The sequence below is a fragment of the Lepidochelys olivacea genome (genome assembly GCF_965140295.1).
Source record: "Lepidochelys olivacea isolate rLepOli2 genome assembly, chromosome: 1".
NCBI lineage: Eukaryota > Metazoa > Chordata > Testudines > Cheloniidae > Lepidochelys > Lepidochelys olivacea.
The window spans coordinates 353,680,136-353,750,621 of NC_140411.1; the positions used below are offsets into that span (position 1 = coordinate 353,680,136).

At 51.9% G+C, this 70,486-nt stretch overlaps 2 protein-coding genes across 3 annotated transcripts; both read right to left on the bottom strand.

The window, feature by feature from the left end:
* Positions 1-8,996: 8,996 nt before the first annotated feature.
* On the bottom strand, positions 8,997-31,196 carry LOC311514696 (C-type lectin-like). 2 transcript variants are annotated; one of them, XM_084617346.1, is made up of 6 exons: positions 31,174-31,196; positions 30,956-31,086; positions 27,211-27,356; positions 26,633-26,770; positions 13,135-13,249; positions 8,997-9,333 (listed from the first exon to the last, which is right to left on the bottom strand). In XM_084617346.1, the coding sequence occupies exons 1-6, from the start codon at positions 31,176-31,178 to the stop codon at positions 9,266-9,268; spliced, it is 603 nt and encodes a 200-aa protein (XP_084473472.1). In that variant the 5' UTR covers positions 31,179-31,196; the 3' UTR covers positions 8,997-9,265. The 2 variants fall into 2 exon arrangements, with proteins under 2 accessions (XP_084473472.1, XP_084473473.1); XM_084617347.1 differs by having other exon boundaries at positions 30,956-31,035; positions 31,174-31,193.
* Positions 31,197-60,091: 28,895 nt separating this feature from the next.
* Positions 60,092-68,637, bottom strand: LOC311522353 (C-type lectin BpLec-like). The gene is made up of 6 exons (XM_084631601.1): positions 68,595-68,637; positions 67,994-68,073; positions 66,723-66,817; positions 65,784-65,924; positions 63,417-63,528; positions 60,092-60,893 (listed from the first exon to the last, which is right to left on the bottom strand). Exons 2-6 carry the CDS (start codon positions 68,058-68,060, stop codon positions 60,826-60,828), a joined length of 483 nt encoding a protein of 160 aa, XP_084487727.1. The 5' UTR covers positions 68,061-68,073; positions 68,595-68,637; the 3' UTR covers positions 60,092-60,825.
* Positions 68,638-70,486: the final 1,849 nt, after the last annotated feature.

Sequence of the window (70,486 nt, forward strand, 5' to 3'; positions counted from 1 at the left end):
AACTCGACTGTCTCATGGTCACTGCCTCCCAAGTTCCCCTCCACTTTTGCTTCCCCTACTAATTCTTCCCAGTTTGTGAGGCAGCAGGTCAAGAAGAGCTCTGCCTCTAGTTGGTTCCTCCAGCACTTGCACCAGGAAATTGTCGCCTACATTTTCCAAAAACTTCTTGGATTGTCTGTGCACCGCTGTATTGCTCTCCCAGCAGATATCAGGGTGATTGATGTCTCCCATGAGAACCAGGGCATGCGATCTAGTAACTTCTGCGAGTTGCCGGAAAAAAGCCTCGTCCACTTCATCCCCCTGGTCCGGTGGTCTATAGCAGACTCCCACCACGACATCACCCTTGTTGCTCACACTTCTAAACTTAATCCAGAGACACTCAGGTTTTTCTGCAGTTTCATACCGGAGCTCTGAGCAGTCATACTGCTCCCTTACATACAGTGCAACTCCCCCACCTTTTCTGCCCTGCCTGTCCTTCCTGAACAGCTTATATCCGTCCATGACAGTACTCCAGTCATGGGAGTTATCCCACCAAGTCATAGATTCATAGATATCCAGGTCAGAAGGGACAAATATGATCATCCAGTCCGACCTCCTGCACAACGCAGGCCACAGAATTTCACCCACCACTCCTGCAAAAAACCTCATACCTATATCTGTGCTATTGAAGTCCTCAAATTGTAGTTTAAAGACTTCAAGGAGCAGAGAATCCTCCAGCAAGTGACCCATGCCCCATGCTACAGAGGAGGGCGAAAAACCTCCAGGGCCTCTTCCAATCTGCCCTGGAGGAAAATTCCTTCCCGACCCCAGATACGGCGATCAGCTAAACCCTGAGCATATGGGCAAGATTCATCAGCCAGATACTACAGAAAATTCTTTCCTGGGTAACTCGGATCCCACCCCATCTAATATCCCATCACAGGCCATTGGGCCTATTTACCATGAATATTTAATTACCAAAACCATGTTATCCCATCATACCATCTCCTCCATAAACTTATCGAGTTTAATCTTAAAGCCAGGTAGATCTTTTGCCCCCACTGCTTCCCTTGGAAGGCTATTCCAAAACTTCACTCCTCTGATGGTTAGAAACCTTCGTCTAATTTCTAGTCTAAATTTCCTGGTGGCCAGTTTATATCCATTTGTTCTTGTGTCCACATTGGTAGTGAGCTTAAATAATTCCTCTCCCTCTCCAGTATTTATCCCTCTGATATATTTATAGAGAGCAATCATATCTCCCCTCAACCTTCTTTTAGTTAGACTAAACAAGCCAAGCTCCTTGAGTCTCCTTTAAGACAAGTTTTCCATTCCTCAGATCATCCTAGTAGCCCTTCTCCATACCTGTTCCAGTTTGAATTCATCCTTCTTAAACATGGGAGACCAGAACTGCACACAGTATTCCAGGTGAGGTCTCACCAGGGCCTTGTATAAAGGTACTAACCCCTCCTTATCTCTACTGGAAATACCTCGCCTGATGCATCCCAAGACCGCATTAGCTTTTTTCACGGCCATATCACATTGGCAGCTCATAGTCATCCTGTGATCAACCAGTACTCCGAGGTCCTTCTCCTCCTCTGTTACTTCTAATTGATGTGTCCCCAGCTTATAACTAAAATTCTTGTTATTAATCCCTAAATGCATGACCTTACACTTCTCACTATTAACTTTCATCCTATTATTATTACTCCAGATTACAAGGTCATCCAAATCTTCCTGTAGGATATCCCAGTCTCTCTCTAAACTGGCAATACCTCCCAGCTTTGTATCATCCGCAAACTTTATTAGCACACTCCCACTTTTTGTGCCAAGGTCAGTAATAAAAAGATTAAATAAGATTGGTCCCAAAACTGATCCCTGAGGAACTCCATGAGTAACCTCCTTCCAGCCTGACTGTTCACCTTTCAGTGTGACCCGTTGTAGTCTCCCCTTTAACCAATTCCTTATCCACCTTTCAATTTTCCGATTGATCCCCATCTTATCCAATTTAACTAATAATTCCCCATGTGGCACGGTATCAAATGCCTTACTAAAATCTAGGTAAATTAGATCCACTGCGTTTCCTTTGTCTAAAAACTCTGTTACTCTCTCAAAGAAGGAGATCAGGTTGGTTTGGCACGATCTACCTTTTGTAAAACCATGTTGTATTTTGTCCCAATTACCATTGACTTCAATGTCCTTAACTATCTTCTCCTTCAAAATTTTTTCCAAGACCTTGCATACTACAGATGTCAAACTAACAGGCCTATAATTACCCAGATCACTTTTGTCCCTTTCTTAAAAATCGGAACTATGTTAGCAATTTCCAATCATACGGTACAACTCCTGAGTTTACAGATTCATTAAAAATTCTTGCTAATGGGCTTGCAATTTATTGTGCCAATTCCTTTAATATTCTTGGATGAAGATTATCTGGGACCCCTGATTTAGTCCCATTAAGCTGTTTGAGTTTCGCTTCTACCTCAAATATAGTAATGTCTACCTCCATATCCTCATTCCCATTTGTCATCCTACCATTATCCCTAAGATCCTCTTTAGTCTTATTAAAGACTGAGGCAAAGTATTTGTTTAGATATTGGGCCATGCCTAGATTATCCTTGACCTCCACTCCACCCTCAGTGTTTAGCGGTCCCACTTCTTCTTTCTTTGTTTTCTTCTTATTTATATGGCTATAGAACCTTTTACTATTGGTTTTAATTCCCTTTGCAAGGTCCAACTCTACTTGACTTTTAGCCTGTCTCACTTTATCCCTACATGTTCTGACCTCAATAAGGTAGCTTTCCTTGCTGATCCCTCCCATCTTCCACTCCTTGTAGGCTTTCTGCTTTTTCTTAATCACCTCTCTGAGATGCTTGCTCCTCCAGCTTGGTCTACAACTCCTGCCTATGAATTTTTTCCCCTTTATTGGGATGCAGGCTTCCGATAGCTTCTGCAGCTTTGATTTAAAATAATCCCAGGCCTCCTCTACCTTTAGATCTATAAATTCTTCAGTCCAATCCACTTCCCTAACTAATTTCCTTAATTTTTGAAAGTCAGCCTTGTTGAAATCAAAAACCCTAGTTGCAGATTTACCTTTGTTAATCCTTCCATTCAGTTTGAACTGAGTTAGCTCATGATCACTTGAGCCAAGACTATCCCCTACAACCATTTCTTCTATGAGGTCCTCACTACTCACCAAAATCAAATCTAAAATGGCATCCCCTCTAGTCGGTTCAGCAACTACTTGCTGAAGGAATCCATCAGCTATCGCATCTAGGAAAATCTGAGCCCGATTATTATTACTAGCACTCGTCCTCCAATCTCTATCTGGGAAGTTAAAGTCTCCCATGATCACACAGTTTCCATTAGTATTTACTTTATTAAAAACATTAAAGAGGGCTCTATCCTTTCTTACTTCGTTTTCTTTCCTCTCAATGCTAAATTCTGGCGTGGAGATTACCTGGACATCTCCCAACCATCTTTAAACCAGATTCCTAGTTTAAAGCTCTCTTAATCAGTTGTGCCAGCCTCGATCCTAGAAGTCTATTTCCCTCCCTACTCAGGTGAAGTCCATCCCGAGAGAACTGTCCTCTGTCCATGAATGCCTCCCAGTGGCCATACATCCCAAAGCCCTCCTTATAGCACCACTGCCTGAGCCATCTGTTGATAGTCATAATCTTGTCACACCTTTGTTGCCCTTTTCTAGGAACAGGCAGAATCCCACTAAAGATCACCTGAGCCTCGATTTCCTTAAGCGTCTTCCCCAGCCTAGCATAGTCTCCCTTCATACTTTCCAGTGAGAATCTAGCCGTATCATTTGTTCCCACATGAAGGATAATTAGGGGATTCTTTCCTGCTCCCTTTAGAATCCTTTTCAACCTTAGGTCTACATCCCGTATCTTAGCACCTGGAAGACAGCTCACCCTCCTATTCTCCGGACCAGCTCTGGTTACAGGCCTGTCTATTCTTCTCAGTAAAGAGTCCCCAATCACATAGACCTGCCTTTTCCTAGTGACGGTGCTATTCTCCAGTCTATCCCCTGTTCCCTCTGGCTGCAAGTTCTTTCCATCCCTATTCTCCCTCTTTAACCCATCCTGTATCCTCCTAGGGCTCATATTTGGTGTAGTCTCCGTTGACTCTTCCCCTTTTCCTATAGGACTAGCCGCTCTTCTCTTCTTCTCTTCTTGCCCTTCCACCTTCAGTGACTACCTGCTGAGCCCGTTCTTCATTTTCCAACTCTGCAAACCTATTCTTGAGCTCTATTTCTCCTTCACTAGCACATCTTTTCCTCTGCCTGGTTCTTTTAGTCACATGCTTCCACTGACCACTTTCTTCACCCAGCAGTCTCCCCTCAGAATTCCCCAGCCCTGCTTCCATCTGCAAGTCTGAGCTTTTCCCTTCAGATACCTCCATAATCTGCTCAAACCCCTTCCTAAACTCTACCAGACTTTCCACCTGCATCTCCAAACCTTGGATCTTTTCCTCCATCAGCTCGAGCAGACGGCATTTCATGCAGACAAAACTCTTACCAGGTCCCTCCTCCAGGACCATGGACATAAGGCAGCTTCCACATCCAGACATCTCCATTGTGTCTTCCACGACATGAGTCACTCCCACTGCTGCCTCTGTGTCTGTCAGACCCTTCCCACCTAAACCCTGTTCATCTGGGAAACACAAACCACACCCAAAACCCCACCCCCCACAGCAACAACAAAAAAAACCACACCAAACAAGCACCACAAGACAAACTCCCCTGACAAACTACCCCTCAGACTTCCCTGTTTACAGCTCTGGTTGCTGGCTCCTGGGCCGCTGCAGCACTCTGTGTCTTTGTTATTCCAGTCGCATCCTAATTCCTTGACTGTGCCAGGACTTCCAGTTCTCCCTGCTTGTTTCCCCGACTTCGTGCATTTGTGTATAGGCACCTGAGATAACACCTGATCGTCCCTCTGTCTCAGTATGAGGCAGGAGCCCTGCCCACTCAACACATTCTTAATTCTCACACCTGTTGTAAACATCCCAACCCACCGTGAGCCAGACTGGCTCCAGCTCTGTATTTCCAGTGTTCGGCTGAGAGCTAGGGGCCTTAGCATGAGCTGGCACCTGGTCTGCCAGTCACATAAGGTTATTGACATTCTCATAAAGAATCGCGGGAATTTTGGTTTAGATTAAATTACTATAAAGTGGATTCACCACTGGTTGAAAGACTGTACTCAAAGAGTACTTATTAATGGTTTGCTGTCAAACTGAGAGGGTGTCTCTGTGGGCCCCGTAGTGGAAAGCACTGGGTCCAGGACTAGTCAATATTTTCCTTTATGACTTGGATAATGGAGGGGAGAAAATATTAGGCCTTGTCTACACTACACAGTTTTGTCGGCGCAAGTCACTCCGACAAGCAAACCCTGTATTAATACATTGCTTGTGCCGGTTCACACAAAGCTCCTTCTGTTGGCGGAGCGCGCCCACAGTTGGTATTCTAACGTGGACAGTCAGAGCAGTGCGCTGTGGGTCGCGAGCCTGCTGCGCTCCTGGCCACCTTCTGCAGCTCGGAGCTCTGGGAAGGTGGGGTGGATCGCAGTGCATCATGGGTGCAGGCTCTACGTCCCATGATGCAGTTTTTTCTGTCCCATCATTCCAGGGGCTTCCGACGGCCTGTCGGCATTTCTCAACTGCCCCTGTTTGCTGTGTGCCTGCCAGCTCTGTCTGAAGGGATGGAGCCAGCTCTCCTCTCCGCTGTTTTGGTCCCTGTTATGAAGCTCGTAACTCCAGGTTCCTATTGGTCGGCTGCAAATCAGTTTGGAGTTGGGAAGTCCACTGCTGGGGCGTGTGGCAATGTTAGTACTTCGTCGGCCCCCTAAGTCGGGGGGTGGGAGGTAACACAGCCTCTCTACGCTCAAGTCCATGTTCTAAACCCCTCGTTAATTAGTACAGTGTGACCCAATGGCCAGACTCCATCTACTTCCACTTCCATAGTGGGGTAATGCGGCCTAGTGGCCAGGGTCCATACAGTGTGCCACTAGGGCAGTACGGCCCAATGGCCAGAGTCTACCTAATTCCCCTCCCCTAAGGGGGGTAATGCAGCCTAGCAGCCGGAGTCCATAAAATGCACCCCTAGGGCAGTACAGCCCAATGGCCAGAGTCTACCTAATTCCCCTCCCCTGATGGGGTAATACAGCCTAGTGGCCGGAGTCTATACGATGCACTCCTAGGGCAGTATGGCCCAATGGCCAGTCTACCTAATTCCCCTCCCCTGATGGGGTAATGCAGCTTAGCAGTCGGACTCTATATGATGCACCTCTAGGGCAGTACGGCCCAATGACCAGAGTCCTACCAACTCACTGTGTGGGCCATCCCCTCTCAAAGGTGAGTGGCTGAGGTAGGGGGACCCAGGCCCGGCCCCTCCACCAGGTCCCGACCCAGGGCCCTGTTGGTGGCGAGTTCTCCTCACCAGTGGTCTGGTGGGGATCCTCCTGAAACACACCGGCCTGAACGGTCTCAGCACCGTTCCCCTTTAAGGACTCTCTGGGTCACTTCCTACCCCTTGCTCAGATTCTGCCAGATCTGTGGCATCCTCTGCCTCCCCTCTGCAGCGTGTCTGGGCGTGTCTGGCCTCTGCATCCTGGGTGCAGGCCTCTCCTCTGTTGGAGAGAGTGACAAGCCTCCTTCCCCTCTGGCAGTTCCCCCTGACTGAGCAGCTCTGCAGACTTTTATACCTGACTTCCAGACAGAGCATGCCTGGCAGAGCCTCAGAGGCAGGGCTTCTTCTGCTAGGAGGGAAGGATTAACCCCTGATGTAGCAGTGGGGGGTTGATCCACCCCATCACAGGGCTGCATTAATGCAGGTGTTCAGGACCATTAGCTGCATTGTCCTACGAAGGACTGTGACTCTTGGCAATGTGTGTGAAATAGTGGAAGGCTTTGCAGCAACGGGATTCCCTAACCGCTGTGGGGCGACAGATGGAACACATATCCCAATTTTGGCCCTGGACCATCTTGCGATGGAGTAAATCAATAGAAAGGGGTACTTCTCTATGGTATTGCAGGCACTTGTGGAGCACCATAGGCATTTCACTGGCATCAGCGCAGGGCGTTGCATCTTCAGGAACACTGGCCTGTACAGAAAGCTGCAAGCAGGGACTGTCTTTCCAGACCAGAAGATTCCAGTGGGGGATGTTGAAATGGCCAGTGATCCTGGGAGACCGAGCATACCCCTTATACCCAGCATACCCCTTATTCCCATATGTGAAGCCTTACACAGGAAACCTGGACAGCAGCAAGGAGCACTTCAACAATATGCGGAGAGGGTGCAGAATGACCGTAGAATGTGTCTGTGGCAAATTAAAAGCATGCTGGTGCTGCCTTTGTGGCAGTTAGACCTAAATGAGGAAAATATTTCCATGATCATAGCAGCCTTGTGAGCACTCCATAATATTTGTGAGGCTAAGGGTGAAAAGTTTCCCCCAGGGTGGAGCGCGGAGGCGGATCGCCTGGGAGCTGATTTTGAGCAGTCAGATACCAGGGCTATTAGAGGGGCACAACAGGTCGGGGACTATTCGAATCAGGGAGGCTTTGAGGCACCCCATTCACAATGAGGACCAGCAATGTGTCTTTCTATACAGCACTCCGCCAAGCTTTGTTAACTTGCTGCTTTGCATGAAAATTGTGATGATTCCTGAGTGGGATTCCTACTCCACAAATGATCACATTGCCACTGTGTATTAATCCCAGCAGCAGCCACCATGTGTAGCAGACAAATAAGTGTGTGTGCTACGTGTCCCTCGCAGTGCCTGATCCTAGGAGTCTGCTACAGCTCTCAGCTACTAGCTCTTAGTCCTCTAGTGCCGGCTGTGGAGGGTCATAATTAAGGCAACGTTTTAGTCATGGGTATTTTTAGTAAAAGACACAGATGGGTCACGGGCTGTAAACAAATATTCATGGCCTGTGACCTGTCCATGACTTTTCCTAAAAATACTGGTGACTAAAACTGGGGGGCGGGGGCTGCCCAGAGGCCCTGTGGGTGCTGGGGGAGGGTGGCCCTGTGCTGGGGTGGGCAGGTGGTGGGGGGTGTGACCCGGGACCCCTGCTGGTGATGGAGAGAGGGCGGGCAGCAGCGCATGGCCTGGGACCCTGGTGGTGCTGGGAGTTGGTGGGGCTGGCAGGCTCCCTACCCGGCTCCATGCCTTCCCCCTCCCCAGCAGCAGAGTTTGGGTGTGGGAGGAGCAGGGGATTGGGGCAAGGGATAGGGTGAGGTGGGCTCTTGGCAGTGCTTACCTGGGGGGCTCCCCGGAAGCAGCGACATCCCCCTCACTCAGCTGCTAGGGGGAGGCGTGGCCAGCCCAGCTCTGTGCGCTGCCTCTGCCTGCAAGCACCGCTCCCGTTGGCCGCCTCCCAGACAATGGGAGCTGCGGGGATGGTGCCCTGGGTGGAAGCAGGTGCACAGAGCTGCCTGGCCACATCTCTGAATAGCAGCTGAGCGAGGGGATGTCACCGCTTCCGGGGAGCCCCCCAGGTAAGCGCTGGGGGGGGTGGGTGGGCATGGTGGCCTGGGACTGCCCCAGCAGTGGCTGGTGCTCCTGGTGCAGGAACTGCCTGAGCTGCCCCCGAGCCAGGCTCACCGGCTGCTGCAAAAGTCCCGGAGGTCCCGGAAAGTCACAGAATCCGTGACCTCCGTCACAAACTCGCAGCCTGAGTCACGATTCCAGCTCTGCGGGGCTCTGATGTTTACAGAACAGACAGACACGTCCCTGCTTTGAGGCACTTAGTGCCTGAGTGGAGATGAGACCAGGAGGAGATGACACAGGGAGGGTGGGCCAGAAAAGAGGAAACTCTGCTTATTGCAGATCTCTGGAGGGAGACCAAATCCTGTCCCTTATCCAAAAGGCCAGGCCCATCCTGCCTCCCTCTGGGGGTTCCCTTCCTCTCCTCCAGTGGGATCTGGGCGGTTCAGGACACAGTCAGAGGGGGCAGGATGGACTCGTCTACATGGGGGCCAGGAATGGGACAGAGGAGACACACAGAACTGCATGCTCAGGAGAGTTTATTATTGTAGTGGGATGCAGACATTGAGGGGAAGGGGCAGGAGTGTAACTCGAACAGAGACACTTGGGGGAAGAGAGTTTGCGGCTGGGGAAGTGAGATCTGGTCTCTCAGGGAGGGAGGGGACTGGTCCTTGAAGTAGCAAAAGCATCCGAATGTCTGGGACGTTGCCTGATCATGCCCAAGGAGCCCAGGTCTTTTGCATCCCAGGTGCTGAGCTCCCCCTTCAGGCGCAGGCGAGCGACTCCCCTCGCTAGAGTCCATACTTGCAAATGTAGGTGTTTTGCTTGTTACAGGTAATATCGTTCCATTTCTTAAAATCTAGAAGGCAAAACAGAAAACACTGGGGCAGGGGAAGGGCAAGTGGGGCCATTCCTGCCCTTACAGTGACCCCCCCCCCTCATTGCATCCTGCTGAGAGAAGACCCCACAGCTCCTGTGCAGGAGGCTGTGAGGATGAGGAGGCTGAAGGTGAAGGCCCATGTGCCTCAGACAGGGACAGGTTCCATCGCTCTCTGAGGGACGCTGAGTCAGCGTGACAGTGGAAGACCCTCTTCTATTGTGTTGGAATGTGTCTGATGAGAGCACAACGGGGCCTCTTGGTGCTAGGTGCTGTGTCCATACACACACTGACAGACAATCCCTGCCCAGAGAGCGCACAGTCTAAATAGACAAGAGGTGGGAAGGGAAACTGAGGCCCAGAGTGGAGAAGTGACTTGCCCGAGGTCACCCAGCAGCTCAGTGGAAGGGCTGGGAATAGAAGCCAGGTCTCTGGAGTCAGAGTCCCGTACCTGTCCACTAGACCACGCTGCCTCTCGATCTGCGACTGCTGTTACCACCCCCCCCCAACACCCCTCAAAAGGCCAGAAAGGAGAGCGTGAGAGCCCTGGCTAGGTGCCAGCAGGGAGACAAGCTCAGGAAGTGTGACACCAGCTCGCTCTGTGCTGAATGAGCCGGCCCTACCTCCATCTCCTGCACATCTGGGTTTGTGTGTGGCCCGGGGCAGCATCTCTCCCCAAGGGACAGCACAAAGGATTCTGGCGGGTGAATCTTGCCCATATTTTTTCAGGGTTTAGCTGATCGCCATATTTGGGGTAGGGAAGGAATTTTCCTCCAGGGCAGATTGGAAGAGGCCCTGGAGGTTTTTTGCCTTCCTCTGTAGCATGGGGCACAGGTCACTTGCTGGAGGATTCTCTGCTCCTGGAAGTCTTTAAACCACGATTTGAGGACTTCAATAGCTCAGACATAGGTGAGAGGTTTTTCGCAGGAGTGGGTGGGTGAGATTCTGTGGCCTGCGTTGTGCAGGAGGTCGGACTAGATGATCATAATGGTCCCTTCTGACCTTAGTATCTCTGAATCTATGAATTGCTGTGAACTTCACCCTTTCTCCCGTTTGCAGTGCCACAGAGCCCTGGGCGCGTTATTCAGAAATGGTACCCACACTGGCTTTGCAAATTTTTCACTTTAACGATTTGCTGAGTGTGTGATTGGTCATGCAGGTCACATGGCATTGCTCCCGCTCCATGATTGGATGAATGACTCTTTTTCAGTAGGAGATAATGGAAAAGCAAATTCTGCCCAGTGTGAGGTTGAGGGAAGGAGCATTCGTGCCAACGCTCCTGAACACTCAGACTCAGGAGCATCTGTGGCTGGGCGAGTCACGTGACTAGCATGGCCCATGAACAATGATCGGGGGAGAGCCGTATCCGTCCGTATCCACAAAAACAACCAGGAGTCCGGTGGCACCTTAAAGACTAACAGATTTATTTGGGCAGAAGCTTTCGTGGGTAAAACCCCACTTCTTCAGATGCATGGAGTGAAAGTTACAGATGCAAAGACATAAATATACTGGCACATGAAGAGAAGGGAGTTACCTCACATGCGGAGAACCAGTGTTGACAGGGCCAATTCGATCAGGGTGGATGTAGTCCACTCCCAACAATAGATGAGGAGGTGTCAATTCCAGGAGAGGCAAACCTGCTTTTGTAATGAGCCAGACACTCCCAGTCCCTATTCAAGCCCAAATTAATGGTGTTTAATTTGCAAATGAATTTTAGTTCTGCTGTTTCTCTTTGAAGTCTGTTTCTGAAGTTTTTTTGTTCATGTACAGCTACTTTCAAATCTGTTATTGAGTGTCCAGGAAGATTGAAATGTTCTCCTACTGGTTTATGAATGTTATAATTCTTGACATCTGATTTGTGTCCCTTTATTCTTTAACGTAGAGACTGTCCAGTTTGACCAATGTACATGGCAGAGGGGCATTGCTGGCACATGATGGCATAGATCACATTGGTGGATGTGCAGGTGAACGAGCCTCTGATAGTGTGGCTGATGTTATTAGGCCTTGTGATGGTGTCCCCTGAATAGATATGTGGACACAGTTGGCAACGGGCTTTGTTGCAGGGATAGGTTCCTGGGTTAGTGGTTCTGTTGTGTGGTGTGTGGTTGCTGGTGAGTATTTGCTTCAGGTTGGGGGGCTGTCTGTAAGCAAGGACTGGCCTGTCTCCCAAGGTCTGTGAGAGTGAGGGATCGTTTTCCAGGATAGGTTGTAGATCGTTGATGATGCATTGGAGAGGTTTTAGCTGGGGGCTGTATGTGATGGTCAGTGGCGTTCTGTTATTTTCCTTGTGGCGCCTGTCCTGTAGTAGGTGATTTCTGGGTCCTCGCTTACAGACAGCCCCCGAACCTGAAGCAAATACTCACCAGCAACTACACACCACACCACAGAACCACTAACCCAGGAACCTATCCCTGTAGCAAACCTCGTTGCCCACTCTGTCCCCATATCTACTCATGTGACACCATCAGAGGACCCAACCACATCAGCCACACCATCAGGGGCTCATTCACCTGCATGGCTACTAATGTGATCTATGCCATCCTCTGCCAGCAAAGCCCCTCTGCCATGTACGTTGGCCAAACCGGACAGTCCCTACGTAAAGAATAAATGGACACAAATTGGACATCAGGAACGGTAACACACACAAGCCAGTGGGAGAACACTTCAATCTTCCTGGACACTCAGTAACAGATTTGAAAGTAGCTGTACTTGGACAAAAAAAAACTTCAGAAACAGACTTCAAAGAGAAACAGCAGAACTAAAATTCATTTGCAAATTTAACACCATTAGTTTGGGCTTGAATAGGGCCTGGGAGTGGCTGGCTTATGACAGAAGCAGCTTTGCCTCTCCTGGAATTGACACCTCCTCATCTATTGTTGGGAGTGGACTACATCCACCCTGATCGAATTGGCCCTGTCAACACTGGTTCTCCACTTATGAGGTAACTCCCTTCTCTTCATGTGCCAGTATATTTATGTCTGCATCTGTAATTTTCACTCCATGCATCTGAAGAAGTGGGGTTTTACCCACGAAAGCTTCTGCCCAAATAAATCTGTTAGTCTTTAAGGTGCCACCGAACTCCTGGTTGTTTTCATGAACAATGAGTCACTCATGAATTAGGGAGTGAGCTTTCCCTGTTCACCCAGCTCTCTGTCCTATTGCCAGCGAATGGGATGAGACCCTCAGCCCCTCTCCGCCCCCCAGGACACTCCAGCAACACGGATAGCTGGAAGCTGGCTTAAACGGCCAGCTGGGGATTCCTTGTGCGTAGGGAAACCCAGCAGAGACAGCTGCCCTGCCCAGTCCTGGCCCCCGCAGCATAAGGGACAGGCAGGGTGTGGCGGAAGCCACTGAGCTCTGGCAATCCAGGTTGTTACTGCCACAGTCAGAGCAGCCCTGAGGTTGCTCTAAATTGCCCTGGGGCCCAAAGAGCCCCCTGGTTGCCTCCGGAATCAGGGTGGCAAAAGCCACCAAGGCACCAACTGAAGAACCCATGCCCCACCTATGTGGCCCCTAGTGGGCAATTCCTCTGCTCTGGTCTTTCCCTTTAACTGAGCATCTGGGGCCAAATGTACAGCCTGGCCTGCCTCGGACTGGAGCTGAGCCGAGCCTCAACCTGGGACGCGTGGGGGAGGAGTTCCCAGGTGAGATGAGGGGATTATCTCTGGAGCGCAGCAGTGTGAGCAGAGAGAGAGAGGCAGGGTGCCTGGACAGGAGGCCATCTCTGCCAGGTCCTGTCTTGGCTCCTTTGTGGGTGAATGTGTGTTTGAGCTGTCTGCTTACCCCTGTACTTCAGCAGCTCGATACAGTACTCAGCGTTATGCACATTGTTTGGTTCCCCAGGGTTCCAAGCACTGTAATGATACAGCGACCCATCTGTCCACTTCCAGCAATTGTTCTGCAGAGACAGGGAAGAAAGGTTGTTGGGTCCCGGGGAGAAGAGACCTTGGTGATAAGGCACCATAGAAACACCTGAACCCAACAAAGATGTGCCCTACTCAGGCAGTGGGAGGGAGTCGGGGAAGGTCCGTGGGGCAGTGGGTGGGGAGAGGCCAGCTCAGGGGAAGAGGCCCTGGAGACCCTGATCCAATAGTAACACTTAGCACATAAACTTTACCTTCTGCCTTCCAAGCTCTTTGCCTGAATTAACAAAAGTCCTCGTAATGGAACAGAGTCGCTCTAGAGTATGTTCTAGTCCCTAAACCCCATGGGCACAGCCTGCCGTGGGGCACTGGTGGTTTTAAGCTGGGTGATCTCATCTTGTTTAAGCAAAAGAAAAGTGCACCTGAGATGGAGATGCTGGTTGGGTCAGGGAATGGGATACAGGGCCTTTTCTCCTGTAGTGGGCTGAGCACCAGTCTGGCCCCAAGTTATCAGGACTGGCTAGCTCAGTAGAATCAGAGAAGGGGACATGGGGCCTTTCACCTCTAGGGGTGCTGGCTCTGGCTTTGGGAGTCAGAGTACTAGATCCAATCTCTTTCCAGGCCAGGGGGAGCTAGATGGATGAGGAGACTAGAAAATGGGATACAGAGCCTCACACGTTTCCGGCTCTGGGTTCAATCCAGCCTCAGGTCTGAGGAATCATTACCTGTTTGATCATGGATAAATTCATGGAGGTTAAGTCCATTAATGGCTATTAGCCAGGATGGGTAAGGAATGGGTGTCCCTAGCCTCTGTTTGTCCGAGGGTGGAGAGGGATGGCAGGAGAGAGATCACTTGATCATCACCTGTTAGGTTCACTCCCTCTGGGGCACCTGGCATTGGCCACTGTCAGTAGACAGAATACTGGGCTGGATGGACCTTTGGTCTGACCCTGTGTCATAAATATAAAGGGAAGGATAACCATCTTTCTGTATACAGTGCAATAAAATCCCTCCTGGCCAGAGGCAAAACCCTTTCACCTGTAAAGGGTTAAGAAGCTAAGAGAACCTCGCTGGCACCTGACCCAAAATGGCCAATGAGGGGACAAGATACTTTCAAATCTGGAGGGGAGGGGGACAAAGGGTTCGTCTTCCTGTGTGATGCTTTTGCCAGGAACAGATCAGGAATGCAGCCTTACAACTCCTGTTAAGTTAGTAAGTAATCTAGCTGGAACATGCATTAGATTTCCTTTTGTTTAATGGCTGGTAAAATAAGCTGTGCTGGATGAAGTGTATATTCCTGTTTTTTGTGTCTTTTTGTAACTTAAGGTTTTGCCTAGAGGGATTCTCTATGTTTTGAATCTGATTACCCTGTAAGGTATTTCCCATCCTGATTTTACAGAGGTGATTCTTTTACCTTTTCTTTAATTAAAATTCTTCTTTCAAGAACCTGATTGATTTTTCATTGTTCTTAAGGTCCAAGGGTCTGGGTCCGTGTTCACCTGTACCAGTTGGTGAGGATTATTATCAAGCCTTCCCCAGGAAAGGGGGCATAGGGCTTGGGGGGATATTTGGGGGAAGACGTCTCCAAGTGGGCTCTTTCCCTGTTCTTTGTTTAAAACGCTCGGCGGTGGCAGCATAGGGTTCAAGGACAAGGCAAAGTTTGTACCTTGGGGAAGTTTTTAACCTAAGCTAGTAAGAATAAGCTTAGGGGGTCTTTCATGCAGGTCCCCACATCTGTACCCTAGAGTTCAGAGTGGGGAAGGAACCTTGACACACTGTATGGCCGTTCTTAATGGGATCCATAGCCTGTGTCTGTGTGTGCTGTTCAGGGGGCCTCCTGACCCCAGCGCCCCCATGAAAAGTTTGGATGGAAAGGAAACTGATGGAGACAAAGCTTCAGATGGAGCTTGACAAGTTTACAAAGGGGATGATATAACAGGGTTGCCTGCCATAGCGGGGGCTGGACTCGGTGAGCCTGCAGGTTCTTTTCAGTCCTATGTTCATGTAAGCAAGGCTTGAATGAGCTCTGCCCTGACAACTAGTGAAGAGCTGGGCTTCAGGACCGGACCGTAATTAAATGAACAAACCCAGTCTGGCTAGGTATGAGCAGACAGAGCTGGGCTGGCAAAGTGATCAACTCTGGCTGGTGTTGGGTTACAAATCGCTTTAGTACTGAACGTAGGCTAATGAAATGTTGTTATCCTTACTGTATCAGGAAAGGGCAGCAGAACGGTGCTTAGCCTGCCCTGACTGAGGAGGTCACCCTCAGCTGAACTGAACTCGCTAACCAGGCGGCTCAGATGCCAGACCCTGTGAAGGGTGAGAGGGGGTGGGGATAGGTGTCTTCCCTGGAGGTAGGGGCTCTGCCTAAGAGTCTTAGGCATGGTTTAAAATGCCCCTCCTACTGTTCAAAGACAGAGCTAATTAAGGCTCCATTAGGGGTCTTTTTTTTTGTTAAGCGATCACTACAGCTGAAAACGTCTGCTGTGGGACAGCGTTTCTGCCAAGCCTGCTTCAGCAATGAGGTTCTCCACGGAGAGCCGAAAGTCACTGAGAGCCGGGTGGAACCTCAGCAGACCAAGCTGCAGAGATCACAGAAGAGAGGCAGGTGGCAAGAGAAAGTGGCGGTGTGCGTCAGTGACAAGCGGCACAGGAAACAGCGGGTGGGCCTCAGCAAACAGTGGAGCAGAGAGGTGGCCGCCGGGCAGGGCAGATGATGCTAGAGCAAGGGCCCGGATGGTGGAGTGAACAAGATGCCTTCTCCTCCCTATCCCACGAGGCTGTGAGGTGAACACGCAGGTGCACCTCTGAACTTGGGGTGTTCACTGACTAAGGATAACAAATGTGAGTGGGGTGCGGTAGACAGAGAAGGGAGGGGTACTGTGACACTGCACCCCATATTCTTCATAGTGATAGGATTATAGCATAATTGTGATGGATTTTATGCAAGATAAGTCATGTGAGGTGTGACTGGAAAAGTTATGATTTGCTGAATATGATTATCCTCTTTGTATACATATGTAAGCAGTGTCAGGATGAGCTCCACCCTGACATCTGGTGGTGAGGTGTGGCAAGTTGTGGAAAAGAACTTCAGGGGCCGATCTCATTTGCATAGGCACACCCACCACGCCTAGAATGAGACCATAGCTGCCCAAATGGTCACTTTGGCTGCTGTGGGATCCCCAGTGTCTCTGTTATTGGGGCAGGAAGAATAAATTGCTATTACCCTGATTATGGGAACTGTGCTTGGAACTGTACGTGGCCTTTTGTTATGATGGAGGGATTCACCATCAACTAAGTAGCACTCGCTAGGCAAGGGTCATGGGTTCCAAAACTGTGTGAATGGAGAGAGGCTGGGGACAAGTATTAATACTTGGTAGCATGGGCCCCTTGGTGAGGGCCTTACATGCTGATTGCACTTCCTCCTCTCTCCACTGTGGAATATCAGAGCTAATTTTGATTTCATTAGAAGTCTAGTTATAGGCTGCTGAGCTCACTTTGGGCTGACAGTGCACCAGCACTGGGGCTCCCCTACTATAAGCTGAATTCACCTAAGAGCTGAAATCACTGAGTGTTGTGTTAAGTAGTGGGGGAGCCTGAAGATATATTGTGGAGCAATTTGCGGGACGGCTGGTGAAGCAGTTCGACGTGGAGCAGTGTGTGGATGGCAGGAGCTGCTTGTGGGCTGTGGAGCTGAGTGAAGGAGTTCGTGGGGCGGCTGGCGGAGCGGAGCGCAGCTGAGCGAAGGAGTTCGTGGGGCGGCTGGCGGAGCGGAGCGCAGCTGAGCGAAGGAGTTCGTGGGGCGGCTGGCGGAGCGGAGCGCCGCTATGGAGCTATGGGGCGGTCAGCTTCAGATCACGTAAGGTGCCTCTTACCCCTGTCCCATTTCCACCCAGATTGGGAGGTAAAGCTCCGCCGATAAACTTTCGAACTCTGGGGCTGCCCTGACCAGGGACAGAGACTTTTGGGGCATTGGACTTTTGGGACTTTGGGTGATTTGGGGTTGCTGGACTCAAGAACCAAAGGGAAAAGGGCATGCCCCAATTTGCCTGGGGTGGGGTTGTTTTTGCTCATGGGTTGTGTTATGAATCCTGTTGGTGGTGTTTCCCCAACATAATGCCACATTGTTTCTCTCTGTTATTAAAAGACTTTTGCTACACTCAGACTAGGTGCTTGCGAGAGGGGAAGTATTGCCTCTTGGAGGCGCCCAGCGGGGGTGGTATATATTGGTCCCAGGTCACTGGGTGGGGCTCGAGCCGGTTTGCATTGTGTTATTGGAATGGAACCCCTAGATATTGAACCCGGCCCTTGTTGCTGCCAACTCTGACGGGCAGAAGGGTTACATTTTTGGGGGCTCGTCCGGGATCGCCTGGGTCAGTACCCCTCGCAAGCACCTGTTGAGTGATCCACTACATTGGGAAACAATTTATATTTTTTTTTGTTTGTGCTTATATTTTGAGGAAATTACTGTTTGTATAATGGCTAATATGTCAGGTTTGTTGGGCCCTGGCTCAGCAGCTTCTAGCTCAGAGGCTGCAGCCTCGGCTGATGATTGGACAAAAGCTCTGGGGCAAATATTGGAAAAGGTTGTGCTTCCCCATGCTGAGTCAGACTCTTGTCGTAAGTTAAGATTATTTGCTGGGGAGGAGGAGTTTGAACCCTGGTTAGAGCATACCACTGAAATGCTGCAAGAGTGGGCCGTACCAGATGCAGAAAAGCGAAGATGCCTTATAGAGAGCCTTGGCGGCCCAGCATTAGATGTGATTCGCACCCTGAAGCTCATTGACCCTGGGGTCAGTGTGAAGGACTGCCTAGAGGCCCTTGAACACAACTTTGGGAGCGTAGAGGGCCCTGAAGACAGCTACTGTAAGTTCCTTAATTCCCGACAACAAAAGGGCGAGAAGGCTTCAGCCTACATACAGAGACTGGAGAGACTGCTTCAGAGAGCTGTCATGAGGGGAGCAGTGACTGCTGAGCAGATGGATCAGACCAGACTGGCTCAAATTGTAAGAGGAACTCAGTATCAGAACCCGATTCTACTTCATCTCCGGCTAAGAGAACGACGGGAACATCCCCCAAGTTACTCCCAGCTGATAAAAGAGGTCCGAGAGGAGGAAGAAAGGCAGGCTGCCAGTGAGTTTTGGGAAGCCCAAACATCGGAGCCAGCCAGCACAACACCACTGCAAATGGCCAGTGTACTGATGGTGAGCACCAGAGAGGAACTTGCCCAACAAATGCAGGTCCTGACGGAACGGATAGCTGAGCTGCAAAGTACCGTTGACCGAGTTAAGACTTCTAGGAATAAGAAGCCTCAAACTGTGGCGATTGAGAAGCCCGCACTTAGAGCCACCATCCCCCCCAGGCGAAGGGGGAAAGGTCAATTCTTCTGCTACCGATGTGGTCAGGATGGACACAGTGCTGCCAAGTGCCGTAATGAAGAAAACCCCTCCTTAGTGTATGGAAAGCTGAGGATCAGTTGGGAGAGATCCGGTAGCTGCCAGAGGGTCTGGGGACGGGGACCCCCCAGGTCTGCAGGATTTGAAGATTCCCCCAGAAAAGACTGTCCAGCTGGGATCCCTGCAGGACTGATAGGGCCTCGAGCAGAGGTCATGGTGAGGATCGAAGGGGTGGAGTGTAAAGCAGTGCTTGACACTGGATCTCAAGTGACTATTATATTTCAGTCATTCTACCAACAGATGCTTAGGCACCTGCCTATACAGCCACTGACTGGCCTTGGCCTATGTGGCCTCAGCATGGATGAATACCCCTATCAAGGGTATGTCATAGTGCACCTGGAATTCCCAGAGGAGGTTGCTGGGGTAAGAGAAGAGGTAGACACAGCTGCCTTAATATGCCCTGACCCTAAAGGGACTTCTGATGTGTCTGTGCTGATAGGGACCAACTCCAGTCTCTTCAAGGTACTCGCGGATTACTGCAGAAGGCGGGCTGGGGACCAGTACCTGAATACCCTGATGATCCATACGCTTTGTGCTGAAGCCTATAGGAAAATTGAGAGCGCTAAAAGGGACACATCTGAGCTACCGCTTGGGGCACTGAAGTACGCGGGCACAACCCCCTTAGTAGTGCCTGCAAGGACGGAGCAAGAAGTGCTTGTCATGAGTACCTGTCTGAAAGGCAGTAAAGGGACGTTAGCAATGATAGAGCAGCCGATGGGAGGAGAGCTCCCTGAAGGAGTGCTGGTCCCCAGTGGAGTCATAACCCTACCTGCTGAAGCCCAGGAAAGGGTGACTATATTGATTGCTAATGAAACGAGTCGTGATATTTTTGTGAAGCAAGGACAAAAGATAGCAGACCTCTTTGAGCCTGAGTCGATTGTAAAACCCCAGTATGAAACTCCAGTTTCGGCAATAGACCCAGCAAAGTTTGACTTTGGAGATTCACCAGTGTCCGAGGACTGGAAAGATCGCCTGAGGAAGAAACTTTGTGAAAGATCCAAGGTGTTCTCACTGCATGAGTGGGATGTGGGATGTGCAAAAGGAGTAGAGCACAATATCAGACTACATGACTCTCGACCTTTCAGGGAGAGATCTAGGAAGATTGCTCTCTCTGAGATGGAAGATGTGCGACATCATCTTCAGGAGCTGGCTGCGAATGGCATCATTACAGAGTCCCGCAGCCCATACGCCTCACCCATTGTGGTAGTCCGCAAAAAGAATGGGAAAATCCGGATGTGTATTGACTACCGCACCCTAAACAGCCGTACTGTGGTCGACCAGTACACTATGCCTCGAGTGCAAGACGCCTTAGACTGTTTGCTGGGAAGCCAGTGGTTCTCTGTGTTGGATCTTCGAAGTGGATACTACCAGATCCCTCTGGGAGAAGAAGATAAGGAGAAGACAGCCTTCATCTGCCCATTAGGGTTTTATGAGTTTGAACGCATGCCCCAAGGGATTTCTGGAGCACCTGCCACCTTTCAACGTCTCATGGAGAAAGTTGTGGGAGACATGAATTTACTGCAAGTGTTAGTTTATTTGGATGACCTGATTGTGTTTGGAAGAACCTTAGAGGAGCATGAAGAAAGACTTCTTAAAGTGCTTGATAGGTTGGAGGATTATGGTCTGAAGCTTTCAATTGACAAATGCCAGTTCTGCAGAACCTCAGTGAAGTATGTGGGTCACATTGTGTCCCAAGAAGGTGTGAGTACTGATCCTGATAAAATAGAAGCACTCACTACATGGCCACGTCCAAGTAACTACAGAGAACTCAAGACCTTCCTTGGATTTAGTGGCTACTACCGCAGATTTGTGAAAAACTATGCTACGATTGTAAAGCCTCTGAATGATCTTACCAGGGGACATCAGTTCAGCAAGAACAAATCTAAGTCCAAGAATAAGGGGAGGTCCCCAAAGCCTCCTGTGCAGAGACACAATGGCCCCTTTGCACCATTTGGGCCACGGTGGGATGAGAGATGTGAAAGGGCTTTTCAAGAAATCATTACTTGCCTAACTCATGCTCCAGTCCTAGTTTTTGCTGACCCAAGCAAACCATTTATCCTGCATACTGATGCCAGTTTGGAGGGTCTGGGAGCAGTCCTGTACCAGGAAGTGGAAGGCAAATGTAAACCTGTAGCCTTTGCCAGCCGAGGATTGTCTGATAGTGAAACTCGCTATCCCACCCACAAGCTGGAGTTTTTGGCCTTGAAATGGGCCATCACTGAGAAATTTCGAGACTACTTGTATGGTGCTCAGTTCCAGGTGTGGACAGATAACAATCCACTGACTTATGTGTTAACAAGTGCTAAGCTGGATGCTACAGGGCAGAGATGGGTGGCCGCCTTGGCTAGCTATGAGTTCAGCATTCAGTACCGATCAGGGAGAAGCAATGTAGATGCAGATGCATTGTCCAGGCGTCCGCAGGCTCCAGAAGTTGCTGTGATACCCACAGATGGAGTGAGAGCTATTTGCAGTGTGAGTCGCCGAGAGCCAGAGGCCCGTGAAGACTTTCAGGGATGTGTTGCAGAAGCTTTGGGCCTGCCCCCTGAATGCATGCCTTCTGCTTCGGTGAACTATATTGCATTAGACCAATCTCCTTTGCCCATGCTCAATGCGGCTGACTGGCAAGAAGCCCAGCGGCAAGATATTGACATTCGTGATACACTACTTGCCAAAAGGGAGGGGCGAAGCCCAACTGCGGTTGTCCCACCTAACCCGGAGGGTAAACTACTATTGAGAGAATGGACCAAACTAAAACTGATTCAGGGAGTGCTACACCGAATGACCACTGACCCTTTACAAAAACAACGAGCACAACTAGTACTGCCAAAAAAGTACAGAGCCCTGGCCATGAGGGCCCTGCATGATGACTTTGGGCATTTAGGGATGGAGAGGACCCTGGAACTTATTCGTAGTAGGTTCTATTGGCCCCGAATGGCTGAAGATGTTCGCAGGAAATGTGAGACTTGCGCTCGATGTGTTCAAAGGAAAACTCTGCCCACGAGGGCTGCATATCTCAAGAACATCACCAGCAACAAACCTTTGGAGTTGGTATGCATTGATTTCTTGTCTGTAGAGGTAGACAAGAGGAATGTTGGAAACATTCTAGTAGTGACTGACCATTTTACACGGTATGCACAAGCATATCCCACACGTGATCAGAGGGCCACCACCGTTGCTCGAGTATTGTGGGACAAATATTTCTCAGTCTATGGATTCCCGGCTCGGATACACTCTGATCAGGGGCGGGATTTTGAGAGTCACCTTCTGAAGGAGGTGCTGAAGATAGCAGGAATTAAAAAGTCTAGGACAACGCCTTATCACCCCCAAGGTGATCCTCAGCCAGAGAGGTTCAATCGAACCCTATTAGATATGTTGGGAACTTTGCGACCAGAGCAGAAGACAACCTGGAGCCAGCATGTCGCATTTCTGGTGCATGCCTACAATGCCACAAAGAACGATGCTACGGGAGTCACCCCATATCTCTTGATGTTTGGGCGAGAACCAAGATTACCCATAGACTTGTGCTTTGGTGTATCAGAGGATGGAGATAGCTATGAAACTCATCAGCAATATGTATCCCGACTAAGAGAAAAGCTGCGGGATGCTTATCGCTTAGCTACCGCTGCGGCTCGGAAGAACGCAGACCGCAACAAACATCGATATGATGCTAGAGTGCGTTCGCAGGAGCTCCAGCCGGGGGACAGAGTCCTGCTGCGAAATTTGGGTATTGCTGGCAAACACAAGATAGCTGACAGATGGAAGGCAATACCTTACCTGGTGATGGAAAAGCTGGGAGATCTGCCGGTCTACAAGATCAAACCTGAAGACGGTCCAGGGCAAATAAAGACGGTGCATAGAAACCTTTTGCTCCCTGTGGGGGAATTGGTAAGCACCCCTTGTGAGATGGGCCACGGCAGGGCCGCCGGGCAGAACAGAGGTGCTAGACCAAAGCCGCCATCCAACACAGACAGTGGGCCCCCTGCAGCTAACTTACCCCTATTCTGCACATCTGAGAGTGAGTCTGAGGAGGAAGACACAACCCTGGTGTATCCTGGGATGGAGACAAGATTTCAGTCTCGATCAGCTGAACCAAACGAGAGTTCTCCCTTTTCCGCCCTAAACCCATTGGCGGAACTATTTAGGCCCCTTTCTGATACCCCGGTGCTGCTGATGAGACCCCCCTGTGATGACAAACACAGGTTATTGGACAATGGGGACAGTCAGGTAGAGGATGTCCTGGGCACCTTGGACCCTCCAGCATTAGAACTAGGAGTGCAGGGGCCTACGCCAGTAGCCGAGGGACCCTCCAGGGAAGCCTCTCCATCCGTCACTCAAGAGGATGTTCCCCTTACTTCGGCAACAGAGATTCTCAATAGACGAGACAGGGTGATAAGACCAGTGAAACGGTTAACTTATGATGCACCTGGGGTGACTAGTGAGGAGCCAATACATTTAGCACACAGGCTTGTGGAAGCTAAAGTGGGCTTCCTGAGGCCCTTTGGAGGAAACCAATGAGTTGGTATAAAGGGAGTGTGATTTGTCGGGACGACAAAGTCTCGGCTGGGGGGAGGATGTAAGCAGTGTCAGGATGAGCTCCACCCTGACATCTGGTGGTGAGGTGTGGCAAGTTGTGGAAAAGAACTTCAGGGGCCGATCTCATTTGCATAGGCACACCCACCACGCCTAGAATGAGACCATAGCTGCCCAAATGGTCACTTTGGCTGCTGTGGGATCCCCAGTGTCTCTGTTATTGGGGCAGGAAGAATAAATTGCTATTACCCTGATTATGGGAACTGTGCTTGGAACTGTACGTGGCCTTTTGTTATGATGGAGGGATTCACCATCAACTAAGTAGCACTCGCTAGGCAAGGGTCATGGGTTCCAAAACTGTGTGAATGGAGAGAGGCTGGGGACAAGTATTAATACTTGGTAGCATGGGCCCCTTGGTGAGGGCCTTACATGCTGATTGCACTTCCTCCTCTCTCCACTGTGGAATATCAGAGCTAATTTTGATTTCATTAGAAGTCTAGTTATAGGCTGCTGAGCTCACTTTGGGCTGACAGTGCACCAGCACTGGGGCTCCCCTACTATAAGCTGAATTCACCTAAGAGCTGAAATCACTGAGTGTTGTGTTAAGTAGTGGGGGAGCCTGAAGATATATTGTGGAGCAATTTGCGGGACGGCTGGTGAAGCAGTTCGACGTGGAGCAGTGTGTGGATGGCAGGAGCTGCTTGTGGGCTGTGGAGCTGAGTGAAGGAGTTCGTGGGGCGGCTGGCGGAGCGGAGCGCAGCTGAGCGAAGGAGTTCGTGGGGCGGCTGGCGGAGCGGAGCGCAGCTGAGCGAAGGAGTTCGTGGGGCGGCTGGCGGAGCGGAGCGCCGCTATGGAGCTATGGGGCGGTCAGCTTCAGATCACGTAAGGTGCCTCTTACCCCTGTCCCATTTCCACCCAGATTGGGAGGTAAAGCTCCGCCGATAAACTTTCGAACTCTGGGGCTGCCCTGACCAGGGACAGAGACTTTTGGGGCATTGGACTTTTGGGACTTTGGGTGATTTGGGGTTGCTGGACTCAAGAACCAAAGGGAAAAGGGCATGCCCCAATTTGCCTGGGGTGGGGTTGTTTTTGCTCATGGGTTGTGTTATGAATCCTGTTGGTGGTGTTTCCCCAACATAATGCCACATTGTTTCTCTCTGTTATTAAAAGACTTTTGCTACACTCAGACTAGGTGCTTGCGAGAGGGGAAGTATTGCCTCTTGGAGGCGCCCAGCGGGGGTGGTATATATTGGTCCCAGGTCACTGGGTGGGGGCTCGAGCCGGTTTGCATTGTGTTATTGGAATGGAACCCCTAGATATTGAACCCGGCCCTTGTTGCTGCCAACTCTGACGGGCAGAAGGGTTACACATATATAGTTTTTCTATCTGAAGTTATAAATACTGACTATGTATCTGTACTTCAAATGTAGTTACACCTGGGTATCGTCCACTAGACAGCATGCTTTCAGTCTAAATAGCTGGTTGTAAAGGGCTTATTCAGGGTTATGGGCCATTAGAAAGAACAATAGGCCTTAAGAGAAGCTTATCCCCCACCTGATGAGCCTTCCTGAGAATGCTAGAGACAGCCTGTGAGTGATGGCTGCTATGACTCTACAAGGACATGTGACCAGGCCACATGATGCTGGACTCCATCTTGGGATATCAGTATTTTTCCACAAACCGCTCTGGGAACCAAGCTTTGAAACAAAGGGTTCCCACCCTATGCTAAAGGCAGAGAGTGACATCATCTGTGGTTCTTCACTCCCCACACAAGGAGACTCCTGGAAACATCTGAGGAAAAAAGACTGAACTGGGGGAAGTGCTGGACCCAGGCTAACGGGATTTCTAGCCTCTGTATGAAACACCTAGGAATTCCAAGCTGTAAAGCAAGCATAGTTTGTGCCTTGAGACTCTAAAGTCTGCCTGTGCCATGAGTAAGGGTGAGAATCTGCTAATTCATATCCAATCTATTTAGTATATTAAGCTTAGTTTGCTTTATTTGCTAGGTAATTTGCTTTGATCTGTTTGCTATCACTTATAATCACGTAAAATCTATCTTTTGTAGTTAATAAACTTGTTTTTGTTTCACTCTAAACCAGTGAGCTTTGACTGCAGTGCTTGGGGGAAGCCTCTGCTTGGTTACCACAAGTGTGCGTTTTCCTCTTCACATTGAGGGAGCGTCGGACCGGGTAATAAACCTTTACACTGGCCAGATTTGACCAGGGCAGGACGGTGCTGCTCTGGGGTCCTAGGCTGGGAAGCTGGTTGTCAGAGAGCCTGTGTGTAACTGCAGCAGGGTGTGTCCCTACCTGTGTGAATGCTGGTGAAAGTGCAGACTGGAGGGCTTTGCAGCTTGTCACAGCAGTACAGTGTGAGAAGAAGCCCAGGCTAGTGAGTCAGGGTGCTCAGTGGTACCCCAATTCCAGGTGGCATCCTAGAGGGGAACCCATCACAGATAAATGAAAGGGTTTTGGACTCAACCCTGAAATAGAAGGGCGCTACCCAGCACACTATGGGGTGGAGGGTTTGTTCATGGTTTTATGTTTAAGAATCCTGCTTGTGGCGTTTTCCCAAATTAATGCTGGGTTCCTTCCCTCCTTCTATTAAAAAATTATTTTCTACACCCACACTTGGTGGGTATGAGAGGAGAAGTATGGCCTCTTAGAGGTGTCCAGGGGTGGTGTGTAATTGTCCCAGGTTACCAGGTGGGGGCTCGAGCCAGTTCTGTGTTATATTGTTAAGAGGAACCCCTACATATTGAACCCAGGCCTGGTTGCTGTCAACTCCACCTGGCAGAAGCGTTACACTTGCAACTGCTACGTCCCCATCTGGGGCCTCCTTCCCAGCCTGTGACTGCTCCCCCTTCATCTCCCTGCCCTAAGGAGCTGGGGGCTCTCCTAAGGGGAAGCAGGTGATGACACGATCCCCAAGCTGAGGGAGCAACCAGCAGTGTCAGGGGCAATCCAGAGGCCACTGGGGAGCAGAGACTCAAGTTTTGGGCAGGAAAAAGTCGCTAAAAAACTTGGTGAGGGTGGAGTGGAGATGGGATGTGGGGGGAGGGCACTGCACATTGCATGAAGTGGGAGAGGGGAAGGGAAATCGGGCAGTAGTTGGAGAGGCAGGTTCAGGTCAAAGGTTCATTTGATGACCAGGGAGACCAGGGCCTGGCTGTATTTAGAAGGGAAAAGCCAAAGGGGAGTTAGACCTCAACGTAGGATGGAGATGGAAAGGGTGCAGGAGGGCAGGGGTTAAAGGTGGAGTGCAGTGGGAGATGCTGGTGCCCATGACAGGGAGAAGGGGAGAAGGAATGGGGGAGGGAGATCCTGGCAGCTCCTATGAAGGGTCCATGGAGCATGGTCTCTGCAGAGTGCCTGGGAAACCTCCAATAGGAGAAGCAGCTGCCAGAGGCCAAAGCCGGCTCGGGGCACTCACATGCTGGGGGTTGTGGAGTCCGATCCACACAGAATCCTTGGAGCCTGACATCTTGATGTATCTGGCCACCACGTTCCCTTCTGCCTCATTGAGAATGGAGGCGAGGTGGGCCCCCTTGCGTTGATGCTGACACTCCACCTGTGGCAGGGACATCGGTGAGGCCTGTTACCCCCCTGCAGGGGGCGCTGTTTGGCACTGGTGTGGGGTCCTGCCCCACCAGGCTCAGCAGGAGCAGGGACGGCTGTGAGGAGAGAGCCCCCTCTCGGTGCCTGTTCCCGAGCCCCAGGGCCTGGCACCAGCCACGTCACCTCTGCAGCCTCCCCACCCCACCGCTGCAGAGAGACACCCCCGGACAGGGACAGCTGGAACAGCTGCACAGTGGGGGTGCTGAGAGCCACCGAACCAAGCCGCGAACCCTGGGCGTGATGGAAACCACTTCAAGCCGGGGGTGCGGCTGCACCGCCCGTCGCCCTAGTTCCAGCACCTGGGCCCAGGGACCAGTGGTGACGCCACCAACCCCTCCAGCCCCCCCCAACTAACCCACACGTCCCCAGGGGCCCCTGAGAGGAGCCTGGTACCTCAGCCTCTGCCCAGGTCGTTTTTCCGGGGAAGAACCCGTAGCAATGGTGATGGTAGTACAGCCAGCCACTGGGACAGGACCTGGCCTCGGCTCCTGATCCGAGAGAGGAGGCGGGATGGGGAGAGAGGAAATGGCGGGGAGAGGCTGTTTCGGAGAAGAGAATGGGATCGGAGCTGTCAGTTGCCATCATTCCAGCTCCTGCAGATCTCAACAATCCTCGGAACGTTTGCCTTCTCTCAAAATGGCCACTGTCTCCTGCTACTTTCCATGGAGCTGAAGCCACTCCGTGAAACCGGCTGCCCCCCCTTGCCCCCTCTGTCCGTGGCAGTGAGGCTGTCCTAGTGAACATTACCACTGTCTCCCTTCCCGGGGGGACAGGAGCTGGGCTGCCCTCAAGGAAGATGGTCGCCTCCTATCTTCTGTGCAGGGGCACTGGGGAACCTGATGGGGCGGGGTAGCAAGGGGGTTGAGTCAAAGTATACAGGGGGTTATGGGGTGAGGTGGGCAGCACTGGGTGTCATGGGGACACTGGTGGGACTGGGAGCAGAGGGGAGGTTGGGGGCATTGTAGTATGTTAGAGGATGAAGGGACGCCACACACTGATTTGCCAACCTACTGAGGAGGGCTTTAAACTGGGCTGAAAAGGGGCAGTGACAAAATCCCACAGGTGACCTTAACAGAAGATTAAATGTTGGGGGAGGGGAAATGGAAAATTACAATGGGGTCATAGGAGCAACAAGAGGGATAACAGGGTGGGAATCTGCTCTGCATCTCAGGTGTCTATACACAAACGCAAGGAGTATGGGGAATAAACAGAAGAACAGGAAGTATGAGTATATAAGCTAAATCATGACTTAGCTGGCCTCACAGGGACTTGGTGGGATAGATCTCATGACTGGAATACTGGCATAGAGAGGTATGGCTTGTTCAAGAAAGACAGTCAGAGAAAAAAGGGAGGAGATTATGTATTAGACATCAAGAATGTATATACTTGTTCTGAGGTCCAGAAGGTGAGAGACAGACCAACTGAAAGTCTCCGGGTAAAGATAAAAGGGGGAAAAAAGAGGGGTGATGTCATGGTAGGGATCTACTCTAGATCACCAAATCAGGGGGAGAAGGAGGTGGATGGGGTATTTCTAGAACAAATAACAGAAATATCCAAAAGACAAGACCCCTGGTACTAATGGGGGGACTTCAGCTTCCTAGATATCTGTTGGAAAAGCAATATGGCAAAACATAAAATTTTAAAAAACATTCTTAGAATGTATTGGAGATAACATCTATTTCCCAAAGCGCAGAAAGTAAAAAGAAGAAAAGCCATGTTAGACTTAATTCTGACTAACGGGGAGGAATTGGTTGAGAATCTGAAGTGAAGATAATTGGGTGAAAGTGACCATGAAATGAAAGATTTCATGATTCTAAGGAAGAGTAGAAATTACAGCAGCACAATAATCACAATGGACTTCACAATGGATGACTCCAAGCTGGGAGGGGTTGCTAGCACTTCGGAGGACAGGATTAGAATTAAAAATGACCTTGACAAGTTGGAGAATTGGTCTGAAATCGACAAGATGAAATTCAATAAAGACAAGTGCGAAGTTCTTCCCTTCGGAAGGAAGAATCAAATGCACAAGCACAGAATGGGGACTAACTGGCTAGGCGATAGCGCTGCTGAGAAGGATCTCGAGGTTCGAGTGGGTCACAAACTGAGTATGAGTCAACAGTGTGATGCAGTTGAGAAGGCGGCTGATATCACCCTGGGGTGCTGTGACGGGGTATACAAACCCCACCGTGCGCAAACAGAGGTTAGGGAACTTGCGGCTCCACCACACCTGTAGGAAATGCTCCAACTGGAGGAGGAGTTAAAGGGAAGGGGAGCAGCTCAGTTGGTGGTAGCCCAGGGAAGAGAGCAGACCTGTGACCTGCCGCTCCAGCAGAGGGGAGCTGAGCTAAGGGAAAGGCAGAATCTCTCCCCTCGACAACTGTCCATATCCTCACTGAGGGAAGGGAGGACCTATTACAGAAGCAGCCTGGGAGCGGAGTATTCCCCTCTCCCATGGACTCTGAGTTTTGCTAATTCCCCTGCACTTGGCTTGGACGGCCCTAGAAGGGGAAGGCCCTAGGGCTGATCGGGCCCAGGAGGGGGCCATATTGCAGGAGGAGGCAGATGCCAACGTGAGAGAGGAAGAGAGCTACCCCCTGCACGCAGCCGCCAGAAGGTGCTGGGTGGTGAACGGACACTGTTCACACCATGCAAACCCAGACAGTGTCCTGGGGACAATCACGGGGAGGGGGTGGTAGGAATTGGCCCAGGGAGGGCAGCCTTAAGCTGCCCTGGTTGTCAGATAACTGAGAGCCCCCAAAGGGCCCTGGGTTGGAGCCTGGTGTAGTGGGAGGGCCTGGGCCCCCCTGCCAACAAACCCCCTGCACGTCATGTGCCTAAGCCCTGACCACTAGGGAACGTTCCCCTACCGACTAACCCCCGAGCGAGGACTGTCACAGGTGTGTTAACAGGAGTGTTGTGTGTAAGACACAGGAGGTCATTGTCCTGCTTGGCTCGGCACTGGCGAGGTCTCAGCCGGAGTTCTGTGTCCAGGTCTGGGCACCGCACTTTCAGAAAGACGTGGATAAGATGGAGAGAGTCCAGAGGAGAGCAACAGAAATGATGAAAGGTTGAGAGAATCTGAGCTATGGGGAAAGGTCAAACAAACTGGGCATGTTTAGCCTTGAGAAAAGAGACTAAGGGCGACCTGAGAACAGTCTTCATGTATGTTCAGGGGTGTCATAAAGAGGACGGTGATCAATTGCCTCCATGTCCAGTGAAGGCAGGACAAGCAGCAGTGGACTTAATCTGCAGCAAGGGAGAGTTAGGTCAGATATTAGGAGAAACTCTCTAACTCGCAGGGCAGGGAAGCTCTGGAACAGGCTCCCAAGGGAGGTTGTGGATTCCTTGTCACTGAAGGTTTTTAAGACCAGGTTGGACAGACACCTGTCAGGGATGATGTAGATTTGCTTGGTCCTGCCTCAGTATGGGGGGTGGGCCTGGACTAGGTGACCTCTGGAGGCCCCTTCCAGCCCCACATTTCTATGATTCTCTGATAGCTGAGGACCCATAGAGGGAAGGGAAGGCAGAGAGCTACTAACAGATGGGTGTGGGAGGGATTAGCAGTATGTGGAGTAACTGCAGAGATTTGTGGGGCTATGTAAGGAAGGGGTTCAGGGGGAGAGAAATAGTCTGTGATCCCCAGATTTTTCTTTGGAGGGGAGAAAGAGGGAAGGTTTTGGGTTATCAAAAGCAGAGGGATCAAGTTGACGAAGAGGCACCATTCTGAGCCCAGTGAAAAGAGAAGTGACTCATTTGGGACATTTTCCCCACATTCTGTTCCCTGGGTAGGACGCGACCCCCCACCCGGTGAGGAAAGTCATTCCCTAGGCAGCAGCAGGAGATGGGGGCAGGTTTAGCTCCCAGCCTGTCTCTCACACTCAGCCCCAGGAGGTCTCAGGGATTCCCTCTGCACTCAAGCCAGGGGCAGCAGGAAGCAGCCTCTCTCCTCGGGCAGGTGCTGAGCTGCTGGGTGGGGTCTGGATTAATGGGCTTGTTGGGGAAGGGGCTCTGGGGACACAGCTGTGGTGGCTTCTCCAACATGGTGGGGCTGGGGCCCCCTGAGTGAAATGAATTCACTTCCTATTGAGGGCAAACAGCACCTGGGGGCTCCAGCACTGGGGGCCGGGCAGGGACTCACCTTCCAGCAAGGGGCTAAAGATCAGGCAGCCGAGGAGACAGAGGCTGAAGTAGGCGACTGGCCGCATCTTCTCGCTTCCCCTGGGGGGAAAACACACCAGGGAGATGGGCCACAAGAACCTGAGACAGTCCCTGTGACCAGGAGAAAGCATTTGTCAGGGCTGAGATAACAGATAAAATGAAAGCTATTTCCTCCCCCCCCGCCCCCAGCCCCCTCACCCCATCTGTCAGGACTGAGATCAATGTGGCTGCAGGGAGCCCTCGTGCCCTGGCCCTGACTGAAAAGTTCCGGGCAGATCCCCAGGGAGTGTAAATCAGCTGGAGTCCCCCTGAAGTCGGTGGGCGGGATCCCTAGTGGGTACGGTCTGGTGTAGGGTGATTGAATCATAGAATCATAGAATATCAGGGTTGGAAGGGACCTCAGGAGGTCATCTAGTCCAACCCCCTGCTAAAAGCAGGACCAATCCCCAATTAAATCATCCCAGCCAGGGCTTTGTCAAGCCTGACCTTAAAAACTTCTAAGGAAGGAGATTCCACCACCTCCCTAGGCACCGCATTCCAGTGTTTCACCACCCTCCTAGTGAAAAAGTTTTTCCAAAGATCCAACCTAAACCTCCCCCACTGCAACTTGAGACCATTACTCCTTGTCCTGTCCACTGGGGTCAGACCCCCAGCGGGTGGGCGTTGCTCAGATTTGTTAGAATCACCGGGGCTAGAACCGCACCGAGTGTAAACTAGCCGCAGCTCCATGGGAGTCACACCAGCTCGGGATCAAGCCCTCATCAGTGCAGGGTAAAATGGCAACTTCTAATTCCTGGCCCTCAAGCCCAGGGAAGCACTTGGCCCATCACGCACCCTGTGCTTGGCTCATCAATGCCCTGCATTGGGTGTTGTCATTTACACCTGTGCAAAGAGACTCTGGAATGCACCATCCTCCCTGGGTGATGATTTACACGTACCGGGCGCTGGTGTAAATGGTGACGTGTGGTGCCAGGGACAATCAGGCCCGTGAGAATTGGGTTATAACTTGAGGCCGCTGCCGGCGTCCAAGCTATTGGCCCTGTTCTGGGCTGCCCACGCTCCCTCGTGTCTGTCTCTCTGCTGCATTTCAAGGGAGCCCATTACCAGGGTATGTAGGTGCTGACCATGGCCAAATGAAAGCCGCGTAAGACTTGCACCCGAAGTGATTCTGTTCTCACATTTCTGTTGCTTGGCTGCTTGTATCTGGGGCGACTGAGACTGTTTATAGGCCGGGCATAGCACCGACCCTTTGAAGCATGACACCTGGCAACTTCACTCATCTCATTTCCAAGCACCAGCTGACTCCTAATGTGAATTTTATGCATAGATTGCAAGGCCAGGAAGGACCATTGTGATCACCTGGTCTGACCCCCCTGTAAAACACAGGCCAGAGACCTGCCCCACAATAATGCCTAGAGCAGCGCTTTTAGAAAAACTTCCAATGTTGATTTTTAAATTGCCCATGATGGAGAATCCACCACGACCCTGAGGAAGTTGTTCCACTTACTCTCACTGGTAACAATTTCTGCCTCCTTTCCAGTCTGAATTTGTCTAGCTTCAGCTCCCAGCCATTGGATCATGTTCCACCTTTGTCTGCAAGACTGGTGAGCCCGTTGCTAAATATCTGTTCCCCATGTAGGTATTTATAGACTGGAATTAAGTCCCCCCTTAACCTTCTTTTTGTTCAGCTAAACAGATAAGGCAGGTTCTCTAATCCTTTAATCCTTCCCTTGGCTCTTCTCTGACCCCTCTCCAAATTATCAACATCCTTCTTGAACCATGGACACCAGAACTGGGCACAGGATCCCACCAGCAGTCGCACCAGTGCCAAAAACAGACGTAGAATAACCTCTTTGCTCCCACTTCCGATTCCCCTGGTTTTGTATCCCAGGTTTGCATTAGTCCTTTCGGCCACAGCATTGCAATGGGAGCTCATGTTCAGCTGGTTATCCAGCCCCACCCCCAAATCTTTTACAGAGTTCCTGGTTCCCAAGACAGAGGCCCCCATCCTGTAAGTCTGGCCTGTGTTGTGTGTTCCTAGATGTCGGCATTTAGGGCCTCTGTGTTACCGCACGGCCGCAGCAAGGGTGAGCTTAGCTGGAGATTAGACTGTTTGTCAGCTCCCTGCCATGCAGGCCTCCTCAGCTGTGGGGGCTTCTCCCACCCTTCCTGCCCTCCCTGATCTGCTATGGGGGTTTCCCGCACCCTCCCTGCTCCATCGGAGTGGGGGCTGGGAGGGCTTATGAAACATCCCTGGGGTGGGGGAGGGCCAAAGGGGGATGAGGGCCAGGTGCCACCCTGCAGGGGGTGATGTGCCAGGACTCACAAAGGGGGAGACACCCGGTTCAGTGCCAGCCGGGGAGCATGGGGCCCTTGGCACCGCTCTCTGGGACAGGATGCTCAGCTCCGGTCCATGTCGGGTGTGGGGCAGGGCTGTGGGGGGTGGAGAGCCGGGTGGACCCTGTCCCAGGGCCCAGGCAGCTCACACAGGGCAAGTCTGGCCGCCAGACCTCATCCCAGCGATTGGCTGCCACCGAGTGCCCAGCACCCAGCGTGGAGGGGAGAAGGAAGGAAGGGGCAGGGACTCACCTGTCTGTCTGTCTGTCGGTCGGTCTAGGCAGCTGGTCCAGAGCACTGGGGTACTGTGCCAGGTGCTGGGTCCTCGGGGAGTTTATAGCCCAGCGGTGATGGGCGGGGGGAGGGTGAATTTGGAAATGGGACCAGATGTGACAGTTCAAACCGAGTGAAGACACAGATAAGAGATGGCAATCTGCCCCCTGCTTCTGCTCAGCTTCCTGCTGCCCCCTGCCGTGCCCTGGAGTGGCTTGTGGGGCCAGCGTTATCTCTGCTGAGTCACTGCCTGGCGCTGGGGAGGGGGCCCTGGGGCAGGGGCTGAGGCAGACGGACGGCCCAGAGGGGCACATGGGGCAGGATTCCTGCAGAGAGAGCATGGGGTGGGGGACACAGCAATGGTTTAACTTCCTGTAACTTCCTGCCTGAGTGACCCACCGCCCCACCCCCCGTTCCCAAGCACCCAGAGGTGAGCACCCAGCAACCACCCACACCTGTCCCTGAGCACCCAGCGGTGAGCAATCCACCCCCGCACAGCTGTCTCACAGCCCCCCCATCCACCCACTCATGTCCCTGAGCACCCCTCACAAGGCACCTGCCACCACCATATACACCTGCCCTGAGCCCCCAAGCCCTGAGTGACTCCTGTGACAGGAATCAGACTCACCCCAAGTGCTGTAAATCCGGGTCTCTCTCCCCACAGTTCACTTGTGTTTGCTAACGATGACGGGAGGTGGGGAATGGGGGGAGGGGCGATAACCCAAACCGTACAGCGATGGCGCCAGTGGAATGAGGAGCCTGGGCTGCCTGTTACAGACCGTGCTGGGGAAGAGGCTGTTGACTCAAGGTCTGTTATCCAGGGACTTGGACACAGGCTCAGAGTCGCTGACCCAAAGGCCTGCGAGGGGCCTGGGGCAGGCTGGGAGCCTTGGTTTTCACAGATGTTACAGCCAGAAGGGACCATTGTGATCATCTCGTCTGATCTCCTGCGTCACATGGGCCAGAGACCCCACCAGTGAGTTCTGTGTCCGGCCCAGAGCGTCTGGTTTCACTAGAGCAGATCTGTAGAACTGACCCGTCCCCACCATTATTTACCGCTCCACCAATTCTTCTCTCACCTGCTAATATCACCAGCAGTGATTTTAGATTATCTTCCAGATCATTGCAGAAGATATTGATTGTCATAGGGTTGAGAACTGATCCCTGCAAGACCCTGCTACATACACCCCTGGTGGATGGTGATTCCCCATTGACAGTTACCTTCTGGGATCTATTAGTTAGCCAGTTCTTACCATATTTAGTATGAGTGACATTGACGGTTTTATATTGTAGTAGGTTTTTAATCAGAATGTCCATTGGGACTAAGCCAAATACCTTACACAGTCCAAGTCTATCATGTCAACACAGGTTTCAGAGTAAGAGCCGTGTTAGTCTGTATTCGCAAAAAGAAAAGGAGGACTTGTGGCACCTTAGAGACTAACCAATTTATTTGAGCATAAGCTTTCGTGAAAGCTCATGCTCAAATAAATTGGTTAGTCTCTAAGGTGCCACAAGTATCATAGAATCATAGAATCATAGAATATCAGGGTTGGAAGGGACCTCAGGAGGTCATCTAGTCCAATCCCCTGCTTGAAGCAGGACCAATTCCCAGTTAAATCATCCCAGCCAGGGCTTTGTCAAGCCTGACCTTAAAAACCTCTAAGGAAGGAGCCATTGATCACTACCCGTTGAGCCCGACAACCTAGCCAGCTTTCTACCCACCTTATAGTGCATTCATCCAGCCCATACTTCCTTAACTTGCTGACAAGAATACTGTGGGAGACCGTGTCAAAAGCTTTGCTAAAGTCAAGATACAATACATCCACTGCTTTCCCTTCATCCACAGAACCAGTAATCTCATCATAAAAGGCGATTAGATTAGTCAGGCATGACCTTCCCTTGGTGAATCCATGATGGCTGTTCCTGATCACTTTCCTCTCATGCAAGTGCTTCAGGATTGATTCTTTGAGGACCTGCTCCATGATTTTTCCAGGGACTGAGGTGAGGCTGACTGGCCTGTAGTTCCCAGGATCTTCCTTCTTCCCTTTTTTAAAGATGGGCACTACATTAGCCTTTTTCCTGTCATCCGGGACTTCCCCGGTTCGCCACGAGTTTTCAAAGATAATGGCCAATGGCTCTGCAATCACAGCCGCCAATTCCTTCAGCACTCTCGGATGCAACTCGTCCGGCCCCATGGACTTGTGCATGTCCAGCTTTTCTAAATAGTCCCTAACCACCTCTATCTCCACAGAGGGCTGGCCATCTCTTCCCCATTTTGTGATGCCCAGCGCAGCAGTCTGGGAGCTGACCTTGTTAGTGAAAACAGAGGCAAAAAAAGTACATTAGCTTTTTCCACATCCTCTGTCACTAGGTTGCCTCCCTCATTCAGTAAGGGGCTCACACTTTCCTTGGCTTTCTTCTTGTTGCCAACATACCTGAAGAAACCCTTCTTGTTACTCTTGACATCTCTCGCTAGCTGCAGCTCCAGGTGCGATTTGGCCCTCCTGATATCATTCCTACATGCCCGAGCAATATTTTTATACTCTTCCCTGGTCATATGTCCAACCTTCCACTTCTTATAAGCTTCTTTTTTATGTTTAAGATCCGCTAGGATTTCACCATTAAGCCAAGCTGGTCACCTGCCATATTTACTATTCCTTGAAATACAGCCAGCTCTCCTGGACTCCTTTCCCCTTCAAGTTAGTCCCCCAGGGGATCCTGGCCATCCGTTCCCTGAGGGAATCGAAGTCTGTTTTTCTGAAGTCCAGGGTCCGCATTCTGCTGCTCTCCTTTCTTCCTTGTGTCAGGATCCTGAACTCGACCATCTCATCGTCACTGCCTCCCAGATTCCCATCCACTTTTGCTTCCCCCACTAATTCTACCAGGTTTGTGAGCAGCAGGTCAAGAAAAGCGCCCCCTTTTCTTCATGTCAACACAGTTACCTTTATCAACCATATTTGTAATCTTAACAAAATCCCATGCTAATTGCCAGTAATTATGCTGCCATGCCTTGATTCTTTATTGTTTGCACCCTAGATCAGTCTTTCCATTATTTTGCCCCCAATCAGTGTCAGGCTAACTGACATATAGTTACCCAGGGCATCCCATTTCCCTTCTGAAATATTGGCACAAGATTCGTTTTCCTCCAGTCCTCCAAAAAGTTCCTCAGTGTTTCAACATTTCTTAAAAATCAACATTAATGCTTCAGACAGCTCCTTGGCCATGTCTTTTAATACTCTTGGGTGCCAATTATCCAGTGCTGCTGAATTAAAAATGATTCTCTTTAACAGCTGCTAATTAACATTCTATCATGGAAGAGCAGGTATTTCTATAGCAACGTAAGAGATGAGTATATCTGGGCTCTTATTGGCTGAGACAATTCCATCTAGCAGGCTGTTTCATGACATCAATGTGGTTCCTATGGCTAACTAAGGGGACATGGGAAAGTTCCCGTCCCAGGGGTCAGGTGCTGTAATATCCTGCTGCCCCAGGGTTTCTGCTGAAAACCTTTTCCTCCCCAAAAACTTGCTCAGGCTCTGCCTCTGCATGGAGCTGTCATTCATTTGCTGGCTGTTTGACACCCACGTTGTGTTACAGGGCAAATGTCACCCACCCTCATCGCTCATAGCCATAAGGGATTGATTCCTGGAACAGCCCCTCTGGGAGTCGCTGAGGAGACCAGGGTGTCCTGGTTAGTGGTGGGAACAGCCCAAGGTCCCCAGAGTTCGGGAGCTGATTCAATTATGCAGACAGGCCAGGGCCCCACCACCTGGCACTGGGAGCTCTGAGGGCCGATCTCTTCCTGCCCAGGCTCCAGGGCCAGCCATACTCAAGTTGCTCCCCAGCACCAGGTACGACTGACCAGAGGGTCCTGCTGTCCCACCTCCCAGATGGAGCAGGGGGCAGGGGCATTGCACTGAGGTGGCTTCCGCCATCCCTCTCAGGCAGCACCCACAGGCCTGTGACGGGCACCAGATCCTGCCCTCCCAGCGCCCCACATCTCCTCTAGAACATCCGACAGGGAGACAGCCTCTCCCCGTCCTGATCAGCACCCACCCCACGCTGCTAGGGATACGGGCCGAGGAGTCAGGCCCAGAGCTCCCCTGCACAGACCGTTATGGGAGGTGCCATTTTATTGCCCCATTAAGAGGTGACAGTTGCTGCCACAATTGCAATTCCCTTAGTCATGCAACCGACGAGGCCAGTTAGGACCGACCCTGAGTGAGCAACAGACCGAGAGGACAATGAGCTGAGATAAGAAAGTGCTGGCTCCTTGCCCTGGCAGGGGGGAGGATCTCGCTGCTCTCTGGGATAGCCAGCTTCCCCTGACTCTCCCTGCGGTCCAATACAGCTCAGTATGGCTTGGCCTTTGCGTTAGCCTTGGCCAGCTGCTGCTGTGCAGGGCAAGGCCACTGCTGGCTTCTGCTTTGTGTTTAGTGGTGGCTTTAAATAGTTGTTCAAAACACCAAGAGTTTGGGAAAGGCACCTTTTCTACGAGGCTTTGTGACGCAGGCAGAGCGGATGCCAAAAGAAATCTGATGAGGTTCAATAAGGATAAGTGCAGGGTCCTGCACTTAGGATGGAAGAATCCAATGCACGGCTACAGACTAGGGACCGAATGGCTAGGCAGCAGTTCTGCGGAAAAGGACCTAGGGGTGACAGTGGACGAGAAGCTGGATATGAGTCAGCAGTGTGCCCTTGTTGCCAAGAAGGCCAATGGCATTTTGGGATGTATAAGTAGGGGCATAGCGAGCAGATCGAGGGACGTGATCGTTCCCCTCTATTCGACATTGGTGAGGCCTCATCTGGAGTACTGTGTCCAGTTTTGGGCCCCACACTTCAAGAAGGATGTGGATAAATTGGAGAGAGTCCAGCGAAGGGCAACAAAAATGATTAGGGGACTGGAACACATGAGTTATGAGGAGAGGCTGAGGGAGCTGGGATTGTTTAGCCTGCAGAAGAGAAGAATGAGGGGGGATTTGATAGCTGCTTTCAACTACCTGAAAGGGGGTTCCAAAGAGGATGGCTCTAGACTGTTCTCAATGGTAGCAGATGACAGAACGAGGAGTAATGGTCTCAAGTTGCAGTGGGGGAGGTTTAGATTGGATATTAGGAAAAACTTTTTCACTAAGAGGGTGGTGAAACACTGGAATGCGTTACCTAGGGAGGTGGTAGAATCTCCTTCCTTAGAGGTTTTTAAGGTCAGGCTTGACAAAGCCCTGGCTGGGATGATTTAACTGGGAATTGGTCCTGCTTCGAGCAGGGGGTTGGACTAGATGACCTTCTGGGGTCCCTTCCAACCCTGATATTCTATGATTCTATGATTCTATGCCAACTCAGGCCACGGCTCCGGGCCCCACTGAACACTGACTAATGCATAGCTGGCAACCAGTCCGGCGCATCCGGGGGTTCGTGTTGTTACACGGGGTGTTATAGCTACAAGAACGTGTGTCGTGTTCAGACTTTATGAAATGCTTGTAGGACGCTGCATGAATTAATCTTACCGAGAACACCGGAACCCCGTGGTCTCAGGTTATGTTAACCGTGATGGCGTAAGGCATGGTCTACACGACCAAGTTAGGTCGACGCAAGGCTGCTTAGGTCAACCTAACTCTGTAAGCATCTACACTAAAACGTTTCTCCCAGCGATGTCACTCACCCACTACGCCGACTTAATAACTCCACCTCCGCAGAGGGCGTGGCGCTTAGGTTGACATAGAGAGTCAACACAGTGTCATTCTGGACACTACGTGACTTATGCTGGCTTTGGCGGCTTCCAGAACATGTCCCAGAATTCCCTACCATGGCTTCAGGCCTCAGAGATTCAGCAGCTGCCTTATAATTCTCCCCCAGGCTCGCCACATCAGCCAGTACCTTGGGGACAGGCCGCACTAACCACTCCTGCCCCACAGCCAGGAGGAGCTGTGAGAACTACCCCAGCACCGTCTTCTCAGCCACCGGCCACCCAGACCACGGTCCTGGCTGGAGTCAAAGCCGACAACATTTCTAAAGCGTCTGGGCCAGTGCTCAAGATCAGGATCTCCGTGTGGTTTTCTCCCAGCGAAAGCACTCTCGGGTTTTGGCTAAGGTGACTGAGACGGCAATAGTCAGGCATGGCCATGGCATCAAGGCCACGATACGGGGCTTTTGCCAGCTCCCGCAGACAGGGTGCCCACAAACAGTGCCATAACTAGGAATTTTAGCACCCGGGATGAGCAACCATATTGGAACCCCTGACTAGAGTCCTGAGTGGGACCTTTTTTTAATCCTGCCATTCCACCCCATGGGACGGGAATGGGATTAAAAGAATAGTTCTCCCACACCGCAAACAACGTGAACGCCCTGGCAAGCAGCCACTGCTCTCCGTCCGCCGTGCTCTGAAGGCAGCGCCGCCATCATCAGCTGTGCAGAAGCACGGGTAGGCCACGCCAGCCTTATTTGTGGGCTCCTTCGGAGCTGGACGGCTGGAGCGTGGCGGCCGCTGGATGTCTGCCCAGCTCTGAAGGCAGCGCCGCCATTAGCAACAGCTCGGACGTCCAGGTGGCGAGGTATTATATCGCACCCTGACTTCTGCGCCCAGAGCTGGGTGGCCGGAGAGCAGTGGCTGCCGGCTGGCCACCAGCTCGGAAAGCAGCACCGCGGCCAGCAGGAGCTCAAAAGTAAGGGTGGCGTTGTACGGCGAGGCCGCACTTCCTTCGGTGCCCCTGCCCACGGCAGCGCGGAAGGCAGGGAGGGAGGTACGGCTGCTATTTCTTCTGCACTGCTTCTCGACGTGGCGCGGCCCTCAGAGATGGGCGGCCAGGCGGCAGTGGCCACTGGCTGTCCACCCACCTCTGAAGGCAGCGCTGTAGCCAGCGGCACGGACAGAGGAGTGGCACGGGACGTATCGCTCTCTTTGTGTCCACGCTGCTGCACGGGGGGGTACCGCCTTCAGTGCTGGGCACCTGGATAATGGGGGCCAGATCTGAAGCCAGAAGCAGGAGGGAAGTAAGGGTGGGGCTGGGTTTAGCTTTGAAAATTCATGGCAATCAGGGGAGGTCCCGGACAATTGGAAAAAGGCTAATGCAGTGCCCATCGTTAAAAAAGGGAAGACAGAGAACCCGGGGAACTACAGACTGGTCAGCCTCACCTCAGTCCCTGGAAAAATCGGGGAGCAGGTCCTCAAGGAATCAATTCTGAAGCACTTAGAGGAGAGGAAAGTGATCAGGAACAGTCAGCATGGATTCACCAGGGGCAAGTCATGCCTGACTCATCTAATTGCCCTCTATGACGAGATAACTGGCTCTATGGATGAGGGGAAAGCAGTGGACGTGTTGTTTCTTGACTTTAGCAAAGCTTTTGGCACGGTCTCCCACAGTATTCTTGTCAGCAAGTTAAAGAAGTATGGGCTGGATGAATGGACTGTAAGGTGGATAGAAAGCTGGCTAGATTGTCGGGCTCAACGGGTAGTGATCAATGGCTCCACGTCTAGTTGGCAGCCGGTCTCAAGTGGAGTGCCCCAAGGGTCGGTCCTGGAGCCGGTTTTGTTCAATATCTTCATAAATGATCTGGAGGATGGTGTGGATTGCACTCTCAGCAAATTTGCGGATGATACTAAACTGGGAGGAGAGGTAGATACGCTGGACGGCAGGGATAGGATACAGAGGGACCTAGACAAATTGGAGGATTGGGCCAAAAGAAATCTGATGAGGTTCAACAAGGACAAGTGCAGGGTCCTGCACTTAGGACGGAAGAATCCAATGCACCGCTACAGACTAGGGACTGAATGGCTCGGCAGCAGTTCTGCAGAAAAGGACCTAGGGGTTACAGTGGATGAGAAGCTGGATATGAGTCAACAGCATGCCCTTGTTGCCAAGAAGGCTAACAGCATTTTGTGCTGTATAAGTAGGGGCATTGCCAGCAGATGGAGGGACGTGATCGTTCCCCTCTATTTGACATTGGTGAGGCCTCATCTGGAGTACTGTGTCCAGTTTTGGGCCCCACACTACAAGAAGGATGTGGAAAAATTGGAAAGCGTCCAGAGGAGGGCAACAAAAATGATTAGGGGACTGGAACACATGAGTTATGAGGAGAGGCTGAGGGAACTGGGGATATTTAGTCTGCAGAAGAGAAGAATGAGGCGGGATTTGATAGCTGCTTTCAACTACCTGAAAGGGGCTTCCAAAGAGGATGGATCTAGACTGTTCTCAGTGGTAGCAGATGACAGAACAAGGAGCAATGGTCTCAAGCTGCAGTGGGGGAGGTTTAGGCTGCAAGTTAGGAAACACTATTTCACTAGGAGGGTGGTGAAGCACTGGAATGCGTTACCTAGGGAGGTGGTGGAATCTCCTTCCTTCGATGAAGATTATCTGGGCCCCCTGATTTAGTCCCATTAAACTGTTCGAGTTTCGCTTCTACCTCGGATGTGTTAATATCTACCTCCATATCCTCCTTCCCATTTGTCATTCTACCATTATCCCTAAGATCCTCATTAGCCTTATTAAAGACTGAGGCAAAGTATTTTGTTTAGATACTGGACCATGCTTAGATTATCCTTAACCTCCACTCCATCCTTGGTGTTTAGCGGTCCCACTTCTTCTTTCTTTGTTTTCTTCTTATTTATATGGCTATAGAACCTTTAACTATTGGTTTTAATTCCCTTTGCAAGGTCCAACTCTACATGGCTTTTGGCCTTTCTCACTTTATCACTACACGTTCTGTCCTCAATAAGGTAGCTTTCCTTGCTGATCCCTCCCATCTTCCACTCCCTGTAGGCTTTCTGCTTTTTCTTAATCACCTCTCTGTGATGCTTGCTCATCCAGCTTGGTCTATAACTCCTGCCTATGAATTTTCCCCCCTTCCTTGGGATGCAGGCTTCCGATAGCTTCTGCAGCTTTGACTTGAAGTAATTCCAGGCCACCTCCTCCTTTAGATCCACAAGTTCTTCAGTCCAATCCACTTCCCTAACTAATTTCCTTAATTTTTTAAAGTTAGCTCTTTTGAAATCAAAAACCCCAGTCACAGATCTATTTTTGTTTATCCTTCCATTTAGTTTGAACTGAGTTAGCTCATGATCACTTGAACTAAGGCTGTCCCCTACAACCATTACTTCTATGAGGTCTTCACTACTCATCAAAACCAAATCTAAAATGGCATCCCCTCTTGTTGGTTCAGGAACTACTTGCTGAAGGAATCCATCAGCTATCGCATCTAGGAAAATCTGAGCCCTGTTATTATTACAAGCACTCGTCCTCCAGTCTCTATCTGGGAGGTTAAAGTCTCCCATGATCATACAATTCCCATTAATATTTACTTCATTAAAAACATTAAAGAGTTCTTTATCCATATCCACATCGGATCCCGGCGGTCTATAGCACACCCCAAGCTCTATCCCAAGGGAGACTCTAGTAGTTTTCTTCCCCTATGTGATTTTTGCCCAGACGGACTCTGTCTTATCCATTCCATCACTTCTTATTTCTTTACAGTCGACCTCCTCATTGATAGACAGTGCTACTCCCCCACCTCTACCTTCATTTCGGTCTTTCCTAAACCGCACATACCCCGCAATACCCGTACGCCAGTCGTGACGACTATTCCACCCTGTTCCTGTTCTCCCTAGAATATCTGGTTTCCCTTCCTGCACCGGTAGCTCTAGTTCCTCCATTTTGTTACCCAGGCTCCTCGCATTAGGGTACAAACATCTTCATTTTTGCTGTTTGGCCTCGCTCACATTCTGTGCCTGATTAGCACAGACATTCTGCAGCCAAAATGACCTATTAGACTGGTATGTACACTACCCTTCCTCCTGATGTACATTCTCCTACCCACGGCTGTATCCTCTCCTACTTCGTTTTCTTTCCTGTCAATGCTAAAATCTGGCGTGGAGATTACCTGGACATCTCCCTACCATCTCCCCCAAATTCCTAGTTTAAAGCTCTCTTAATCAGTTGTGCCAGCCTCCATCCTAGAAGTCTATTTCCGTCCCTACTCAGATGAAGTCCATCCCAAGAGAACAGTCCTCTGTCCATGAATGCCTCCCAGTGGCCATACATCCCAAAGCCCTCCTTATAGCACCAGTGCCTGAGCCATTTGTTGATAGTCATAATCTTGTCACATCTTTGTTGCCTTTCTCTATGAACAGGCAGAATCCCACTAAAGATCACCTGAGCCTCGATTTCCTTAAGCGTCTTCCCCAGCCTGGCATAGTCTCCCTTGAAACGTTCCAGCGAAAATCTAGCCGTATCATTTGTCCTTCATAGAATCATAGAATCATAGAAGATCAGGGTTGGAAGGGACCTCAGGAGGTCATCTAGTCCAACCCCCTGCTCAAAGCCGGACCAATCCCCAACTAAATCATCCCAGCCGGAGCTTTGTCAAGCCTGACCTTAAAAACTTCTAAGGAAGGAGATTCCACCACCTCCCTAGGTAACGCATTCCAGTGTTTCACCACCCTCATAGTGAAAATTTTTTTCCTAATATCCAACCTAAACCTCCCCCACTGCAACTTGAGACCATTACTCCTTGTTCTGTCATCTGCTACCACTGAGAACAGTCTAGATCCATCCTCTTTGGAACCCCCTTTCAGGTAGTTGAAAGCAGCTACCAAATCCCCCCTCATTCTTCTCTTCCATAGACTAAACATCCCCAGTTCCCTCAGCCTCTCCTCATAACTCATGTGTTCCAGTCCCCTAATCATTTTTGTTGCCCTCTGCTGGACTCTTTACAAATTTTCCACATCCTTCTTGTAGTGTGGGGCCCAAAACTGGACACAGTACTCCAGATGAGGCCTCACCAATGTCGAATAGAGGGGAACGATCACGTCCCTTGATCTGCTCGCTATGCCCCTACTTATACATCCCAAAATGCCATTGGCCTTCTTGGCAACAAGGGCACACTGCTGACTCATATCCAGCTTCTCATCCACTGTAACCCCTAGGTCCTTTTCTGCAGAACTGCTGCCAAGCCATTTGGTCCCCAGGTGCACGGGATTCTTCCATCCTAAGTGCAGGACTCTGCACTTGTCCTTGTTGAACCTCATCAGATTTCTTTTGGCCCAATCCTCCAATTTGTCTAGGTCCCTCTGTATCCTATCCCTGCCCTCCAGCGTATCTACCTCTCCTCCCAGTTTAGTGTCATCTACAAACTTGCTGAGGGTGCAGTCCACACCATCCTCCAGATCATTTATGAAGATATTGAACAAAACTGATCTCAGGACCGACCCTTGGGGCACTCCACTTGAGACCGGCTGCCAACTAGACATGGAGCCATTGATCACTACCCGTTGAGCCTGCCGACCTAGCCAGCTTTCTATCCACCTGATGGTTCATTCATCCAGCCCATACTTCTTTAACTTGCTGGCAAGAATACTGTAGGAGTCAGTGTCAAAAGCTTTGCTAAAGTCAAGGAACAACACGTCCACTGCTTTCCCTTCATCCACAGAGCCAGTTATCTCGTCATAGAGGGCAATTAGATTAGTCAGGCATGACTTGCCCTTGGTGAATCCATGCTAACTGTTCCTGATCACTTTCCTCTCATGTAAGTGCTTCAGAACTGATGCCTTGAGGACCTGCTCCAGGATTTTTCCAGGGACCGAGGTGAGGCTGACTGGCCTGTAGTTCCCAGGATCCTCCTTCTTCCCTTTTTTAAAGAAGGACACTACCTTAGCCTTTTTCCAGTCGTCCGGGACTTCCCCCGATCGCCATGAGTTTTCAAAGATAATGGCCAATGGCTCTGCAATCACAGCCGCCAACTCCTTTAGCACTCTCGAATGCAATGCATCCGGCCCCATGGACTTGTGCTCGTCCAGCTTTTCTAAATAGTCCCGAACCACTTCTTTCTTCACAGAGGGCTGGTCACCTCCTCCCCATGCTGTGCTGCCCAGTGCAGCCATCTGGGAGCTGACATTGTTCGTGAAGATAGAGGCAAAAAAAAGCATCGAGTACATTAGCTTTTTCCACATCCTCTGTCACTAGGTTGCCTCCCTCATTCAGTAAGGGGCCCACACTTTCCTTGGCTTTCTTCTTGTTGCTAACATACCTGAAGAAACCCTTCTTGTTACTCTTAACATCTCTTGCTAGCTGCAACTCCAGGTGGGATTTGGCCTTCCTGATTTCACTCCTGCATGCCCTAGCAATATTTTTATACTCTTCCCTGGTTATTTGTCCAATCTTCAGATTCCTGAACTTGACCATCTCATGGTCACTGCCTCCCAGGTTCCCATCCACTTTTGCTTCCCCTACTAATTCTTCCCGGTTTGTGAGCAGCAGTTCAAGAAGAGCTCTGCCTCTAGTCGGTTCCTCCAGCACTTGCACCAGGAAATTGTCGCCTACATTTTCCAAAAACTTCCTGGATTGCCTGTGCACTGCTGTATTGCTCTCCCAGCAGATACCAGGGTGATTGAAGTCTTCCATGAGAACCAGGGCCTGCGATCTAGTAACTTCTGCGAGTTGCCAGAAGAAAGCTTTGTCCACCTCATCCCCCTGGTCCGGTGGTCTATAGGAGACTCCCATCACAACATCACCCTTGTTGCTCACGGTTCTAAACTTAATCCAGAGACTCTCAGGTTTTTCTGCAGTTTCATACTTGAGCTCTGAGCAGCCATACTGATCCCTTACATACAGTGCAACTCCCCCACCTTTTCTGCCCTGTGTCCTTCCTGAACAGCTTATATCCATCCATGACAGTACTCCAGTCATGTGAGTTATCCCACCAAGTCTCTGTTATTCCAATCACATCATAATTCCTTGACTTTGCCAGGCCTTCCAGTTCTCCCTGCTTGTTTCCCAGGCTTCGTGCAATTGTGTATAGGCACTTGAGATAACCTGCTGATCGCCCCTCATTCTCAGTATGAGGCAGGAGCCCTCCCCTCTCACGCGCTCCTGCTTATGCTTCCTCCCGGTATCCCACTTCCCCACTGACCTCAGGGCTTTGGTCTCCTTCCCCCGGTGAACCTAGTTTAAAGCCCTCCTCACTAGGTTAGCCAGCCTGCTTGCAAAGATGCTCTTCCCTCTCTTTGTTAGGTGGAGTCCGTCTCTGCCTAGCACTCCTCCTTCTTGGAACACCGTCCCATGGTCAAAGAATCCAAAGCCTTCTCCCTGACACCACCTGCGTAGCCATTCGTTGACTTCCACAATTCGACGGTCTCTACCCCGGCCTTTTCCTCCCACGGGGAGGATGGACGAGAACACCACTTGCGCCTCAAACTCCTTTATCCTTCATCTTCCTCTTGCTTCTAAAGTATTTATAGAATGTTTTGTTGTTACCCTTTATGTCTCTAAGTAGATTAATTTTGTATTGCAGCTTGGCTTTAATAATTTTTTCCCTGCATATTTATGTTGTTTCTTCATATTCATCCTTCGTAATTTGGCCTAGTTTCCACTTTTTGTAGGACTCTTTTTTGAACTTCAGGTCACTGAAGATATCCTGGCTAAGCCAGGGTGGTCTCTGGACAGACTTCCTGCCTGTCCTACACAGTGGGATAGTTTGCTCTTGTGCCCTTAATAATGTCTCTTTGAAAAACTGCCAACTCTCTGGAACTGTTTTTCCCTCATGCTTCCCATGGGATCTCACCGACTAAATCCCTGATTTTGCTAAAGTCTGCCTTCTTGAAATCCATTATCTTTATTGTGCTGTTTTGCAAGCACAGAGTCTGACTGTAGCAAAAAGCCTTTTAATAACAGAGAGAAACAAGGTGGCATGTTGGGGAAACACCACCAACAGGATTCATAACAAAACCCATGAGCAAAAACCCAACCCAAGCAAATTGGGGCATGCCCTTTCCCTTTGGTTCTTGAGTCCAGCAACCCCAAATCACCCAAAGTCCCAAAAGTCCAATGACCCAAAAGTCTCTGTCCCTGGTCAGGGCAGCCCCAGAATTCGAAAGTTTATATGCAGAGTTTCACCTCCCAACCTGGGTGGAGGTGGGGGGGGAGAGAGAGAAGTAAGGGGCACCTTACATGATCTGAAGCTGACCGCCCCGCAGTTCCATAGGGCTTCTCTCCGCTCCGCTTCACCAGCCACCCCATGAACTGCTTCGCTCGGCTCTGCTCTGCGGCCCACAAGCAGCTCCCGCCATCCCACAAACTGCTCCGCTCCGCTCCACGTCCCCCAAGCAGCTCCTGCTGTCCCATGAACTACTCCATCAGCCAGTCCACATGGTGCTCCAGCCGTCCCACAAATTGCTCCACAATATCTCTTCAGGCTCCCCCACTACTTAACACAATGCTCAGTGATTTCAGCCCTTGGTCAGATCAGCTCTTTTTTAAATTCAGCTTGTAGGAGGAGAGCCTTAGGGCTAGTGCACCACTAGTCTAAAGTGAGCTCAGCTTAGCAGCCTGTAACTAGACTCCTAATGGAATCAAAATTAGCTCTGATATTCTACAGTGGAGAGAAGGAAGTGCAATTAGTATGTAAGGCCCTCACGGGGGGGGGGGGGGAGGCTATACCACCAAATATTAATACCCATCCCCCAACATCTTTTCATTCACAGAGTTTTGGAACCCATGACCCTTGCCTAGCGAGTGCTACTTAGTTGATGGCGAGTCCCTCCATCATAACAAAAGGCCAAGTACAGTTCCAAGCACAGTTCCCATAATCAGGGTAATAACAATTTATTCTTCCTGCCCCAATAACAGAGACACTGGGGATCCCACAGCAGCCAAAGTGATCATTTGGGCAGCTATGGCCTCATTCTAGGCGGGGTGGGTGTGCCTATGCAAATGAGATCAGCCCCTGAAGTTCTTTTCCACAACTTGCCACACTTCACCACCAGGTGTCAGGGTGGAGCTCATCCTGACTCTGCTTACAATTAGAAGGAGTAAATAACACTTCCTTATTTACTTTTTCCACACCAGTTATGATTTTATAGACCTCAATCATATCCTCCTTAGTCGTTTCTTTTCCAAGCGGAAAAGTCCCAATCTTATTAATTCTTCTCACACAAAAGCTGTTCCATGCCTTAAACCATTTTTGTTGCTCTTTTCTGAACCTTTTCTGGTTCTGAGCCAGGTGCCCTATTCCTGGCTAAGTGTGGATGGTCTCTGCCCACAGAGGGAGTGTATTGTGAACATCCAATACTGATTTTCTTATGCTGCCTTTTGATCAATAACAAAACTTTTGCTGGCAGAACATTGCCGTGTAGACAAGACCTGAGAAAGAGAATTTTCAGAATCACCCCGGAGCGCTGGCCACCCACAGTCATTGCCCCATCTCCAGCCATCGTGATCTCTAGGGAAAAGGAACAAAGAATGTCAGCCATAATTACAGGATGGGGGACTCTATCCTGGGAAGCAGTGACTCTAAAAGAGATTTTGGGGTCATGGGTGATAATTAGCCAAACATGAGCTTCCAGTGTGACCCTGTGGCCAAAAGGGCTATTCTAATCCTGGGGTGTATAAACAGGGAGATCTGAAGCAGGAGTAGAGAGGTTATTTTATCTCTGTATTTGGCCCTGGTGTGACTCCTGCTGCCATCCTGTGTCCAGTTCTGATGTTCGCAATACAAGGAGGATGCTGATAAATTGGAGAGGGTTCAGAGAAGAGCCACTAAAAGGATGAAAGGATTAGAAAAGCTGCAATAGAGTGATAGACCTCTGGGAGTTCAATCTATTTCACTTAACAAAGACAAAGTTAATGGGTGACTTGATTACAGTCTCTAAATATCTATATAGGGAACAAATGTCTAATAATGGGCTCATCAGTTAGCAGAGAGCAGATGAACGTGATCCAATGACTGTCAGGCCACCAGCGGTGGAGGATATGGCTGTGTCACAGGGATGACACTAGCTGCTGGTTTCTTCTGGAAACAGGCAGTGCTCCACCCCTACTCCCGACCAACCCAACACACTGATGAAGAATCCATTGTGATGGGATCCCCGGGGTACAACCTGGAACTGGGGTACCACTGTGACCCCAGTCTGAGCTGCTTCTCACAATGCTTTGATAGTGACAAACAACAAACCCCTCCAGGTCAAGTTATCACTTAACACAGCAGCAGGTGGAGTCCCACACACAGCAAGATTGCGTGAATGCTCCCTGAGCCACTCACAAATCACACAGAGAAGGACACCAGCAAATATCACAAGCCACCAGACTTGCACCTCTGGAATATACTGTATTTCCCTAGTCAGAAGCCTGCTGGTGGACCCTGCATCTGCCTAGCCATGGCAGGGAGGCTGGCAGACTCTGCAGTTATCCAGCCGCCACAAAGAGTGAGGGACCCCCGCAGCTTCCCACCCACAATGGGAAGCAGGGACTCCCTGCAACTACCAGCTGCCCGGGGGGTGAGGGGACCCTACAGCAGCCCAGCCCCATGAGCAAAGGGATCTTGGAGCTACCAGGCACCACAGTGGTGTGGGACCCAGGAGCCAGGAAATTACAGTTTGTATAATGGCCCTACACTTGCTAGAGGATTGGTGCAAGGGGATGAATATTAACCCTAGGAACTGTGTCCTGGTGACCGGAGTGCCGGAGGCATTTGATGAAGGCTCAATAGAGCCTGCCTTAAGGGCATCCACTGAGTACCTGAGTAAGTGTAAAATGCGTGGGTGCATGTTTGTGAGGGAGGACGGAAATTTTGCTGTACTGTGTGAGCCGTCGACGGCTGTGGACCCTCTACAGGTTCCAGGCAAGATAGCAGTGGAAGATGGTAGTGGAAGGTAATAACTACTGGGAGCCAGCCCTCACCAGCCTCTGCCTCTGAAGTGGAGTTTTTAAAGAAAATGTCGGCCTTTTTGGGGAAAGAGGGGAAGACCTTGGCTGATATGCCAGGTCTGTTGGGCCTTGACCCAGGAGTCCCACCCCGGGAGGCTGCTCCATCACCTGATGAGTGGGTGAAGGCTTTGGGGCGAGCATTAGAGAAGGTTGTGCCACCCCACCCTGAGTCAGGCCCCTATCGTAAACTGAGGTTGTTTTCTGGGGGTCCCACCCCAATGCCTGGGGAGGAAGCATTTGAACCCTGGCTGGAACACACCACTGAAACGCTGCAGGAGTGGGCAGCACCTGATGCTGAAAAGAGAAGGCAACTAGTAGAGTACCTCAGGGGGCCAGCCCTAGATGTGATTCGCACCCTGAAGCTCAGTAACCCTGGAGTCAAGGTAAAGGACTGCCTAGAGGCCCTTGATCACGCCTTTGGGAGAACCGAGGGCTCAGAGGATGTTTACTGCAAGTTCCTCAATGCCAGGCAACAAAAGGGAGAGAAAGTTTCTGCCTATATACAGAGGTTGGAGAAATTGTTACAGAGAGCCATCATGAGGGAAGCAATAGTGGTTGAGCAAATGGACCGGACTAGATTGGCTCAGATCGTGAGGGGAATTCAATATCAGAACCCAATCCTTCTCCACCTTCGATTAAGGGAGCACCAAGACAATCCACCGGGTTACTCTCGGCTGATAAAAGAGGTCCGAGAGGAGGAAGAGAGGCAGGCAGCTGGTGAGGTTTGGGAGGTTCAGCCACCCCAGGCAACTGCCACAACATCCATACGAATGCCCAAGGCGCTGATGGTGAATCCTCAAGAGGAACTTACCCAACGAGTGCAGGTCCTGACACAGAAAGTGGCTGAACTAGAGAATACTATCGATTCAGCAAAGACTTCAGTACAAGGAACCCCCCGTTACCACGGTCCAGAAGATTACATTTAGAACCTCTGCCCCACCCCGGCAACACGGGAAAGGGCAATCCTTCTTCTGCTACCGGTGTGGCCAGGATGGGCACATTGCTGCCAGGGGTCAGAATGCAGAGAATCCCCCGCTCGTATACCAAAAGCTGAGGACCACCTGGGGAAAGTCGGGAAACGGCCCCAGAGCCTGGGGAGGGAGCCGCCTAGGCCTGCAGGGTTTGGAGGCTCCCCTGCGAAGAACCATGCCACCCGAATCCCACCAGGATTGATAGGACCTCGAGCAGAGGTCACTGTAAAGGTTGAAGGGACAGAATGTAGAGCAGTGCTTGACACGGGATCCCAAGTGACTATCGTATTCCAGTCTTTCTACCAGCAGATGCTTACGCATCTGCCTATACAGCCCTTGACAGGGCTTGGCCTGTGTGGTCTCAGCATGAATGAATACCCGTATCAGGGGTATGTCATTGTACACCTGGAATTCCCAGAAGAGATCGCTGGGGTAAGACAGGAGGTGGACACTGCAGCTTTAATATGCCCTGACCCTAAAGGTGTCTCTGAGGTGTCCGTGCTAATAGGGACCAACTCCAGCCTCTTTAAGGTACTTGCAGATTACTGCAGACAGCGAGCAGGGGACCAATACCTGAATACCTTGGTGATACACACACATTGTGCTGCAGCCTACAGAAAAATTGAGGACACAAAAAGAGTGATGCCTGATTTGCCGGTGGGAGCATTGAGGTATGCAGGCCCGGTCCCCTTAGTGGTGCCTGCAATGACAGAAAAGGAGGTGATTGTCATGAGTACCTGCCGGAAAGGCAGTAAGAGAACATTAGCAGTGGTAGAGCAGCCGACCGAGGGAGGGCTCTCTGAAGGAGGGCCAGTCCCCAGTGGAGTCATAACCCTACCTGCTGAAGCCCAGGGGGTGACTATACTGATTGCTAATGGAACAAGTCGTGATATTTTTGTGAGGCGAGGACAAAAGATAGCAGACCTCTTTGAACCCGAGTCAATTGTAACCCCCCAGTGTGAAACTCAAGTTCCGACGATAGACCCAGCAAAGTTTGACTTTGGAGATTCACCAGTGTCCGAGGAGTGGAAAGATCGCCTGAGGAAGAAACTTTGTGAAAGATCCAAGGTGTTCTCACTGCATGAGTGGGGTGTGGGATGTGCAAAAGGAGTAGAGCACAATATCAGACTACATGACTCTTGATCTTTCAGGGAGAGATCTAGGAAGGTTGCTCTCTCTGAGATGGAAGATGTGCGGCATCATCTTCAGGAGCTGGCTGCGAATGGCATCATTACAGAGTCCCGCAGCCCATACGCCTCACCCATTGTGGTAGTCCGCAAAAAGAATAGGAAAATCCGGATGTGTATTGACTACCGCACCCTAAACAGCCGTACTGTGGTCGACCAGTACACTATGCCTCGAGTGCAAGATGCCTTAGACTGTTTGCTGGGAAGCCAGTGGTTCTCTGTGTTGGATCTTCGAAGTGGGTACTACCAGATCCCTCTGGGAGAAGAAGATAAGGAGAAGACAGCCTTCACTTGCCCATTAGGGTTTTATCAGTTCGAACGCATGCCCCAAGGGATTTCTGGAGCACCTGCCACCTTTCACCTCATGGAGAAAGTTGTGGGAGACATGAATTTACTGCAAGTGTTAGTTTATTTGGATGACCTGATTGTGTTTGGAAGAACCTTAGAGGAGCATGAAGAAAGACTTCTTAAAGTGCTTGATAGGTTGGAGGATTATGGTCTGAAGCTTTCAATTGACAAATGCCAGTTCTGCAGAACCTCAGTGAAGTATGTGGGTCACATTGTGTCCCAAGAGGGTGTGAGTACTGATCCTGATAAAATAGAAGCACTCACTACATGGCCACGTCCAAGTAACTACAGAGAACTCAAGACCTTTCTTGGATTTAGTGGCTACTACCGCAGATTTGTGAAAAACTATGCTACGATTGTAAAGCCTCTGAACGATCTTACCAGGGGACATCAGTCCAGCAAGAACAAATCTAAGACCAAGAATAAGGGGAGGTCCCCAAAGCCTCCTGTGCAGAGACACTATGGCCCCTTTGAACCATTTGGGCCACGGTGGGATGAGAGATGTGAAAGGGCTTTTCGAGAAATCATTACTTGCCTAACTCATGCTCCAGTCCTAGTTTTTGCTGACCCAAGCAAACCATTTATCCTGCATACTGATGCCAGTTTGGAGGGTCTGGGAGCAGTCCTGTACCAGGAAGTGGAAGGCAAATGTAAACCGGTAGCCTTTGCCAGCCGAGGATTGTCTGATAGTGAAACTCGCTATCCCACCCACAAGCTAGAATTCTTGACCTTGAAATGGGCCATCACTGAGAAATTTCGAGACTACTTGTATGGTGCTCAGTTCCAGGTGTGGACAGACAACAATCCACTGACGTATGTGTTAACAAGTGCTAAGCTGGATGCTACAGGGCAGAGATGGGTGGCCACCTTGGCTAGCTATGAGTTCAGCATTCAGTACCGATCAGGGAGAAGCAATGTAGATGCAGATGCATTGTCCAGGCGTCCGCAGGCTCCAGAAGTTGCTGTGATACCCACAGATGGAGTGAGAGCTATTTGCAGTGTGAGTCGCCGAGAGCCAGAGGCCCGTGAGGGCTTTCAGGGATGTGTTGCAGAAGCTTTGGGCCTGCCCCCTGAATGCATGCCTTCTGCTTCGGTGAACTATAGTGTATTGGACCAATCTCCTTTGCCCATGCTCAATGCGGCTGACTGGCAAGAAGCCCAGCGGCAAGATATTGACATTCGTGATACACTACTTGCCAAAAGGGAGGGGCGAAGCCCAGCTGTGGTTGTCCCACCTAACCCGGAGGGTAAACTACTATTGAGAGAATGGACCAAACTAAAACTGATTCAGGGAGTGCTACACCGAATAACCACCGACCCTTTACAAAAACAACGAGCACAACTAGTGCTGCCAAAAAAGTACAGAGCCCTGGCCATGAGGGCCCTGCATGATGACTTTGGGCATTTAGGGACGGAGAGGACCCTGGAACTTATTTGTAGTAGGTTCTATTGGCCCCGAATGGCTGAAGATGTTCGCAGGAAATGTGAGACTTGCGCTCGATGTGTTCAAAGGAAAACTCTGCCCACAAGGGCTGCATATCTCAAGAACATCACCAGCAACAAACCTTTGGAATTGGTATGCATTGATTTCTTGTCTGTAGAGGTAGACAAGAGGAATGTTGGAAACATTCTAGTAGTGACTGACCATTTTACACGGTATGCACAGGCATATCCCACACGTGATCAGAGGGCCACCACCGTCGCTCGAGTATTGTGGGACAAATATTTCTCAGTCTATGGATTCCCAGCTCGGATACACTCTGATCAGGGGCAGGATTTTGAGAGTCACCTTCTGAAGGAGGTGCTGAAGATAGCAGGAATTAAAAAGTCTAGGACAACGCCTTATCACCCCCAAGGTGATCCTGAGCCAGAGAGGTTCAACCGAACCCTATTAGATATGTTGGAAACTTTGCGACCAGAGCAGAAGGCAACCTGGAGCCAGCATGTCGCATTTCTGGTGCATGCCTACAATGCCACAAAGAACGATGCTACGGGAGTCACCCCATATCTCTTGATGTTTGGGCGAGAACCAAGATTACCCATAGACTTGTGCTTTGGTGTATCAGAGGATGGAGATAGCTATGAAACTCATCAGCAATATGTATCCCGACTAAGAGAAAAGCTGCGGGATGCTTATCGCTTTAGCTACCGCTGCGGCTCGGAAGAATGCAGACCGCAACAAACATCGATATGATGCTAGAGTGCGTTCGCAGGAGCTCCAGCCGGGGGACAGAGTCCTGCTGCGAAATTTGGGTATTGCTGGCAAACACAAGATAGCTGACAGATGGAAGGCAATACCTTACCTGGTGATGGAAAAGCTGAGAGATCTGCCGGTCTACAAGATCAAACCTGAAGATGGTCCAGGGCAAATAAAGACGGTGCATAGAAACCTTTTGCTCCCTGTGGGGGAATTGGTAAGCACCCCTTATGAGATGGGCTACGACAGGGCAGCCGGGCAGAACAGAAGTGCTAGACCAAAGCCGCCATCCAACAGAGACAGTGGGCCCCGTGCAGCTAACTTACCCCTATTCTGCACATCTGAGAGTGAGTCTGAGGAGGAAGACACAACCCTGGTGTATCCTGGGATGGAGACAAGATTTCAGTCTCGATCAGCTGAACCAAATGAGAGTTCTCCCTCTTCCGCCCTAAACCCCATGGCGGAATTATTTAGGCCCATTTCTGACACCCCTGTGCCGCTGATGAGACCCCCGTGTGATGACACACACAGGTTATTGGACAGTGGGGACAGACAGGTAGAGGATGTCCTGGGCACCTTGGACCCTCCAGCGTTAGAACTAGGAGTGCAGGGGCCTACGCCAGTAGCCGAGGGACCCTCCAGGGAAGCCTCTCCATCCGTCAGTCAAGAGGATGTTCCCCCTACCTCGGCAACAGAGATTCTCAATAGACGAGACAGGGTGATAAGACCGGTGAAACGGTTAACTTATGATGCACCTGGGGTGACTAGTGAGGAGCCAATACATTTAGCGCACAGGATTGTGGGAGCTAAAGTGGGCTTCCTGAGGCCCTTTGGAGGAAACCAATGAGTTGGTATAAAGGGAGTATGATTTGTCGGGACGCCAAATTCTCGGCTGGGGGGAGGATGTAAGCAGAGTCAGGATGAGCTCCACCCTGACATCTGGTGGTGAGGTGTGGCAAGTTGTGGAAAAGAACTTCAGGGGCCGATCTCCTTTGCATAGGCACACCCACCCCGCCTAGAATGAGGCCATAGCTGCCCAAATGGTCACTTTGGCTGTTGTGGGATCCCCAGTGTCTCTGTCATTGGGGCGGGAAGAATAAATTGTTATTACCCTGATTATGGGAACTGTGCTTGGAACTGTACGTGGCCTTTTGTTATGATGGAGGGACTCGCCATCAACTAAGTAGCACTCGCTAGGCAGGGGACATGGGTTCCAAAACTCTGTGAACTGAGAGAGGCTTGAGGCAGGTATTTGTACCTGGTGGTGTGGGCCCCTTTGTGAGGGCCTGAAACACCAGTTGCGCCTTTGTCTCTCTCCACTGTGGAATGTCAGAGCTAGTTTTGGGTCTATTAAGAGTCTTGCTACAGGTACTGTGCTGAATTCACTTTGGCCTTCTGGTGCACCAGCACTAAGGCTCCCATGAGCTGGAATCACTGAGCGCTCTGTCAAGCAGTGGGGAGCCAGAAGAACTGGAGTGCAGTGGTGCTGTTCGTGGCTAGGCTGGCGGAGCGTTCGTGAGACGGCGAGGCGAGCTGTGCAGAGCGGAGCCGTTTGTGAGACAGCCGAGCCGAGCCGAGCCCTGTGGGGCAGTCAGCTTCAGGACACGTAAGGTGCCCGTTACCTCTTTCCCCCCACACACAGGCACATTTTAGCCAGACTGGGGAGCAACACTCTGCAGATGAACTTTTGAACTCTGGGGCTGGACTTTTTGAACTTTGGGTGATTTGTGGCTTGCTGGACTCAAGAGACGTTTGGGTTCTGGGACTCAAGAACCCGAGGGAAAGGACGTGGCCCAATTTGCTGGGGTGGGTCTTTGCTCATGGTTTGGTTAATGAACACTAGTTGGGGTGTTTCCCCAATTTAATGCTGATGTCGTTTACCTCATGTCTCTGCTATACCGAGACGCCGTGCTTGCGAGAGGGGAACTATTGCCTCTTCGAGGCGCCCAGGGGGTGTGTAAGATTTTCCCAGGTCACCGGGTGGGGGTTCAAGCCAGTTTTGCATTTGCTTTGAGAGGGAACCCCTGTGTGCTGAACCCAGCCCTTGCTGCTATCAACTTGGCCTGGCAGCAGGGTTACCCAAGAACTGAAGATCACACTCAACTCACTGGAGTGTTGGAACCGTGTCCCATGCCTTGTGAGTGCCATTTAGTTGCAGGTGAGTCCCTCACTCAGGACATGCCAAGTACAGTTCTGCTGCCCTTGGTTCACACAACAATGATAACAAGGCTTTATTGCTCCTGCTCCAATAACAAGGAGCTTGGGGATCGCACACCAGCCGAAAGTGACCATTTGGGCAAGCAATCCCATCCTGCTGAGCACCTAGGCAGGGTGGGAGTGCCCATGCAAGGGAGATAAGCTCCTGAAGTCCTTTTCCCCAGCTCACCACTCGATGTCAGGGGAGAGCTCATCCAGACTCAGCTTACACCAGTAACTCTGGAGCCAAGTGCGGTGAGCAGCTGGGCAGAGCGAAGGGGCCCTGGGCAGTGGACCCAGCACAGGGAGACGTCACCAGATCAGAGGCCCTGGCAGGCCAGACTCGGGGGGGGGGGGGGGGCGGGATAAACCTGATGGGGGGGGCAATGCTGGGGAGAAGGGTCCCAGCACCTGCAGCCTGAGGGCATCTGGGCAGTGCCAGAACAGGTGTCTGACCTGCAGTGTCACCGCAGCGCAGCCAGGGCCTGGAAATGTAGGGAACAGGCTGTGAATCCCAGAGTCCCAGAGACCCTAGTCTGTGGTATCCCCTGGCCCATCAGGCGGGTTCCTGGATCCTTCCACCTTTTCCATTTCCCCCTCATTTTTTTGCAGTTGCTGTTTAATAAGTTGTGTGTGGTTTAAACTCAATGCAGCGATTGCTGGGTCAGGGAAGTGGCTGGTGAGCAGAGATTACCCCTCAGAGGGGACACGCTCGCTCCGTCCTGAGTCTCCCATGGTCAAGTACCCCAGGGAATCTGGGCCCAGCCTTGTCAGGGTGACAAGGACTCTGCCGCATGGGAGAGGGAAGTGGAGTCCTCGAGGGCATAAGAACATAAGAACGGCCAGACTGGGTCAGACCCAAGGTCCATCCAGCCCACTATCCTGTCCTCTGACAGTGGCCAGGGCCAGGTGCCCCAAAGGGAATGAACAGACAGGTGATCATCAAGTGATCCGTCCCCTGTCACCCAATCCCAGCTTCGGGCAAGCAGAGGCTAGGGACACCATTCCTGCCCATCCTGGCTAATAGTCATTGATGGACCTGTCCTCCATGAATCTATCTAGCTCCCTTTTGAACCCCATCATAGTGTTGGCCTTCGCAGCACCCTCTGGCAAGGAGTTCCAGAGGTTGACAGTGTGTTGTGTGAAAAAATACTTTCTTGTGTTTGTTTTAAACCTGCTACCTATTAATTTCATTTGGTGGCCCCTTGTTCTTGTATTATGAGAAGGAGTAAATAACACTTCCTGATTTACTTTCTCTATATCACTCATGATTTTATAGACCTCTATCATATCCCCCCTTAGCCATCTCTTTTCTAAGCTGAAAAGTCCCAGTCTTATTAATCTCTCCTCATACAAAAGCTGTTCCATGCCCCTAATCATTTTTGTTGCCCTTTTCTGAACCTTTTCCACGTCCAGTATATCTTTTTTGAGCTGGGGCGACCACATCTGCACGCAGTGTTCAAGGTGTGGGCGTCCCATGGGTTTCTATAGAGGCAGTGGGACATTGTCCGTCTTATTATCGATCCCTTTCTTGATGATTTCCAACATTCTGTTCGCTTTTTTGACTGCCGCTGCACATTGAGTGGATGATTTCAAAGAGCTATCCACAATGAGGGCAGGCAGGCATCCGGGGTGGGGACTCAGATCCTTTCACTCTCCAATTCCATCAGGGTAGCACAGAAGCCAGGAAACTTCCCCACGAGAGTGGGACCATTCCCTGGGTACATTTGCCTCAGTTTCCCACCTTGCAGTCTGGCTGTTGGATGGACAAATGTCCCTGAGTGCACACTGCCCCATCCCCTCCACGCCCCATTGGTTTCCCACGACAGGGAAGTCCCACAGTTCAGGGGTGTCTTCGTTGGCTTCACCTCCCGCCCCGGGGGTGCTGCGCAATGGCCCGGCTGCCGCTGCTCACACTGTCGCTGCTGTCTCTGTCCCGACCCCTTTGCCGTGGGCTCGTCGCTGGCTCTGCCCCATTTGCTGTTTCCCGCTTCTGCCTCGAGCTGCGACGCTGAGTTCTGAGGCTCTGCCAATTAGCCCGGCGCTTAGTGCGTTCCCTGGGGAGTGGGGGACCCCCCTGCTGCTGCATTCTGTGCTGTCTTTGATCACGTTGTCTTTAAACAGAGTCCCCAGCCCCGGCAGGAGAGAACACCTGGCCCCACCCCCTCGGGCTCGTCCTGGATTGGGGTCACTCGCCCCGCCCAGCGCGTGAGGGTCGATCAGGCAGGGTGAGTACGGTCCTGCCGCCTTGGATTCGTACAATGAGGATAACAACATTTCACACCCCGCGTCCCAGACTAACCCGGAACAGCCCAGCTGAGCACTGTGGTAAAGCAGGTCTGTCTGCCGAGCACCGAGGCAGCCCAGGCGTGTCAGATACGGTCTGCTCCTGAGGTCTGCTCCCCCAGCTCATCCCCACAGGGCAGAGGGGAGCCCATTCAGATCCCGCTCACATACACAGGGCTGAGTTTGTCCAGCTTGTGCTAAACCATTGGATTCCTTGAAAGGAGCTGTACTGTGCGGGTCCCCTACCTCTGGTACCCCGAACAGGCCTCACGTTTGTGGCTTTGCCAGGAGGCCAGTTAGGTTTTAAAGCTGAAATCGAAGAAACTTGGTTTGCCAGTTTGGTGACTATTCTAGCTGCTATTTGAATGGGATTGAATCAGGAGAGCCCCTTTTCCTGGAGGAAAGACCTGGGGCCAGCACAACAAGGGGACGCTCTGAGAGAGGCTGTATGAAGGCTGGGGGCAGAGGAGGCCCCCGTCAGTCAGGGACAGAGATAAACATGGCAGGGGAGAGGGGAAGGGATGTTCCCCAGGTCACGCAGAGGCCTCCGGCAGAGCTGGGACTGGAACCCTGGAGTCCTGACTCCGTCTTTTCGGTTCTGTATTCCTGCTCTCTCCACAGGCTTTAAAATGCCGGGCGGACGGACCAGTGACTCTGCTATCCACAAAGACACTTCAGCAGGAATCCCGGGGACGCAGACAAAGGCACCGACGCCAGCCTTCTCATCAGAGCTGCTGCCTGCACCGTCTCCTGGTCTTCGTCATCCTCATCCTGAAAACATCCTGACCAGAGTGGGCCTAAAACACCATCCCAAGTGCCACTGGCAACTCCGAACGCCACCTGGGATCAAACCAAACTTGGACAGGAGGAACTCCAGCTCCAGCCCATCTCCACTAACGCTTCTCTTTTACCCCCAAAACAGGACAGAAGGGATGAGCCCCCGGGGGCGGGGGCAGCAGGGCGCATGGGCCGTGTCTCAGGGGCAGCGATGTTTTCACCAGAAGGCCAGGCCCTCCCCATTCTTAATTCATTCCCTTTCCTGCCCCTGAAGCCCTAGCTCTGGGGTGCTGAGGCTGGAGCCAGGCGACACATGGAAGTGTCCAGGCCAGGATCAGGAACAGGAGGAAGGAGACACACACTGAGCTGAATGCTCCAGGGCAAGTTTATTGTCACGTCACTGTGCAGAGATTGCTGAGAAGAGCAGAGCAGAGGTGCGACAGAGAGAGAAGGGGGCACAGCAGAGCGGGAGTGACACAGCATAACACAGCGATGCTTTGCCAAAGGGGCTTTGCAGCCGGGGACACAGGACCTGGTCCCCCAGGGCAGCCAGAGGGACCGAATCCCCAGGTGCAGGCAAGCTGCCTCCCCTAGGGTTTGCGCTTACAAATGAAAGAGTGTCTGTGTTCACAGGGATAATCATGCCATTTCTGAAAACCTAGAAAGAAAAACAGAAATGACCCATGGGGTGGGGCAGGGTGGGCCATTTCTGCTTGTACAGTGACCCCAACCCTGCCCCATTCCATGCCCCTCGGAGAAGATCCCAGCTCCTGTGCACAGATTGGGGCAGCCCCATCCTGCTGTAAAACTGATCAATGAAATTGTTTTTAATTGTTCACTTTATTCATATAACTTCATAAGCAAAGTTTATGAATTAAACAACATTCATTCATACCCCAATAACTGGCTAATTGGTTACCCCAATAACTGGCTAATTGAATTTCACTTTCAAGCCAATTGCTTCTTAAATCACTGAAATTTGCACTGCTTCAACATTGTAGCTTCTGCTCACTGTTTGTCATTCCTTTAACTTGCCCCAAACTCCATTTTAAAATGCTCACTCCATTTTTGCAAAACCCTGCTGTAATCTGATTAGTGTAGTTTAGATGTGGGAATGAGGTATGTACGGATGATGGAATCAACCTCCAGCCCCAGCCTGTCCTGATGAAAGAAAGTGTAAACACCCAACGGCTGAAGATGCAGACAACAGCCCTGACAAAGGAAGAGGAGTCCACCCTCAAAAGAAAAGAACAAAGGTACAATTGAAGAAACATCAAAGCCAGGTCCTAGGCTGCAAGTCATGTCTGCAGTTGACAGGGGATCAGTCACACCGGACCCAGAGGCAGAGTGACACAGCAAGACCGATAGACTCTGGATTCAAACTAAAGCCTACAAAAAGGATGGGGGAGATGGAAGACTTTGGAGGGTAACATTCTGCTGCCAACATGGAAGGGCATCGGTGCATGCCCAATAGAGTCCCAGCCCTCCCTTGTGCCCGGCTTTCCTGGCCAGTTAGCCGCCACGAGCCCAAGCTACATTCAGGACTGGTAGCTATTCAGCAGCTGCAGAACATTTGGGGGGGGGTGTGTGTAAGTAAGTATTAGCTATTAGCTAGTGGTTATAGATCAAATTGTGTTATAATAAACGTGACATCTTGTCTTGTCCCCTGAAACAATCCTGTGTGGTTTTGTCTGCATAACACTGCAAAGAGATGCCGAGGCTCAGCGTGAAAGGGGAGACGCCTGGTCCATGTGCTACTGCTCCTCGTGGGTGCGGGTTTCTGCTGCTGTTTGACTCTAGCCCCGTCCAGTGACTGCGGCCCTGGCTGTGCCCATCTGCTGGCATCAGGCCTGACAGACAGTGAGCCTGTAACTCAAGACCGTATCATGATGCGCCCGTACCAGGGGCTCCGTTAAGGTTACATAGGCAGCCTTAGTACTTTCCTTGGCTTTGGGACTTCCATGTTCCTTATATGGGTGCAATTTAGGAATAGTTTATAAAAGTAACAAAGAATTAATGTTTTAGTAAAACGTTAATCAATTATTACAGAGCCCAATGGTCAATTGGCTGCTTATTACTATAGCGTGTGACTGTCTACCACACCCGGCTTATGGCAAGCCCAGGCCTGTCCCAGTGATAAATGGAATTGGTCTGAGCCCCGACCCTGCCCCTCACTCCCCACACCCACTGGCACTGCAGGCCCCGTGCGGACACAGCACTCAGTGATCAGGGCCAGGCAGGGGATTCATTGTGTATTTCGCTCCTCTCCTGTTCAGAACCTGTCTGCAAAGCGACCCCTCGTTATCCACTAACACTGGCCAGTCCAGAGGTTCTCAAACTTGGGATCCGGACCCCTTATGGGGTTGCAAGGTGGTTACATGGGGGCAGGGAGCTGTCAGCTCTGTGGGGCTGACAGCCCCGAACCCCATTACATTAAATGACCCCTCTCCTTGTGAACGTTTAACGGGGGTCACACTGAGAGGCTTGCTGTGCAGAAGGGGTCACCAATACAAAAAGGTTGAAAACCACTGGGCTAGTCACTGCCGCCGTCTGGGCTATTTGGAACTTCTTCCCCTCCCCACTGGCGCCGTGAGCCCTCGGTCACGTATGCTACTGCCACGGGGTCTGCTCCCTGGCTGCAGCTTCTGCGAACGATCCCCTCCCGGTGCCAGTTTCCTTGGGAACCTTCATTCGTGCTCAGTCTGTGGACATTCCGAGATGGTGCAGCACTTTCACAAGCAGCCGGCATGTGTGCAAATGCTTGTGAGTAACACGACCCCGCAAGGGGGCCAAATGCAGCTCGGTGCCCACATCATTGTCTGGATCAGTGTTTGCAGAGCAGGGGTGCAACAGTGACTCAGTGCCATCCCCCTTTAACAGCTCAGCAGAGTCCCCCTCTGGGGCCAGGGTGTGTGTGTGTACACACACGTCTCTCTTGCCTGTCACTGGAGCAGAGATGTGAACTGACGCAGGGGATCTGGTAAGTAGGAGTTTTACCAGGTCAGACAAGGGGTTCTCTCCTGACTGCCCTCCCAGCATGGGGCAGGGAAGAGAGAGGAGCAGGGATCGGCACCCCAGAGCGCGCTGCGGACAACTCGGATCAGTATCTCAGGACCTGTGTGGTCACAGAACTGCCAGGGTTCCCCTTGTAAGTGCATGTGGGTCTGATCCACCGACTTACCTGGACTTTCTAACACTACACAGGCCTCGTTTAGGTTCTGATTATCAGGTTGCCCGTTATCCCAAGCACTGAAGCTGACCAGGGATTTATCGGCCCATCTCCAGCTTTGATTCTGCAGAGACAAAGGAGAGCAGAGCCCCTGTAAAACCCAAGATTACACAGCTAGAGACATGTCCCGGAGCCGAGGGGCCAGGGGAAGGGCACGGGCAGAGGCTGCCCAGTGACACTGGAGACATTGATCATTGCTGTGAAATGTCAGCGCTGACAACCAGGGCTACACTTACTGGCAGCTGAAGTTACACCAGGACCAGCCCAAGCCCTCGGAAGCATGAAAATAGCAAGTGAAGGGAGAGTCTCCAGCACCCCCTGCCCCTGCCATCCCCACTTCGCCGAGGGGAGCGCACCCCGACCTGCCCTCAGCTTCCACGTCCATCTCCAGCCCAGCCCGACAGGCAACCACGGCAGCGTCATCCCACGCGCTGTCCCGCAGACCCACGCTGCTGACCCGTTCTCTCCCGTGTGCACCGACCAACACGACGACGCTCCCAAAGCCCATCCACAGGAGAGTTACTCTGCTCCCCGCTGCAGAGATCACGGCGTTAGTTCTGGGGGACGGGGGCGCTGGATGAAGCTGGGGTTCGCACTGTCGGGGATCAGGGCCTGCAGCAGAATTAGTCACCTGGCAACCCAACCCGCGCAGCCAGCCGGCTGCAGGCCACCGGACTGACTGCACCACCTGCCTGGGCAGGAAGGGCAGCTGGCCGGCTCTTAGCCCAGCAGCTCTCTGGCTGCTCAGTGTGTTCATGCCACGGCCGCGATCCTCCCTGTGCCTGCTGCTCCTCTTCGTGCTCCTGTCCTGCTCCAGCCCTGCTCCATGTCCTGCTCCTGCTTGTTTCCCAGCCTTGCTCCTGCTCAGTCCTGGCCGCCTCAGCTTGCTCCTGGTCCTGGCTTCCTTACCCTGACCTTTCCCTGTTATTAATTCCCCAGGCTTTTGTATGGGGCCATGTCCCTCGGTAGGCAGCTCCTCAGTGGGTGGGCGCAGGGGGAGCTGCACAGGGGCAGAGGCCGTGCTGACATTGCCCCAGGCTCTGTTAACGCCCCGAGGGGTGGGCCAGGAGGTCTCTGTCTCTGGCATTTGATCACAGTGAGAAGTGAGGAGGCCAAGAGCAGCCGGGCGTGTTTAGCAAGTGGCAGCCTGTCGGCTGCAGGGAGCCTCGTGCAGGGGTCTGCTCCGACGCTGCCCCCGAAGCACCAGCCTCTCCCGTGCCCTGGTCCAGACAGGAGCGGCTGCAGCAGGGAGCGTCTGTGCGGCCCAGCAGTGCTGCCCGCAGAGCTCCCCCGTCTCCCATCGGTACCACCGGTGCATTGCTCTCCGGCTTCCCGCCGGGCAGCAGGGCCAGCCGCACCCACCACGTGCCACCGCCCAGAGCTCTCCGAAACGGCCCGTCCAGCCTCCGCAGCTGGCTGTGTGGATTACATAGAAGATTTGTCCTCATGCAAGTCCCACGTCACACACATGACCATACACAGCATCCCTGCCGGCGTCCTGCCCGAGCCCATGGGGGAGCAGCAGCAGCTGGGCAGGGCCCCAGGGAGAGACACTAATTGATCCTGTCCTGGAAACCAGCCTCTTTGCTGGGCTAGAGACTGGACTGGAGCGCTTCCCCCCGCTGCTCCCCTCTCCCCGGCACTGGCCTGCAGAGCCCTGACTCGCGACTGGCCTGGCCCAGGGGCCAAACAAGAACCGCGGTTGCCCACTTTGAACTGTAAGCGATTAAGCCTCTGTAGCTAGGGGGTATCTGCCACCTTCCCGTTCCTGCCAGCCCCAGGACCTGCCTTGTCCTGGGCCTGTGTTGGGTGGGTATCGGGCCCCACCAGGGATCCCGCTACAGGCCTGGAGCTGAAGCGCCTCTGGCCAGGGGACCCCCCCATCACTAAGCCCACCCTGAGGACGAATACACCCAGAGTGACAGCACTCCCAGGGCTCGGCTGCCCTGGCATTGTTCGCCCTGCCCGTGTGGCTGCCCCTTTCCACGAGCCCTCGTCTAGACGTCTCGTCCGTGTGGGGCTGGGGCTGACTCTCGTGCCAGGTGTGTACGGTCTGAGCACAACGGGCCGGTGTGGGGGTCCCTGGGCGCTCGTGTAACGAATGTGAATATTAATACCAGCAGTTTATACTCTGCCCCGGGCGCTGAGGATCGATCTGGTGACTGAAAACCCAGACGGTTACAGCCCCTTTTCACCCCGTTCCAATGGAAATCCTGCTCTGGAGGCACCCCCGCCCCAAACAACCACCTCACTGAGCAGAGAAACAGAACCCGGGGCACGGGGGGGCTGCCAGGGGCCCAGCGGGCACCGGGCACTCACCTCCTCAAGATCCAACAGTCCGATCCAGACGGGACTGTTCCTTCTGTGGTACCGCTTGACATAAAGAGCCAACACATTATTTTCTCCAGTACTGTGAATGGAGACGAGATGGGCCCCGTTCCCATGGTGCCGGCACTCAACCTGGGCCAAGAAGAAACAAAACCAGTTACCCCCCAGCCCCACTGCAGGGAGCAGCAGGAGCGAGTCCAGCCCTGTTCTGGGGCCCTGCCTCCCCCGGGCAGCAAGGGCTGTGAGGGGACAGGACCCCCTGTTAGCGCCTCTCCCCACCCCCAGCACCAATAGGAGAAGCCTCCCTCCTCCTGTGAATGTGGATGACAGGAACCACAGGTTCCCCAGCCCCTCCAGAGCACGAGCACAGGGAATTCCCAGCCCCATGGTCACATCCACATGCACCCAGCGCCCCCCCAGCATTACACGGGGCCACAGCCCACCCATGAGGTCCCGGGCAGTGACTCCCTGGCCACTTGCCAGCCAGCAATGGGGATGGAACCGGAGACCTTCAGCACAGCCCTGCCCCCAGAGCCAAGGGAGCTGCTTTGGTAACACCGAGTAAGGAGCAGCCCCTCTGGAGCCGGGACCCCACTTGGCCCAGGCCATCCCTGGCAGACACAGCACAGGACAGGCGCGTTGGGTCCAGAGGAGATCACGCCCCATCGGGAGCTACGTTTACATTGCATTCTGCTCCCCAGCCTGGCCAGGGCAGGTTGATCCCTCACAGCCTGTTCCCGAGGCTCTGGCTGGGGCAGTGTGAAATGTGCCAGCCCTGGGCTCCCACGCCTCCCACCAGAGCTGATTCCCCAGCCCAGCCCCGCTCACTGACTCTGATACTGAGCCTAACCCTCCCCATCCCCACAGCCTCCGGCTCCAGCCCAGCACCCCTGAGCCCCGCTGCTTCCACCCCCCGTCGCCGCCTCTCACCTCAGCCTCTATCCAGGTTTTCTCTTGGAAGAAGTATCCATAGCAGTTGCCTTGGAAGAGCAGCCAGCCCTCGGGACAGGTCACATCTCGTGCCCCTGCGGGCAATGGTGGGGAAAGGACACCGCCGTTAAAGGCTGTTTCAGAGGCACAGCCGTGGCTTTCCCATTAGCACAAATAACATTGGGTCCCGTTTGGGGCTGTGTCTGGCGGGCAGAACCCTCTAGGCCCTGGCATTGCAGGAAGAAGCTGGGTTTGCCCAGACCCCACATCGGCAGAACGGGGCCCGTGGAACCCAGCCCTGAGCAGGGATCCCAGCAGGGCAGGGCCTCTGGGTTTGAATGGGGCATGGGCTCCTTTCCTCCGGCTCGCTGGGGGGGAGGAAGGAGCCAGTGCATTGGTGGGGTGGCTGATAGACCGTCCCCTGCCCCAGGGAGCCCCATGGACTCCCAGCCCTGGGAAGCAGGGGAATATGGAGCTGCCAGCCACAGTGGCCCCAGTTCAGCTGAAGCCCTCAGGCAGAGGGAATTCCTTCCAGCCTGAGTTTGTCCCCCTCTCTCCTTGAGCCATGAGGAGAGTGGGACCAGGGAATCTGGCGGGGGCGGGGGGGGAGAAATGGGGTTAGCACAGACTGGGACTAGAGAAGAAATCGGGAGCAAGGGCCCAGTTCTGGATGGAAGGATCTAGGGGGTAGGAAGAGGGAAGGGGAGAGAGGTGCCCAGGGAGATGGGGCATGAAGAGGGGGGATAGCAGGGATCTGTGGGGCTGGGACGGAGGGGAGGGGGAACACTGTGCAGGCACTGCCCTTCTCAGGGCTGGGGGCACAGAAGGATGGGGCAGAACCGTATCCCAGCAGAGGGAGGGATGGGACAGTCTAGAGGAGAAAGGCACGGTGTGCAGGGAATGGGGCAGCCCAGCTGGGATCAGATGGGGGAGAAGCCAGGGCGGGAGCAGAGCCATGACCAGCCCTTGGAAAGGGACCCCGTGGGGACACATCCAGCCAGTGGCAGGGGACCACGGGAGGGCAGGGTGGGAGCCTGTAGCTGACGGGGGCTAAGCACCTGTTGCCCAGGGACTGGCCCCACCCAGTCCTCATGGGAAGAGCCAACCCTGGGGGGCATTTCATCCACCTTCTCTCACTCGCTCCCTGGGGAGGGGCCGCAGGGCCTGGGCTTCCCCCTGGGGAGTGACCCCCAGCAGCAGGAGAGGAGCAGAGGCTCTGGGAGCGACAAGGAAAATGAATTTATTTCCAGAGGGGCCGGGCAGGGACTCACCTGCCAGCGAGGGGCTAAAGATCAGGCAGCCAAGGAGGCAGAGGCTGAAGTAGGCGACTGGCCCCATCTTCTCGTTTCCCCTGGGGGAAAAATACACCAGGGAGATGGGCCACAAGAGCCTGAGACACCCTGGGAGTGACCCCATCCCACCATGGGGCATTTCCCAGGGGGAAGCGCTCCAGAGCTGGGCTGTTTGCTAAGGGGACTGGCTGGGCCGGAAGGGTCCTGAGGGATCCCAGCCCTCAGCCCCAGGGATCCAGGCTCACAGCCCCCCATGGGGCAGGGGAGCTGTGTGGGGCCCGTCTCCCTAGGCTGGTTCCCATGGGCCCATCAGCCTGCGGCTCTCCCTGCCCCTCCTCTCCAGCCACGCAGGGCAAGACAAGGCAGGGCAGGGCAGAGGCGTGGGGAGCAGAGCCCCAGGGAGAGGATGCTCAGCACCAACCCAGGGGGACAGGGTGCGGGGGCTGTGCTGTGGGGGAAGGGGTGGGGCAGAGACGGCCCCAGGGACTCACCCAGGGCAAGTCCGGCCATGAGGCCCCATCACGGGGCTCGGCTGCCACCCAGTGAGGAGGAAGGAGGGACGGGAGGGGCAGGGACTCACCTGTCTGTCTGGGTGGCGGGTCTGGAGCGATGAGGATTGGAGCTCAGCCTGTACAGGGTGCTCTCTCCCAGGGGTATTTATAGACCTACTGGGGGTGCGGTGTGGGGGAGAGGGGGGGGCAGGATGCTGAACATGCAAATCAGCCCAGCTGGCAAATACAAGGATCCCAACCCAAAGCAAACAGAGACGCTGTGACCCGCCCTTCAGCTGAACTGGGACCATCAGGAAGCCTTTGTTAGGGTGAGATAAAAGGCAGAGGCTTTGGGTAACGGGCCCATCCTGGGCCTCTGCAGGAACCTGAGTCCTTCTTCCCCCCACATCGCTGCCGTCTCCCTCGACCAGGCTGCAGCCGGTTCTTTCCCATCCCGGGGGTTCAGGGAGGATCAGCCCGGGGCTCTGTAGCCCAGTCTCCTGTCTCCGGCCATGGCCAGGACCAGCTGCCTCATGGGACGGGGCAAGAATCCCAGCAGTGGCAGCGAGGAGATAACCTGCTTTGGTGAAGACGCTGCCTGACCCCCAATGCTCGGCAGGAGGGTTTATAGCCCAGCCTGAGCTCTGGGATAGTTTTATCCTCACTGTTAGAGCTCTGCATGTTCTTGTTATCCAGGTAAATCCAGCTATTGACCTCAATAATATACTGTGGCAGTGAGTTCCACAGTCTAATCACAAGATGCTTGTGAAAAGTATTAACTTTCTAGTGCCTTTCAGTATTCAACAATCCCTGTGTTCTTATGCTAGGAGATAGGCTGAACTGACATGCCTGATCTCCCTTCCCTAGAGCAGTCATTATTCTCTATATCTTTAGCAAAAAAAAACAGGAGTACTTGTGGCACCTTAGAAACTAACAAATTTATTAGAGCAACTTCCACCTTCTCTGCATGTATGTATATATATCTTACTGTCTGTTCTGTTCTATGCATCTGATGAAGTGGGCTGTAACCCACGAAAGCTTATGCTCGAATCAATTTGTTAGTCTCTAAGGTGCCACAAGTACTCCTGTTCTTTTTGCAGATGCAGACTGACACGGCTGCTACTCTGAAATATATCTTTAGCGTGTCCCCTGTCCTGCATCACCTCTGTAAGGTAACCATCCCAATCTGTCAGTCTCTCTCCATGTGGGCATCATTCCACCCCGGAGCTGACCCAGACTGCACACAGCATCCCGACAAGGCCACACCATTGATTTATGTAACAGCACTGTAATAGGAGACTACACAAAAATGAGGAAATTAAAAAGGTACAGCGACAAAGTGAAATCCCGGCAAGCTGCATGGAAAGACACCATAATAGAGGCTCGACTTAAATGCACACCCCAAATTTAAAAACATAGTAAGAGAACCAAAAAAGTGCCATCACAGCTAAACAACAAAGTAAAAGAAGCCGTGAGAGGCAAAAAGGCATCCTTGGAAAAGTAGAACTTAAATCCTAGTGAGGAAAATGGAAAGGAGCATAAACGCTGGCAAACGAAGTGTAAAAATGTAATTAGGAAGGCCAAAAAAGAATGTGAAGAGCAGCTGGCCAAACATTCAAAAAGTAACAATATTTTTTTTAAAGTACATCAGCAGCAGGAAGCTGCTAAACAACCTGTGGGGCCCCTGGACGATCGAGACGCTAAAGGAGCCTTCAAGGACAGTAAGGCCTTTGCAGAGAAACTAAATGAATTCAGTGCGTCGGCCTTCATGGCTGAGGGTGTGAGGAAGATTCCCAAACTTGAACTATGCTTTTTAGGAGACAAATCTGAGGAACTGTCCCTGTCACGGAGTCCCCGGGCGATGCTCTGGAGCTGCTCCCCATAAAGCCAGGCAGGACTCTGGGGGAGTCTCCTCTCGGGGAGCAGCCTGTCTGCAGGACACACAGCTCACACAGCTTCCACCTTCCTGGGTCTGACCTCG

Bases quoted from the DNA above. Each gene is read 5' to 3' on its own strand.
- LOC311514696 (XM_084617346.1), bottom strand. The intron at 27,357-30,955 runs GTGAGTCCCTGC...TCTCCGAAACAG, and splicing joins CTTTAGCCCCTTGCTGGAAG to CCTCTCCCCGCCATTTCCTC. The intron at 26,771-27,210 runs GTACCAGGCTCC...TCCCTGCCACAG, and splicing joins CGACCTGGGCAGAGGCTGAG to GTGGAGTGTCAGCATCAACG.
- LOC311522353 (XM_084631601.1), bottom strand. From the start codon at position 68,060: ATGGGGCCAGTCGCCTACTTCAGCCTCTGCCTCCTTGGCTGCCTGATC. The intron at 65,925-66,722 runs GTGAGAGGCGGC...TTCTTGGCCCAG, and splicing joins AAACCTGGATAGAGGCTGAG to GTTGAGTGCCGGCACCATGG. The intron at 60,894-63,416 runs GTAAGTCGGTGG...TTTTCTTTCTAG, and splicing joins TGTAGTGTTAGAAAGTCCAG to GTTTTCAGAAATGGCATGAT.